Raw genomic sequence first — 69,304 nt, forward strand, 5'->3', positions numbered from 1 at the left:
ACAAAAGAGAATCTTGCCCTCTCTAAGAAAGATGTTGACACTCTCCACCAGCACAACACCAAGTTACTTCCCCACTAGCCTTCACAAGACAGGAAGTAGGTGAGGAGCAAAAAATTGTCTCAACACCTCCGGTACTTCTATGAGCACCGCTAATTGAAATTCTAGCCAGGAAGATAAGGCCCTTATCTCCCCAGGACCTTGCTCTGGCACCACAGCAGCAGTCATCTCATTCTTAGTCTGATCAATTTTATACACAAAAAATACAAGGAATTTCCTCACAACAGGAGTGGTTGAGCCTGGATTACCAGATTATCTACAACCCAGATAATGCCTTCTGTCTGAGTTTGTGGATACTATGTTGGAAAAAATAACTTTTTCTTCACCTCACACACTGCCACAGCATTTTTTTTTAAATCTACATGTTGCAACCTGTCAGCCTCAGCCCAGACCTCTGGTCTTCCCTCTTGCTTCATTTTAGATCACCTATAACCCAAGGTGAGCTGTGAGAATGAAGAAAGAAGAGGATGCCTAGAAGCCACCTCATCAATGGTGGAGGGTAAAGACTATTATGAAGTCCTATCAAACCACCAAGAAAGTGGTCTATCAGGGAACAACATTCTCCTGAGCTCTCTGGAACCTCCAGTGCTGGACCAAACAGGCTCCAAGCAATTACTCTGCTGATCACCTTCTTAATTCATTATGTACTGAATTTGATGACAACTGTGCTAAAACTGGCCCAGCATCAGCCAACCAGATTTCAGTGGTACATGCAAACATGGGAGTCTCATCCTTATTAAGTTACATAGCATACACAGAAGATTAATGAATAGTCTGATTCCTTTAAAAGTCTATCTTTCCTGCAAGAAAGGAGAAGTGGGTTTTTTTTTGTTTTGTTATAGGTTTTTTTTTTTAAATAGGAGCCCATTGTTATTTGATGAAATTCACCCAGTAGAATAAGCGAGATTTGGAAGACCAGAATAGTGTTTTGACATCATCTGATAATCTTTATTTGTCTTTCCAACAAGAAATGGAAATGTATGTTAAAACACAGCAAATACATAGTACAAAAATGAATCTTCATGTTGATAGAACAGTATTGAAATGGTGCTGTTATGGGGCCTACTGTACCCCCATTGGAATTGTGGGAGTTTAACCTCTCCTCCCACAATTCTCCTAGCCTGCTAGCGGTATCTACAATCCTGATCAACAAGTACAAAGAATGTAACGTGACATGGAACAGAGCCAGGAAGGAGAGGTAACTCACCTTGTGCAGTAAATGGACTTCTTTGACATGGGTGTCCCTATGGGTGCTCCACTTCAGAATTTTCACTTCAGGTGTGCTTACACTCCAAGAGCCTTTGATCAGAGATTATTGGTTGTAGTGCCCCTTTGGCTCGTGCATGCACCCTACACATCCTTATGCCCAGCATTGAGGCACATATAGTTTCTTCTCCACTGCAAAGTCCCATAGAAGAAACTATAGAGCACCCATAGGGGGACACCTCTTGAAGAACCCCAGTTACTGTACAAGGTGAGCAAACTCTCCTTCTTCGAGTAGTGTTCCTATGGGTGCCTCACTTCAGGTGACTTCTGAACAATATCCTCAACAGGAGGAGGGACCTTTAGAGTCGAGTCCAATACGGAAGATAAAAGTGCTTTTCCAAGGACAGTATCTGTTCTAGAAGAATGAACCACCATGTAGCACTGAGAGAATGTATGCATCAAAGACCAAGTTGCGGCCTTGCAGACTTCAGCAATGGGAACATTTGAGTAATGCTGTAGAGGAAGAGAGAGACAGCATAGAATGGGCTAAAATCCGCAGAGAAGGCTGTAAATTGGCAAATCCATAACAAGAAATAATACATCCAGAAATCCATCTGGAGTCTCTGGGTGCAGATTGTGGACCTTTTGGACCAGTCAGCAATTAATATGAACAGTCTTGAAAATTTTCTAAATTATGTATTTCTGTCCAAATAAAAGGCTAGTACCCCCTCCTCACATCCAGGATATAGAAGGTAGCATCTTCCTTGATCTGATATGGTTTCAGGAAGAAAACAGAGATGGATGACTTGATTGATATGAAATTCAGACAATACCCTAGGTAGAATTTAGGATGTGGATGTAATAAGACTTTGTCCTTAAAAAACACTGTAAAGGGAGGGTCCACCATTAAAACTCCCATTTCCCCAACTTTTCAAGCAGAAGGAATGGACATCAAGAAAGTTGTTTTCTTGGTTAGGTGAAGAAGGGAATGGGTGGCTATGTGTTTGAAAGGGGGTTTCACAGACTCTTGAGTATGAAGTTTAAATCATGGATGGGTTCTATAATATGAGAAGAAAAGTTCCTCAGCCCCTTAATGATTCTCATCATGATGGGATGAGCAAGCAATGAGAATCACCTCAACCAGGGAATGAAAGGCTGTTATAATCACCAAATGAACCCTGATGGAACAAGGAAAACATCTCCCAGTGAGTGAGGGCCCAAATCCTCTCTCAGGCAAAACCATTTACACTTCCTGTTAGTAATGGTGGCAAAGAGATCCACTTCTGGAACTCCTCAACTCAGGAAAATGTGAGAGTCTAGGAGTCCAACTCTCATTCATAGTCCTGGGACAAGTGCCTGATGAGGTCATCGGCGATTGCGTTTTGTACTCCTGGGAGACAGCCAACTGCATCTTAATTTCAGCAGCCTATGTATCAGTTCCAGACCTCACCACTTTGGCACAAAGAGAAGGAGATCTCAGCTTTCTCAGACCTTCACTGATTGATATAGAACATGCAGGCTACGTTGTTTGTTGCGCTCTTTATGGATCTGTTCCTGATTAGTGGCAGCAATTGGATACAGGCATTCCTGACTGCTGTCAGCTGCAAGAAGCTGATGTGCAAACATGCTTCATGGGCAGACCGTTTGCCCTGAATGGTGTTGATCCCTAAGTGTGCTCCCCAAGCCATCAAAGATGCATCTGTTGTTATGATTGGGGAGGTTGGATAAATGGAACACCCGCACAAACATCTGGGTCTTTCCATCAATTGAGAGAGTCTCGTACTTGACAAGAGACTGACACCAGCTTGTTCAGGCTGTGTTTGTTCACAAACCATCCTGAACCAGTCCTGGAAACATCAAAGGCATAACTTGGCATGTTGCATCACAAAGGTACAAGCTGCAACATGTCTGAGTAGCTGAAGGAAATTTCTTGTTGATGTCTGTGGACTGATCTGAATTTTTGAGATGAGGTTTGTTGATGTCATGAGGGCTGTCCCTGGGAAGGTAAGCTCTGGCGGATACTGCATCTAAGCAGGTCCCTAGGAACTCTATCCTTTCAGCGGGATCAAAGTGGATTTCTTGATGTTGAGCTGCAGACCTAGCCGGCAGAACAGAACCTTTGCTGAATTCATTGTGGAAAGAACATAGTTTTAAAACCAGCCCTTGAATAGTCAGTTGTCAAAGTAAAACAATTATCCCCAGATGTCAAAGATAAGCAACAAACACTGCCAGTACTTTGGAGAACACCTGCATGGCAAAGAAAGGCCAAAAGGAAGCACCCGATACTGGAAGCGAACTTGACTGACTAGAAACCAAAGGAATCTCTTGTGCATAGGGTGAATCGTGACATGAAAATATGCATCCTGAAGGCTGAGAACCAATCCTTTGGTTCCAATGGTGGAATTATAGTTGCAAGAATCACCATCCTGAATTTTTGTGTTTACATGAAGTTGTTTAGTAGTCTTAGATCTAGAATCGGTCTCCACTTCCCCATTTTTTGGGGACCTGAAATACTTGGAGTAAAAATCCTGCCCCTGTGTTGAGATGGAACTGGTTTTGTGCCTCCTCAGTTTAAAAGGGAGTCCATTTCCTGTTTCAGCAAGTGCTTGTGAGAGGGTCCCTGAAAAGAGATGGGGAAGAGAGGTGGGTCGGGGGGAGGTGCAGGGAGGTAAAATTGATGGAGCCATTCAATCGTATAACTACATCGAACAAATGAATGTTGGAAAACTGTTATCATGCGGACTTAGAGTGGGAAAGAAGGCCTCCAAAGGTGTGTGTGGGGAAGGCAGGTAGAATTGTATAGTGCAGCTCAGTAGTGTGGGGTTGTTACAGACTCTTGACCTGTCCATCAAAACTGTTGTTTTGATGACGACGAAGGCTGAGTGATGTATGCAGATGAAGAGGGTGTTCTATTTCTTTGAAACCTTGGCTTCTTTCTGGGCAGCAATGTGGGTCTCTGAAATACTGAAAATGGAGCAAGATGGGATCTCTGTGCCAGGTGTGATCTGCTAAACTTTCATTTGCTTGCTTGTGGGAATCTCCAGGGGGCCCTGGAATACCTGCAAGGATTTGTGGGTGCTTTCCACAAAAAGTTTTAATCCATCAAAGGGGAGGACCTCGAGCTTGTTTTGGACCTCTCTTGGGAACTCAGACAGCTGGAGTAAGGATGTTCTATGCATGACCACTGCTGTAGAAATGGAGTGAGACACAGTAAAGAGGCCCTCAGTGAGGTCCTAGCTAACACTTGGCCCTTGTTAATAATAGACTGACATTGCTCATGATGTTCTGTCAGCAGGTGCTCAATAAAGGTGGTAAACTTAGAATAATGTGTATGGTTATGTTTTGCTCTAAAAGCCTGGTAATTTGTGATCCTAAACTGAAGTGTCACAGACAAGTAGTTCTTACAGCCAAATAGGTCAAGATATTTTTGTTCCTTATCATCAGGTGTAGATTTTACATGGTGCTGCTTGCTATGTTCATTCACTGCTTCCTGCACCTAACTTTCTGGTTATGGTTAGGAAAATAAAAGTTCAGAGTCCGTAGCCAGGACATAATATTTTTATTGGCACTCTTGCAGGTCGGTGGTAGTGTTGCTGGGCTTTGCCAGATGATCTTGGCAGGGTCCAACAGAGCCTCATTAATTGGCAAGGCAATTCAAACAGAGGAAGTTGACTGAAGAATGTTCAGGAGCTTATGCTACGACTTTCTAGCCTCCTCTAAGGGGATCTGTAAAGAGTCTGCATACATTTCATTCAGCCCTGAAATTGTCTGAAATCATCAGCCAGAGAAGCTGGAGGAGGTATTACCATCTCATCCGGAGATGATGAGGAGATATTTGCAGAAAAGCTTCCTTATCTGCTTTGGCCTCTTTCCCTTCAAAGGATTCCTGCACTTGAGGTAACGGAAGAGGGATAGATGGGGTAGGAGAATGTCTCCTTATGCGGTCGCCACATGAAAGACAAGGGACTTGTGAAAATTGGTGTCAACATGCAGCCTAAGGACCCCAATATGGCCAGAGAGTTCATAAGGCATGGGAGTGGCACCCAATGATGATTGAACCAGTGTGAAAGGATGTGGGTTAGTCCTGGGTATAACTCCTCTCTTTTGGGGAAAGTGTCAGGAGGGAGGTCCCTTTGGTGAATATGGGAATCCTGCACTGAGATTTGGAAGTCAGAAGAGAACTCCTCATCTGAAGGAACAACTCTGCCACTCTCAGAGGGTTGGAGAATCAAATGGTAGTGAGGAAATGTCCAGTCTTGGTGACTGTGTCACTCGCGGTACCAATAGACATTCAGTAACCACTAGCAGAGGAGACCCCAGCTCTTTAATATGAGTAAGTCCCTGGAGTATCTGAATTCCTGTGGTATTGGGTTTGTGGCACAATGCAAGGTTCCACAGTTGGTACCACAGGCATAGACTGCTCTGATAAGTCTCATACGATAGAAGTAGCTGGCTCTGACGAAGATGGCTTAGGAGGATTTGCGACAGTATGAGAAGTGTGACGTCTTCCCAGTACTGAGGATGTCTTGGTGGCTGGCTTAGTTATGAAGGGTAATAAGGGAGCTGTAGGTATCACCCTTTTGGAAGTAGAGGAACTCCTTTGCTGCAGTGTCCTGCTTCTGCAATACGGTGCAAGATATCGATACCGAGGCATGTTTGGTGCATTTAGCCTTAGAAAAGCTTGGAGCTCCATGCATAGGGTCAACACTGACGGAGCCTGGAGCCTCAGTGGTACCCAGAGCAGGTCTTGAAGTCTCCAGTATGGTCTTACTTTGAGAAGACTGAGGCTTTTTCAAAGCAGACTCTTTAAAAATGAGAATGAGTCCAAGGCTCTCCTGAGGAAGTCTGGGTGAGTGCAGATGTTGACAGGGCACTATGGTCTCTCAGAGCCTGATGCCTGGATCCAAGGCCAGATGGAGATAACACTACATTATTAAGGACTTAAGTTTTACTTCAGTTCTTCCTGGCTCTGCTTTTAAAAGCTGAACAGATGGCACGCTTCTGAGGGATATAAGTTTTCCTCAAACTATAGATACACCAAGAGTACCAGTCACTGATCAGGACAGCTTCCTGGCAAGTCAGGCAATGATTGAAACTCAGGACAGTGGATCTCAAAAGAAAAAGCCCCCCTAGAGGTGAAGAGATTATAGAACAAATCCCTCTACATAATTTAATTTTATGCTTATTTAAGGAAAAGAAAATAATTAGACTAAGGACAAGCTTTGAATAGTAAAGCAGACACATTATCACTCTCTCTCAGACTGTGAAGGTAGGTTTGCCCTGGCAACCCTATGTGTCCTCAGTGCAGGGCATGAGGATGTGTAGGACACAATGGGCACTACCACCAAGTTTTCAATCAAGGCGTAAACACACCTGAACTGGAGCACTCATAGGGACACTACTTGAAGAACAACTCTGGGACATGTATCAAGACAGCAATGCAGCACTAACAATCTATTGATATTACATAATAGACTTTTCTAACACAGACAGGGCCTTAGTATATAGCACCAATCCTTGTCATATCTAGGTGCTGGTAGCCAAGCTCTGGGACAATGGAAGGTTTGGATGTGTTTACAGGTACAAGGAGTTATTCTTTTGCATACATTGCAAGACACAGGCTCAGTCCTTAATCACGAGTTGTCCAACTGAAGTCTGTAGGACTGCTTTTTTTTAGCTCTAGCCTCCATGCTGTGTACTTAGAAATATTGCACAACACATTTCTGTCAAGCCCCATGCAAGAGTATATTGAGGGCACTTTTCTTAGTGACATCTAAGTAACTATTATTCACAGTAGCCACTAAATACTTAAAGTGTTTCCAAAGAGCAGCTAAATTGCCTTATATATATTGTTCTTAAGCCTTTTTGCTATATTAAAACTCTTGCAAAATACTGGTTAGAGCTTTTTCTCATGATAAATGAATGAATTACAGAATTTACATTTTGCCAATTCAATTCTCTCCTCACACTTCCCTGCACCTCACCCCACCCCAAAGGATATTCTTAACACCTAGTGTGTAACAGTGTTTTCATACTGTTCAGAACCATGATAAAAATTCAGATCTTTTAACGTACATATAAAACAATTTAAATGTATTGGATTCTACACTGTGAATATGTGGAAAAGGTATTTAATTGTAAAATAGAAAAAGTAGGCCAGAGTACAGTTTTAAGGGCAATGCCTTTGAATACAGTATAGGTAAACTAGACTTTGTTTAAGTTTATATAAACAATATCATAAAAGCAGTGAAACATGGAAAGACAAAGCAAAGCACAAATAAAAGACAACTTATGTTTTACAAAAAAGGAATCCGCACAATAGTTCAAAATTGACTGTAACACGGCATCAAACAGTCTTAAGGCAGCCTGACCTAAGGACGGGAACTCCTGAGTTCTATTCCCGGGTCTGCCACTGATTTAATGTGGCCTTGGGCAAATCACTTAACCTCTCTGTATCACGCTTACATCAGTTGTAAAATGAGGGCAATAATGTCCATACCATAGGGGACATAGTGATGATTAATTCTTTACTGATTATACAACACTTTGAAGATGTAAAGCACTATATAAATGCTAAGTATTCATACAGATTACTGCACAGAGACATTTATCACAGTGAAGCACAATGATGGTAGGTAACAAGAGCACCAAAACAACATCAAACTTTCAGGTCCAGGTGCATAATTTAAATGCAAAAGTCTGTTTATAAAATGTGTCCTTGAGATAATCTGAAGATTATTGGGGAAACAGCTTAACAAGAATATTTAAAAGGAATTGCTATGTGGGTTCCTGTGGAGACAGTCTTTCATACTTCTGTACTTTAAAAATGTTTGCACATGAAAGTTATAAGACACAGAAAAGTGACGTTTCAATGCCCCCTCACTGTCAGCATTTTCAAATAATGTCTGTATTACGTAAATTAAGTTTTTTTTTATTTTTACAAATTACATTCTTCCAAGAAATATACCATTCACAATAAAACTGGCTGCTAGCTTACTTCAAATGACATTTAGGCTAAACATTTTTTCCTCATAATTTTCCTCATCTTTGCTGAAAAATACCTATGCAAGATGTGTGTAGAAATTATAAAAACATGCAGCATATGTACAAACTGAAAAGTTTAAAAAATATTAGCTTCATATACATGTAAATCTACTTGGATATATTGGAAATTAAATATAAAATTTTCACTTTCTAAAACAAGGGTTTTCAGAAAATCTAAGACAACTACTTAAAGTTGTACAAAGATTTCCATCAGGACATGTCTTATTCAATAACTATTAATTCATTTTGTCACATAATTCATTTTCAAACTGTCAATCTTAATCAGCAACATCACCCTTAAAACTGTTCTGTTTTTCAGAAATTAGATTTATACTAAAATCCAAAATTTCACAAAAACATTGGCTTCTTGTGTTTCTGGATCCCTTCAAAAAGATTTATCAACTCACTTTGGAACTGTAAAAAAACAACTATTTACAGTATTTCATTTTAAATACTTTTCACAATTTCTAAATTCAGCTTTTATGTTACAAGAAATTCATCAGAGCTCATGGCTTAAGTCCAGTTATCAACCTGTAGCATCTTTGCTATTATGTAATCCCATTTCTGTACCTATACAGTGTACAGTTCAAGATTGTACTGCAGTTTTCTTGACTGAAAGTAACAGACTTTGCAATATGTCCATTTCAATATTTAAACAGCTTCTTTATTAGTCTGGAGACGGGTCATTGCCTCTAATTTCTGCCGATAGGCCTCTGCTTCTTGCTCTTTCTTTAGAAGCTGCTGTCGATACTTTTGTGCTTCTCGATTTGCCTCATCCAGCTGTTTCTGTAGAGTTTCTCTCTCCTATTAAAAACAAAACAGCAATGTTTTGTCAAATGCATGTTAAGTGCAAGATAAAATGGCAGTTTTTGGAGAGCCAAGGTATAAGGCATCATACACAGAATAAGAAGCTAGGAGGTCCAGTCCTGCAGTTTACTCAGGCAAAACTCTCTCAAATACTTTTGTGTAAGTAAACAATGAAAGATCGGGTCAGACAATCGCTCACAAGATTTAAAGTGCAAATATACCAAAAAATACTCGCTCTTTAAGAGTATGCTCTTATGACATTTTCTCAGGGGAAAAAAGCAATCTTTGGAAAATATGTTGAATATTCAGGCACAGATGTCCGATTCAGTTTCCAGAATCTGAATTATTTTTTAAAAAGTTCAAACTTCTTAAAAAGAATTAATACACAGTTCATATCCAAGCAAGTTTCCCATTATGAGTGTGTATATAATTAAAAATAGACACGTCAGCATAGAAAGAGAACTTCTAATAGGGACCAATTCTCCTATATCATGATAAAAGTAACTTCTGCCAAGGAGAGAGATAGATATAGATAGATACAGATATATCTATATATTAAAAACAAGGTTTTTCTCCTACAAAACGATAGAAGCAATTAGACTGGCAACCTATTCTTTCCGCCGGTGAGGTGAAATAGGGGTTTTCCACCTTACAACACATACATCTCTAACTGGAGGGAGAAAAAGCTTGCTCATCAATGAAATTCTTAACAGAGGGCTTGGCTACACTTGAAAGTTGCAGCGCTGGTGGAGGCTTTCCAGCACTGCAATTAGTAACTGTCCACACCTGCAAGGCACATCCAGCGCTGCAACTCCCTGGCTGCAGCGCTGGCTGAACACCTGGTCTGCTTGGTGGTGATCCAGCGCTGCTCATCAAGTGTGGACACACACCAGCGCTGTTATTGGCCTCCAGGGTATTAGCAGATATCCCAGAATGCTTTTAACTAAATTACGCTCTTTGTTTTGTTATGCAGCCTCTCTTTGTTTTGTGGTGAACTCAGAGCTCTGGAGCTCCGTTGCTCCCGGAGCTGCTTATCTAAAAAACAAACACAGCTCCTGTTTGCTGTGATCAATCTGTACCTGGCTGTGAACAATCAAATGAGATACTCCCTGCCTGCCTCATTCACAGGGGTTGAGTGTTTGCTTGACAGAGAAAGGGAGTCCATTGGATGCAGGCTGTTTGCAATTAAGAGTTAAGACTAAGGGGTCGGGAACATTATCTGATTTTTCAAGGCAGGAAGCTAACACACAGTGTTGGCTCCAAAAATCCACTCTCTCTCTCTCCCCCGCTCCCTGTCACACTACGCACCACACCACCCCCCTCTTTTGAAAAGCACGTTGCTGCCACTTGAACGCTGGGATAGCTGCCCATAATGCATCACTCCTAACAGCGCTGCAAATGCTGCAAATGTGGCCACACAGCAGCGCTGGTAGCTGTGAGTGTGGCCACACACCAGTGCTGTTCCTGCACAGCTGGATGACCAGCGCTGTAACTCCCAGCGCTGCAACTCTCAAGTGTAGCCAAACCCTAAGGGCCAATCATGCATCTGCATCCATGCAGGCATAGGGGTTTTCCCACACAGATGCAGCTGTAAGGACAGAGGCTAAGTTCCAGTTGCAGAATCTTTATTTCTGGCAACAATGCAGAAATCAGAAGGGACACATCTTGACTTTCAGATTCACAGCTAATGGAGAAAAAACTATTTTACTTGTAAAGTGAGCAATCTGATTTAGAAATTAATGAGACGCAACAAACATGGAAATTCACAAGATTACTTCGAGTCATATTTCAGACTACAATAGGTGATCAAATAAAATACTGTGCTGGCTGTGTGTGTACACTGAACAATTAATGAACACTGCATTCTAATGAGGTAACTGTTTTTCAGCCCATCAGAAGTACATTTTTAATCTACTAAATAATTTAAAAGGGACTCGGACACCTTAAATCTTGTTTGAATTTTTTTTTCAAACCTAGTATTGTTACAAGAAAGTTTTGCCTAGAATTATCCCTTAAGATTACTGTAACTAAAAGGAATTAGAGAAAAATATTTTTTTCTTTCCTCCTCCCCACCCCCACCAGCTTGTGCATTTGACAGTGCTTACTATACACAGTTAGTTTGATCAGAATTTAATGTCAACAGCTAACAGTAGCTTGCTGCTCCTCACTATAAATGACAACCAGGCTTTTATGGAAAATAAACTTGGGAGACAAAAGCAGAAGAATGCCAATCAAATACTATTATAATACAACAAAGCTCCTTTACAATTACTTTTGAGTGTGATCTGCTTCCCATTGATGACAAAATTCTTACTGACTCTTCAATGGGAGTAAGACCATGCTTTTTATTTCTATTCAGCCAACTGGATAGTATAATTTTAACATTTTAACTAATGGCTCTCCATGCTGTAAAGCGATGGCTGCTCACAATACAATTATCTAACTTCTATATTCTCATTCATTTAGAAAAAAAGACTTGTGTTTCAGTCACTGACTACATAATCTATAAGAATATTTTGGATTTTTTTCCAAAAGGACACTGTATTTTTATGAATTAACAAGTGTTTGGCTAGATTTATTTTTTAAAATTTGTGCTAAGTGAATTATAGTTGGCCATCCTACAAACCAATTGTCTGGCATACCTTGCATCTGCTGTATTTAAATATGATGTCACAGAATGGTTTCAAGGCAAAGTGAGACACTTCATTTCAAAGCAGGAGACATTTCCTGTGTCCTAGGAAACATAGCTGAACGTATTTTTATTGTACTCAGCTATTAATGTAGACGCTGCCATGTTGTTTGATGCAGAAGAGCCACCGTGACAAACTGCATTCTATTGAAAAATGACTGCCTTGGGAAATAGCTTTGTTTTGATCTTCACTCAAGCAGAAGCCATCTTATTAAAATAAGTGCACCATACTTTTATGGATAAGCCAATTTCTGATTCAATCACTCTTTTCACTTTAATCACCAAGTAGTAGTTGTGGAAGCAAGACTCTCAGAAAATTAAGCTGCCAAGCTAGCCCTCAGGAAAATGTTGGTCTATCAAATAAGACAAAGACATTATCACTATACGCCCTCATGCTTTCTCCGTCACTCTAGCAGCTCAAAACTGTATGACCATTTCAGACCTCAAGCAGGTCTGAAATACTTTTCTTTAATACTTAATAAAATACTTCTCTCTCAGCTCAGTAACCCTACTCCTCACCTGTTTGCATGATTAGTACCTAAAAATGTTAAATAAATATAATACACATAGTATGCCTTCTGCTTCCTATTGTCTCCAATGCTAGAGCTAACTTTAGCTGTCACATGTGGTGCTGAATATGTCAGAGTATAATGACAAAGCTAATTGATCAGTGCTAATGTTAGCATCTGTGTACCAGAAACAATGGGTGAAGGAGAGATTTTATTAAGTTTCATAAATGTCAGTCATCAAAATAGAGACGGGAATAAACTACATATACTGTAGTTGCTTTATATGGGGCTTTACACGGTTTTGAACACTGGGCTGAAAGGGAAGATAAAAATCAATAGATTTCAGAGGGGTAGCCACGTTAGTCTGTATCAGCAAAAACAATGAGGAGTCCTTGTGGCACCTTAGAGACTCACACATTTATTTGGGCATAAGCTTTCGTGGGCTATAACCCACTTCACCAGCATCTGATGAAGTGGGCTATAGCCCACGAAAGCTTATGTCCAAATAAATTTGTTAGTCTCTAACATGCCACAAGGACTCCTCGTTGTTAAAATAAATAGGTTTGTCTCAGCTGGAGTATGCACGAATAAAATGAGTGCTCCATCTTAAAAGGTGATGATCTGGATCACTCACTTGACAAGATAATTTGGCATTCAACTTCTAAGTTTATCCTCTTTGGAACCAGAACACTGTCTTGTAAGACATCATGTGAACTGTTTAATAGTAAATCAACCCATCCAACAATTGGACTGGCCAATTATAATTGCCTTTCGCAAAATAAATATTTAAATTCACGTCACAAGACATGTAAATAGAAGGGGAGGGTGCTGGAAAAGATAAATACTATTTACACATGAAATATAAACAAACAGAGCAGACAGCTTGAAGAAAACCTATGGCATTAGAATGAAGCAAGCCCTAAAGGAGGATCTTCACAGATGTCTTCATTGGCAGATCTTTTCTTCCCTGTCATGAAGGTGCTAGAGATCTTGCAGCATGCACATGGATTCTTGACAGATGAGACTTCTTAAATCTATGCAGGATTTATTATGGCAGTCTTGACTCCTCTGCAAATAGATGCTTTAAAACCTTTCCTGGTGCAGTCCTAAATCAAAAAGTCAGCATCAGGCTTCTGTCATGGCTATACAGTACTTAAAAGGAGAGAAGAATCATTTCTTTGAGAAGAATGGATTTCTTGATTAAGAGAAAATAGAGAATATATGTTGGATGTGAATTCCACTCGTCGTCTTTTAGAAGAAACAGAGAAAAAACGTATCTACCTTGTGTAGCTATTGTTCTTCGAGATGGGTTGCTCATGTCCATTCCATTCTAGGTGTGCAAATGCACCCATGTGCACAGTCATCGGAGATTTTTGCCTTAGCGGTACTGGTGTGGTCTGCTGTGGTGCCCCCTTGAGTGCTGCTCTCATGCGCTAGTATATTAGGTGCCACCGGCCCTATGCCCTCTCAGATCCTTCTTGCCCGACAGAGGGGTAGGAGGGCGGGTATTGGAATAAACATGAGCAACACATTTAGGAGAACAACAGTTACGAAAGGTAGATAACTGTTTTTTCTTCTTCCAGTGCCTACTCATGTTGATTCCATTCTAGGTGACTCACAAGCAGTATCCTTGGAGGTGGGCTTGGCGTTCACAGTCTAGCAGCTTGTAGTACTGCTTTACCGAAGCCAGCGTCGTCCCAGGACCGTTGGGTAAGTGTGTAATGGGACGTGAACGTGTGGATGGGCGACCAGGTGGCCGCCCTACAGATGTCCTGGATAGGCACTTGGGCTAAGAAAACTGCCAAATAGGCTTGAGTGGGTGTTTACAATCGCGGGAGGTAGCACCTGTCATAAATAAACAGATCAGGGTTAAGGTCTCTTTTCCCTGGAAAGGGTTAACATGTAGTACCTGGTGACCACCTGACCAAAGGACCAATCAGAGACGAGATAATTTCAAATCTCTGTGGAGGGAAGCCTTTGTCTGTGTTCCCTGTTTTGCTCAGAGAGCTCTTTTTGGATCTAAGAGAGGACAGTCATGTCTCCAAGTTCTCCTGGAGTAGTTTCTACTAATTAATAGTGAGTATTAATTAGAAAGGCGAATTAGTCTTATGATTTGATTTCTATATTTGCAATTGTGTGTTTGCTAAAGGAAATGCTTTATTCCTGTTTGCTGATATTGCTTTTACTGAGAAAGGGGGAGGGGGAATTCTCTCCAGAGATTGATAAGCTTAGACCCTGTATTGTTCTATCTTGAATTACAGAGACAAGTTACTTTCTTTTTATTCTTTAATAAATTCTTTTCTATTAAGGACTTGTTTGGTCTTTCCTTGGGTGGATTCTCAGGGAAAGAGAAGGGGGAGGTATCCCTCTGTAGTTAGATCCCGGTATCTCTCCTAGGAAAAGGGAGGGGGGAGGAAGCAGGGAGAATGGTTTGTTTCTCCTGGGTGTAAGAACACCATGGATTTGGGGCTCTTGGAATCCCCTAGGATTTTGGGGAAGGACTGTGTCTCAATCCACATTTCCTGATTGAGTGGTGGCAGCTTACTAGATCTAAACTAGGATTTTAGTTTAGAGGGAAACCAAGTCAGGTCCCCACATTGGAACCCAACAGCTCCAAGTGGGGGTGAGACCAATGACATGGTGGCAGCGAAAAGGAAACCTACCCTAAGGGTTAGGGTGGGGGGAGAATACATGCGGGTCCCCATCTTTGAACCCAAAAGCTCAAAGTGGGGGTGAGACCCTAGGACAGCACCTTTGCCTGATTGTAGCAGCAATGAATGCAGGCAGTGATCCAAGAAGAAATTCTTTGAGCAGACACTGGATGACCTTTCATCCTGTTGGCCACCACCATGAACAATTATGTTGACTTGCGGAATGGCTTGGTCCTTTCAATATAGAAGGATAGCGCCCTCCTGACATCTAGGGAATACAACCTACACTCTTCCTTTGACTTATGCGGCTTTGGAAAAAAGACAGGTAAGTAAATGTCCTGGCCCATATGAAACTGTAAGAACACCTTGGGCAGGAAAGCCAGGTGCGGCCGCAGCTGGACCCTGTCTTTGTAAAAGACAGTATAGGGCGGTTCCGAGGTGAGCACCCTAATCTCAGAGACCGCTGAGCAGATGTTATTGCAACCAAGAATGCAACCTTGAAAGGAGAATGAAAGGAGAATGAAAGAGAAGGAAGCCAGAGGCTCGAAGGGGGGAGGGGAGGATCCCCACGAGCCGCAACAACACAAGATTCAGGTCCCATGGAGGAAAGGGGTCCCTGATGTGCAGGTAGAGGCACTTGAGGCCCTTGAAAAACCTGGCAGTCATGTCCTGGATGAAAACTGACCTACCCTTGAGTGGCGAATAGAAGGCTGAGATAGCAGTCAAGTGGACCTTGATAGATGAAAGGTTGACAGGCACTGGAGCTTGAGATGCAGAAGGTAGTCCAGTGTTAACTGCAACAAGGTGCACTTGGGCCAAATGCCTTTATCTGAGGTCCAACAAGCAAACCGCTTCCATTTGGCCAGATAGATCGCTCTGGTGGCGGGCTTTCTGCTGCCCAACAGGACCTGTTGGACACTGGCCAAGCACTCCTGATCCTTTGCGCATTTAACCTTGCAGCAGCCAAGCTGTCAGGTGCAGGGTTGTCAGGTTCGGATGCAGAAGACTGCAGTGGTTTTGGGACAGCAGGTCCAGCCTGAGCAGTAGCTGTAATGGAGCAGTCATCGAAAGGACAGATGCATGGCCAACCTGGAGCTATGAAGATCACCTCTGCCCTGTCCTGCTTGATCTTCATGAGGACCCTGTGAATTAACAGCACTGGGGGGAAGGTGTACAACAGAGCCCCCGACCATGGGAGCAGAAAAGCGTCTGACAGGAAGCCTCTGTCGATCCCCCGAATTGAGCAGAAAATGTGGCATGGACGCGAACAGGTTCACCTGGGGAGTCCCCCACCTCTGGATGATTATGCTGACCACTTCCAGATGGAAGGACCACTCGTGGCAAGATGAGAAGGTCCTGCTGAGGCGATCTGCCAAAGCATTCCTGGCCCTGGGGAGGTGTGCGTCTATGAGATAGATGTCATGTTGCACACAGCAAAGAGTCCTGTGGCACCTTATAGACTAGCAGACATATTGGAGCATGAGCTTTCATGGGTGAATACCCACTTCATCGGATGCATGTAGTGGAAATTTCCAGAGGCAGGTATAAATATGCAAGCAAGAATCATGCTAGAGATAACGAGGTTAGTTCAGTCAGGGAGGATGAGGCCCTCTTCTAGCAGTTGAGGTGTGAACACCAAGGGAGGAGAAACTGCTTTTATAGTTGGCTAGCCATTCAGTCTTTGTTTAATTCTGAGCTGATGGTGTCAAATTTGCAGATGAACTGAAGCTCAGCAGTTTCTCTTTGAAGTCTGGTCCTGAAGTTTTTTTGCTGCAGGATGGCTACTTTTACACAGAAGTCCAAGAGCCTTAAGGCTTCTTGGCAAAGGGCAGACGATCTGGCTCCACCTTGCTTGTTGATATAGAACACAGTTGCTGTATTGTCTGTCAGGACCTGGACCACCAGGCTTTCTATGTGGCTTAGCAGGCCAGGTGAACCGCTCTGAGCTCCCTGACACTGATGTGTAAGGAGTGATCGTGACTTGACCAACGACCTTGCGTGCTAAGATCGCCACCCCAGGTCCGAGGCACCAGAGATGAGGGTCATCAATGGGGACAGAGCCGCGAAGGGAACTCGAACACCAATGCAGGATTCTGTCACCAGATGAGTGACGACAGTAGGTGGTCCGGGACCCTGACCACACAATCCATGCTGTCGGTTGGGGATGTAGACCGACGCCAGCCACGCCTGCAGGGGCCTGAGACATGGTCCAGCACATGCGGCTCTGCAAATGCAGGGCACCACATGACCCAACAATCGCAGGCATGTGTGGGCAGTGCCGAGAGGGTGGGCTTGCATGCACGAGATGAGGTCCGCCATGGCTTGGAACCAATCCTCAAGGAGGAAGGCTCTGGCCTCAGTAGAGTCGAGGACCGCTCCAATGAACTCTATGCGTTGCACTGGAACTATGGTTGACTTTTTCTCATTTATTAATAGCCCCAGGTCGCGACAGGTGGAGCAAACCAGATCAAGATGCTGCCGCACCTGATCCTGGGACTGGTCCTTCATTAGCCAGTCGTCGAGGAACTGGTAAATCTAAACACCCCAGCGCCTCAGGTAAGCGGCCACTGGCGCTATGCACTTTGTGAATACTCTTGGGGCTGATGAGAGACCGAATGGCAGCACTGTGAATTGGAAATGGCGCTGGCCCAGCACAAAACGGAGGAAGTGCCTGTCCCCTGGGAAAATGGAAAGGTGTGTCCTTCACGTCAAGGGCGATGTACCAGTCTCCTGGATCTAGGGAGGGGATGATAAAGGCTAGGGAGACCAAGCGAAACTTCAACTTCTTGAGAGACTTGCTGAGGCGACGTAGGTCCAAAATGGATCTGAGGCCCCCTTTTGCTTTCAGGATTAGATAGTAGCGGAAGTAGAACCCATTTCCTTTCATGTCCCAAAGGACCTCCTCCTTTGCCCTCAGGTGTAGGAGATTCTCGACCTCTTGGATGAGAAGCTGCTCATGAGATTGGTCTCTGAAGAGGGATGGGGAAAGGAAGGTCGGCCACAAACTGCAGGGTGTAACCTGAAGATATTACATTGAGCACCCAATGGTCTGAGGTCAGATGAGACAAGGCCGACCAGAAGGGGAACAGGCGGTTGAGGAAAGAGTGGGAGGGTGGATCCTGGAAAGTAACTGGGGTGCCGTCCTCGAGCACACCCCCTCAAAATGTCTGCTTCTGGCCTCCTTAGTTCCTGGAAGGGCCAGGCCGAGCAGACGAATGGGAAAACAACAGATGTCTCCACTTAGACCTCTTGTCTCTATCCTTTCTCCTGTGGGTGCTCAGCTGGGTAGTTCCCCGGGACCTTGACTGGGTAGGTGGAGGATGGAATGGCCTCCTGGCCTGCTGAGGAGTATGAAGGCCCAAGGAGCGGAGGATGGCACGGGAGTCTTTAAGGCCATGGAGCTTTGAGTCCGTGAGCTCAGAGAAGAGCTCAGCCCCCTCAAACGGGAGGTCCTGAATGGTGGCCTGCATCTCCTGGGAAAACCCAGAAACCAGGAGCTGCATCTCATGGCCACCACAGAGGTGATCACTCTGGCCACTGAGTCCATAGCGTCCCAGGCTCGGTCCTGTGAGAGGGCCTGGGCTCGGTCCTAAGGGAGGGACTCCTTGAATTTGTTAAGAGAGTCCCAAAGATTAAAATTGTACCTGCCTAACAGGGCCTGGTGGTTAGACACCTGAAATTGCAGGCTGGACGTCAAATTAACTTTTCTGCCAAACAAATCCAGTCTTTTGATGTCTTTGTTTTTCGGCATGCCACTGACTTAATTCTGCCTGTCTCTTTCATTAACAGTGGACACAACCAGTGATGCTGCTGGACAGTGTGTACACAAATATTCAAACCCTTTTGCACGGATGTAGTACTTCTTTTCCACTTTCTTAGAAGTAGACGGAATGGAAGAGGGGGTCTGCCACAGCCTTTTGGCAATTTTAAGGGCCCCTGGGTAGACAGGCAGTGCGACCCGGGCCGGGGTGGAAAAGGATATAACATTAAAGAGATCGTCGCACTCCTCCACAAACTCATTAATTTTTAAGTTCAAATTGGTAGTCGCCCTTTTAAGGAGGGCCTAGTGCTCCTTTAAGTCATCGGGGGGACTGCCCGTTTGGGAGGGACCTGCCACCACTTCGTCCAGAGATGATGACAACAACGGCACTGCTGGGGAAGGGACAGCTCCATAGGTGTTGGAGCCTGCTGCGCTGCGTTGGATTCAGTGCAGTGTTCCAGTTCTGGTGCCGGCCAGGGCTTGTCCAAGGCAGACAGGGAAGGCTGGTGGGAATATGGGACTGGAATTATGGGCATGCCCGACAGGTTCCAGTATGGATATTGAGTGGGCTACTGTCACTGCTGCCATGCCGCCGCTGCAGATGCCGCCCTGGTCTCGTGGGTTGGCGGCGAATCACCCCCTCGGGCTGAACTCCCAGTCCAACTCGCACCATTGCCCTTCCGGCGACCAGAGCAAAGCCATCGAGGCCTAAGTCTGCCAACTGACCCTGGTTGGTGACCAATGAGAAGAGGGAGAGGATTGGTGCCTAATCGATGAGCGGAACTGGGAAGGTGGAGATCGGTGCCATGATAGGGAACGATCCCGCCACGGTGGGGATTGACATCTGGGAGAACATCTAGGCGAAGGTAATCTGAGATCTTTGGCGGGAAGCTTGCCGGTACCGGGGGTATTGGAACCAGTGCTTCAACTCATGTCCCATGCCTCATAGGGAGAGAGTGCGGCATTGGGGACCTGGGCCTTCTGACCGGAGACTGAGGGTGCGATGCCAGGGTCCTAGGCTGCAGAGATGGGGACCAAGAGTTCTCCACTGCACCCTATGGGGTGGTCCCATGACCAGCTTGCCCTCAGATGTTCGGGTTTTAGCTGAGTCTGGCGCCTGGCACAGTGTTTGCAATGCTGGTCGGCCTGCTTGTTCTTTAGCTGCTGGGGCTGCTTCAGGCAACGAGGGCCCTAGGAAAAGCTAGAGCCCCCTGACGCTCCCAAGAGTCCGATCCCCGGCCGGGCTAGGGGGTCTGACCTCGGCAGTACTCCCATGAAGCCCCAGGGTGGGCACATGGCCTGACACGGGTCCTTTGCCTGAAGCCCCTTTACCTCTGGTGCCAGGGGGCTCTTCTTCTTTTGCCGCTTCTTAGGCATTGGTAAGGGGAAAAGGTGCCAGGCGGAGCATGGTGCCGATGATGTGCTCCGCACAGATGCTGAGGTGCTTGGCGTGGGATCTGAGCAAGAGGGCTCCAATGCAAGACGAAGCACAATCTCCAACAGGAGGGCACTCAAGCAGATATCCCACTCCTTTCAGGTGCTAGGGCCAAAGTTGTTATTCTGCACTTGACCTTTCTATGGGACTCCTCCAACCACTTCAAACAACAGTCGTGGGGGTCTCTAATAGGCATCGGCCTGTTGCATGACGAGCATGGTTTGAAGCCGGGAGAACATGGCATGCCCCACTCCAGAGCTAAGTCCCAGCTGGGACTCTAACTACCAAACTAACCTAACACTTCACTTAACAGCTAACTACGTACCTACAAACTATATACAAAGATGATAAACGAGTTGTAAAAAACTGCTAATGCTCTTGCAATGCTAGACAAGGCGCTTTGACCATCATGGGCAGTAAGATGGAACTTTGAGGGTGTAGGGTTAGCAGTGCCTGATATACCAGTGCATGAGCGCGGCACTCAAGGGGGTGCCACAACTGACCCTACCAATACCGCTAAGGCAAAAATCTCCGAAGACTATGCACGTGGGCGTGCACACACCTAGAATGGAATGAACATGAGCAAGCACTCAAAGAATAGCTCCTTGCAGGAAAGGACTCAGACCATCTCACACTTCTAAACAGGGTGATTTCCACAAGAAAGATAACTTTGATTGCTATAAAATATAAACAAGATTCACTCCTGGGTTTAAAAAGAGCTTTGGTATGAGCACAGAGGTTCAAAAGTAAAGCACCAACAAGCCATCAGATACTTTCTGATACATGATCTTAAACAACTGACAGCTCTATGGAAGTAGGAGACGTGAGGATGTACAGGAAGGGTATATCAACAGTTAATCAGGTTTAGGGCTCCAACAGCTGACATTTGAACCTACAAACAACTGTAGGTAAGTAAGGACTCAAGGATGCTTTGAGTGGCTGGAATTTCTAAAACTTGCACCAAGTACAGTGGCTAAAGGACTGTAGCTTCAATCTTCTGGCTGTTAACTTTAACCTTGACAGGTTCAGGTGAAGAACTAGATAGAGATACAGCTGATCCTTGAAGAATGAGAGAGGCTATGGGCTGAAGATGGATTTTGGAAGCACATTGGAGAACCAAGACCTTCAGATTCAGAAGAAGGCACTTGGAATAATCTTTGCTTGAAACCTCTTGATATATTCCTGGCCATCTTGCTATAAGTAGGGGGAATCCAATACCTACATCCAGGCCCCCAAATAGTTGAATGAGAGGGCATTCACCCTCCAAACATGAGGGTCCCAATACCTGGTACAACAGAGAGAGAATTGCTGAACTCTAATCCCAACAAACAAATCCACCTGATGAAGAACCCAGTTTTAGAATACTTCCCTTAAGTGTAAATGGCTGAAGTGAACAGGAGAGCCTTTTCTAATTTGGATAGACTACAAAGGGACTTGCTCCTGAGTGAGGAACTCACATCACTACCCTGTATGCTGCATATATGCAACTGAAGCACAGCAGTTACATTTTTTCTGAGACAGAACACGGGCGGGCGGGCGGAGAGGAAAAATCTCACCAGCAAAAATGAAGAGATAAACTGCATAAAGCTGTCTACCAGAGACAGAAGGACTGGGGACTCAAAGGAACCACATCAGTGCTAGGAATCGCTACAGAAGATATGGATGGGTAGTGGTTTTGAGTAGGCAGATAGTTCATTCTCACAGTTTCCCTGAGATAAAGTGTTTTTCTCACTGTACACTATTTTACACAAGTATTCATCTGAAGTCTGGCTGTATTTTAAAAAGAGAGAGACGCATTTAAAAGAAAAAAGTGAGTTAGAGGTAGTTTCACTAACTACAAATGCCCCATAACCCCCATTGCCAATTTTTATATTTTTACAGAGAGAATTTTGTTCAGTTATAGTTATATTAGGTGCTATTATGGGCAGCACAGATAGTGCTGTGTATAATTAGAAATAATGGAAAATATCAGGTAATATGTAACAGTTGATAAAAAGAAGAAATGTGATCCTTTAAGATGAACTTACAATAAAATTCAATTAAAAAGACTTATGAAATGATAATTCCATTTGCTTGGTGTTTTTAATATGTGTGTCACACTTTTCCCAAGCTACTCTGGGAAAAGTGGAAGTCAAACTCAATGGTGAATATGAATCATTGTAAATTAATATATTAAGTTATGGATGGAAGCCAATATTTAACTCGAGCTATCAAAAAATAAAAGTTTGTGTAAGTTAAATTTTGCCACTTAAGTACATTGAAAATGTTTGTGATTTCTGAAATTTTTGACATTCTTCACAAAACTGCAGTTAAGTGAGTTGTATTCCTAGCAATTCAAACTTTGATTAATACACTCTTATTAGAGCTCAGAAGTCAAACTGAAAAAATTAACCAAAGTCCTCATCCTGCAACCACTAAACAGGAATGCTTCTTATTGAAGTCAAAGGGAATTTGGTTTACATAAAGATTTCAGAAATAAAGCCCATAGTATATAGATGTGCTAAGAACTTAAAATGGTGAAGAAAGCTGTTATTAGCCTTAAATAATGTTAGATTTTTAAATAAAAGGGGTATCAGATAACTGAAGGCAACGATAAAGACGTTTGCACATTAAATTCAAGAAGAGATGAAAGTTTTGCTCTTCAGATATTAGGTTATTTTATTTTCTTGTTTCAAGCATTTATCAGCTTCTGATCTAAAGCTATGACAACAGCATGAAGTAGCTTAAAGAGACCCTAACCACTGATTTCCCAATCCTGCAATAAAATGGATGCAATCAAACAAACTCCTGTGGTCCTGTCCCCCAAAGTCAGAGTTCTGTGCAGGTGCACAGATCTGCCTGTACACCTCTCATTTCATAATCAAGGCCTAAATTTATCTTGATACTTAAATTTTTTGAAAAGATAAGTGAAACACTCAAAAAATCTAAGTATTTTTTAGTAACAGTTAAAAAGGCTTGTTTAAAATATATAACTTAAGCTAACAGTGTCACTTAAAAAAAGTATTTATATTACCATGATGACATACTGTATTTAGAAATGAATTGATTCATTTTTAATCAATCAGTTTTTTGTCTTTAATAAATCTATTAAGTTATTGAGATCAAGGAACTATAATTTTCTTTACTAAGAAAAATTCAGGCAGATTTTTAGAAGAGTGTGAACAGAAGTTTTGTTTTTATTACAAATCATACATTAAAAAAGTGCAGCAAGAAAATCTCAACTGTATTGATAGTCTGTAATGATCACACAACTGAAGACCGAATGTACTTCATGTGATATATTATGGAGAGAGAAAGTCATTGAGAAAATATGCTAATTATAGCTATCAGTCATGCATGAGGTATCCTTCCACACACTGTACAATAATGAGGTACAAAACAGTATTCAGTATAACAAAACTAGGAGAAATAAATTTGTGAAACAAAATACTGTAAGGTTCACAGAAACAAAATAATTTGGCATTTACAGTCTAATCAGGGTAGGCAGCAGTTTTCATAGACTTTCAATCAAAGTAAGTAGCAGGGATAGAGCAAGGAGCAAAGAGGTTGCCAATGCACAATTGTGGATTGCAGAAAAATGTTTTGGTTTTAAATAAATAAATGTATATAAGAAAAAGATAGATCTCACTTTTATTTTAAGTTAGGACTTTCGCACCAAAATTTCAGTATACCAGATGGTGCCATTAGATGCTTTATTCATATTTCTGCACACAGTCACAAAAAAAAATGGTAAAAATTTGAAGCTCTTTATAACAGCAAGATAGAATCTTATTGTTTTGTGCTTTCACTCATTAAATATCTTACCTAGATGTCATTAATGGTAAAATCATGATATATTTTCAGTAATCAAATGTGTTTTTAAGAGAGAAATGAAAGGACATTATTCTCATTCATTGTTTATGAAAAGTCATATCAGATGATGATGTATCAGTATCTAGTTTTAGGAATTTACTGGTGACATTAAAAGAAAAAAATTAACCAAGTACAAAAATAAGTGACATCTATACGCACAAATGGGCAACCTGAGGATTGAACATACATATGCTATCTATTTCCTATAGCAATTTTGTAAACCACAAGTTCTGATATAAATTAACAAAGGATATGGGAATACAAACAGGTTATCTTCATTCTGTGGCTGCACAGAAACTCAGCTATAAAACAAGAAACAACAAAACATTCAGTTTTGAACATTCTAGTTAAAACACATCAGGTAATAGACTCCTTACTTCTATTTCTGCAGATTCCACACGATTTTCAACAATCTCAATGCACTGCCTCTTGATTGGTGGTTCTTCACTGATCACAGTTTCTTCAGCAATGTCTGTTGCTGGTACTGTTAATACTTCAATAAAAACATTTATATAGATAAATATGAATACAAGGGCCAGTATTTACATTACATAAAACTAATATGTAAAATTCTACTTTCAAGAGTAAACGGAAAAGCCAGCTTTTCCGACAGAAAAACTACAGCTCAATGAAATACTCATTAAATTCAAAATGTTATACTACTACTTTTAGTGCATCTTCTCTTAGAGCAGGGGTCTCAAACATGCGGCTCGCCAAGCTCCCCGCGCCCTCCCCCCATCCCTCTGCCTACCCACGGGATTGCCCCCTGTGGCGCTGCGAGCCCTGTGCCACTCTCTGAAGCAGATGGCAGCACGCTCCTTCAGTCTGAGGGGGGAGGAGGAAGGAGGGAGAAGGCTCCTGCATTGCCTCCTTCCAGGCACCACCCCCCGCAGCTCCCACTGGCGGGAACAGGGAACCGCGGCCAAAGGGAGCTTCATGGAAGGTACCTGGAGGAGCAGCAAGAGCAGCAGATGCAGGGAACCCTGAGCTCCTCCCCCTCCCCCAGAGGCTGCAGGGACACAGTTCCAGCTGCTTCCTGGAACAGAGCGGCACGGGACCGGGGCAGGCAGGGAGCCTGCCCTGGCCCCGGTGCGCGCCGCTGCCACCCCGGAGCCGCTCTAGGTAAGCGGTGCCGGGCTGGAGCTCACACCCTGAACCCCTCCTGCACCCCAACTCCCTGCCCTGAGCCCCCTGCTGCACCCCTCCTGCATTCCCTGCCCTGAGCCCCGACACATCCTGTACTCCTCCTGCACTCCCTGCCCTGAGCCACCTGCTGCACCCTGCATCCTGACCCCGTGCTGCACCCCTCACCCTCTTGCACCCCACACACTAACTCCCTGCCCTGAGCCCCCACTGCACCCTGCACACCTCTTGCACCTCAACTCCCTGCCCTGAGCCCCTGCCACACCCTGCACCCTTTCTGCACTCCCTGGGGCAGCGCTGGGGTGGAGACTTCGGGGAAGGGGTTGGAAGAGGCGGGGCCTAATGGAAGGGGTGGAGTGGGGGCGGGGCCGGAGGCAGCGAGGGGTGTGTGTCAGCGATGCGGCCCTCGGGTCAGTGCACTAGTCCTCATGTGGCCCTCATGGTCATTTGAGTTTGAGACCCCTGTATTAGAGATTTCAAAGGTCTTTTTAAAATTTAGGTTCACAACACAGCAGGGGTGATGATTAGGTGGTATCAACCCCATTGTACTCACAGGTTAACAAGGCATACAGTAACTCCTCACTTAAAGTCATCCTGGTTAACATTGATCCGTTGTTACATTGTTGATCTATTAGGGAACATGCTCGTTTAAAGTTGTGCAATGCTCCCTTCTTCCTGCTTTGTCCACTGCTTGCAGGAAGAGCAGCCTGTTGCAGCTAGCTGGTGGGGACTCGTAATCAGCTCCCCGCTCCCCTAAGTTCCCTATGCTGCAGCCGCCCAGCAGGCTACCAATGGCAAGCTATCAACAGCTGGCAGTTCAGCTGTCCCTCGCCCCACTGCCATGTGCTGCTCCTGCCCTCTGCCTTGGAGCTGCTCCCAGAGACTCCTGCTCAACCAAGCTTCACAATCATCATAGCTGTGAACAGTATTAAATTGTTTGTTTAAAACGTATACTGTGTGTATATCTATATAATATATAGTTTTTTGTCTGGTGAGAATTTTTCCCCTAGAACCTAACCCCCACTATTTACATTAATTCTTATGGGGAAATTGGATTCACTTAACATAGTTACATTTAAAGTCGCATTTTTCAGGAACATAACTACAATGTTAAGTGAGGAGTTACTGTACATTAAGTGACCAGTCACAACGTCACAGAGAAAATCTGTGTGGCAGGGCTGGGAACAGAAACTAGATCTCCCTACTCACAATTCTGTGCTTCAGCTACAAGACTATCTCCTTTTAAATAATTTGTGAAAAGTAACATGGCTTATATTTTTGAGGTCAATCATGTAGGCAATTTGAAAAAAATCTAGCAGTTCCCTAACCCTGAAAAAATTATGGTCATATTTATATCATTGTATACATATTTCCTAAATATTCATTTGGTTGGCTATATGCTCTTCTAAAGGTCAGTTCAATTAGTAATAGTATAGATTCATGTTTCGTGATCAATGGCTGTATCCGCCCACAGACTGTAGACCAAATCCTGGACCACACTGCATGGCTTTAAGAAGCCAAGCTCTGCATTGGGAATCCCAGGGGGTGATCTGATGATGGGAAACCAAGAAAGGAATCAATTCCATCAGGAGTAGCTGTTACAGGAAATATTTACACAAAACTCCACAACCATTATTGCAGCGTCAGGGCAGCAATAGCTCCCGCAGTAAATGTACTCTTGCTCCAGTGGGTACAATGTGTATTCATGAAGCCACCAGCTCTGCCCCTACTCCTCTCCCAGACCACCCTCAAAAGTCCTGGGTATCCTGGAGTCCAAAGAGGATCCCCACAGAGCAAATCCCCAGGGTATGCAAACGCTGTTCCTGGAATTGGGTCCTCAAATTCTGCACCCCACTTTTCTGCCTGAGTTCCTCTGAAGAAGGGTCCTAACTACTGAAAGTTGGTTTTATTGTTGGTGTTCTATATTTTCTATTTTTGATACTGAATTTATAACAACCCGGGTTGACAGAGCTAACTCAGACAAGCATCACCTTTCCCTTCAACATCTTATCTCTCCTCCTTATACCTTAAAAATTTTTCTTCCTCCCCCACTCTTTTCTTAATATATTTACATACACAAATCTCACTGGTTAAATTAATTTCTTAAACTTTATTTTTCCCCCGTAGTCTATTTTTTATCCATTTTAGTGGACTTACACATCTACAGAAAAATGCAATTAAAATGGCATCTCACTCAACCACAGCAGATCTAGAGAAATAATTCACTGCATATAGCAAATGTCAATTCTATCTGCTGTGCACAGAAACAGATCATGTAAAAAGTCCAACATTTTCCTGAACTATCAATATTTTAAACTAAAATTATTCTTGAAGTTCACATTGAGTATCTTGTTTCCACTCACCTTGCTGTCCATCTGGCATGGTCACAATGATTGGCTGACCTATTCCACTGGTTGGAATTGAATGGAGATTACTAAGCTGAATGCCATCTGTAACTATAGTAATAACTTGTTGACCTCCAGAACTGACAACTTGCTGAATTGCACCATCCACAGATTCTGCAGTCACTACTTCTTCTGTTGCTACAACTGTTGATAAAGTGTAAAGAAGGTCAGGATATTTATAATTTACAAATTGGGACTCAGAATTTAGTAACTATTAGAAGCCTTTTACATGCCACTTCAAATTCAATGTTTCTTCTGCAGCTATAAATCTAATGCATTATTAACATATAAACTATGCTTATATGATCTAATCCAAAGTTCACTGAAGTCAATGGTAATCTTTCATCAGTGCCAGAAACGTGAAGTTTCAAAAATATATGTACTGGTACAAATTCTGCCCTGACTGCAATGAATGGGCTTGAACAGGGCAGAATTCAGCCCAAAAGAATATAATCCGGTTTTAGTTAGCATTTTTCATACTTTGTAAAATAAATTTGGGATATCTTGAGTTAGATATTAGTATTGCAGTAAGAGTGAGATAATTTTTTTGAAGAGCCCAATAGCTGTTGTGTTGTCTGCACACAGCTTTGTACATTGGAAACTCTGAGAAGATTAGTAATGAAACAAATGTTTTACTCAGTCTGCTGAAATGTGCCCTGAGATCTTTAAAAGGTCAATTTGAATTTTTTTTAATTCACTAATTCTTTAAAAAAAGAAGGGTGGCATGGTCTGGTATTGCCACCCTTACTTCTGCGCTGCTTCAGGAGGGCCGCTGCCTTGACAGCTGGGTGCCCAGGCAATAGCCGCCACTCTCCAGCCGTCCAGCTCTGAAGGCAGCGCAGAAGTAAGGGTGACAATACTGTGACACCGTCCCCCAACACCAGCACCACTATCTTTTGGGTCAGGACCCCCAATTTAAGAAACACCGATCTCCACTGTGAAATCTGCCTAGTATAGGGTAAAAGCACACAAAAGACCAGATTTTACGGTCCGTGACGCATTTTTCATGGCCGTGAATTTGGTAGGGCCCTAACTATATGTTGTCAAATTCCTGTCACATGTATAAAGTAAAGAAACTGGAAAAAATAATATTTTGTTCTTTAATATTTTCAGTTATAATAATCTCAGGGTGACTTGTAACAAAAGTTTTGGATAGAAATGCGGGTCTAGATCCTCATGTGGTATAAATTCATGTAGATCCAATGAAGTCAGTGGAGCGATGTCATTTTACACCAGTTGAGAATCTGGCCCATGACCTACAAGTTATGATATCTCCTTCCTAGGCAGTAATAGGTAAAAAGACCTCTGTAGGATCTTAAAGTTGTATTATATGGGTGTTCCACACACAGAAAGCCAAACGATACCTAAATGGTCTTGGTAGAGGGTATCAAGCAGGGCTAAGTGAACAGTATTGGGTAATCTTGTCTATTTTCCACAGAAATAAAAACTTGGGAGTCAAATAAAATATTTACTTTGGGAAAGTAATAAGAAGCAAGTAACTTTAAAAAGGTAAATTAAATGTTGTATAACACTTTTACAAGATCAAAAATAATAAAAACAAACCTTTGCATTTCAAACCCATGATTCCAGAATGTATATACACAATGACCCACTCAAATTCTTCTATATTACATTTATGAATCAAGCTAAAAACCAGCAAAGATATTATTCAGAGCATTGATAAACTATGTGTTATCCATCTCAGGTTGTTTTTATTTGCCCTTTAAATTATAGGCCCCGTCACAGTGTCCCTTAATTTTGAAAATGTCAGGAGGAAAACCCGTATTCCCCCCACCCCCCAAAAATCAAAAAAATACTAAGGCACAAAGAGCAATGTAAGCAAGCACTAGACAATCATGAACATTTTCAAGCACATTAAACCTATGTTTATGTTCAGCCTATGTTATGTTAAAAGCAGAGGCTTTGATTTAAGCAGTAGACACTAGAAGGCTTTCTATCAGAGTAAAATTTAAAACTATAGCCTATGTCATCTCAGAAATGTCAGAGATCAGATAGATACAACTAAGAAGCTTTCATCTTTCCAATTAATGACAGCACAATTTAAAATGACTGTGCCATTCAAATAATGATTGCAATCATTGCCTTCTGAAGCACTGTCCGTAGAGATCCCTATCCTAAGGAATTACTAACAACACTCTTCGGGAAGTGTTTATGCAAGAAAGCAAACCAGCCTTAACTACATTAAACAATGAGGCTATGCAAGGAAATAATTTAAAATAAACTTGGTTTATTTTAAAGAAATGTATAACTTTCAAAATAAAAAAATTCTACCATAGGCTTACTGCTCAATAATTGCCAAAAATGATGACTCTACTGTCACACAGTCCCTGTTCAGGCTGCAAAGTGAAAATGTCTGTTACTTCAGCAAACTGCTCTGACCTTTCAAGGAGCTGGGACTAAAGTTAAAGCTTGTGCTTTTGGATGTAAACATCACTGGGGAGCCTGTAGCAGGGATACCCCTTATTAGGGGATGGAAAATTATTTTCCAAGTTGTTATTCTATTTAAAGAGGGGGGAAAAATAGCCCTTCCCTTGCTCTCCCTGTACATATTCATTTATAATGGACCAATCACCAAACTACCTTAGACACTAGCAGGTATATTAGTGCCAAGGGAAACAGCAGTTCCATTATCCTGAGAGATGCAGAAGTAATCAAAAGGTAGGATCTCTTTTTGAAGTGCAGGTGCAGGTTAGCAATCCTGTGCACACACTTGGGTTCAACCTCAGATGTGAACAGTTGCACTCCAAGTATTTATTTAGAACCATGTGCTTCTCTGATGTTCTTCCCTCCAGGCAGAGACTCCATGCTCCACCACACACTTAGAAGCAAGACCCCTCTTCACATAGGGGTATTCACTGGAATAGCAATTAAAATAAACAACTATTTGTTGGTCCAGTGAGAAGCATTTTCTCTCTGCTGCTTTGTAAAATATATTATTTTTAATTGCTAAACTATACATGGCTAGTAGGAAGGGACTGGGGAAGGCCAACCTGGAAAAGAGGGAAAGAAGTAAAAGGTTTGAAATCCACACAGAAGATATGCACCAAACCTAACTCTTCCTCCTGATCTATTCACAGTTGTATATTTTGAAAGCTACAGCAAAGATAAGAGCCAAAAATGAATGCCCAACTCTAAAGGAGCAAAGAATCCTGTGGCACCTTATAGACTAACTGACGTGTTGCAGCATGAGCTTTCGTGGGTGAATACCCACTTCTTCGGATGCAAGTAGTGGAAATTTCCAGGGGCAGGTTTATATATGCAAGCAAGAAGCAAGCTAGAGATAACGAGGTTAGTTCAATCAGGGAGGATGAGGCCCTGTTCTAGCAGTTGAGTGAAAACCAAGGGAAGAGAAACTGGTTCTGTAGTTGGCAAGCCATTCACAGTCTTTGTTTAATCCTGAGCTGATGGTGTCAAATTTGCAGATGAACTGGAGCTCAGCAGTTTCTCTTTGAAGTCTGGTCCTGACGTTTTTTTGCTGCAGGATGGCCACCTTAAGATCTGCTATTGTGTGGCCAGGGAGGTTGAAGTGTTCTCCTACAGGTTTTTGTACATTGCCATTCCTAATATCTGATTTGTGTCCATTTATCCTTTTCCTTAGAGACTGTCCAGTTTGGCCGATGTACATAGCAGAGGGGCATTGCTGGCATATGATGGCATATATTACATTGGTGGACGTGCAGGTGAATGAACCAGTGATGGTGTGGCTGATCTGGTTAGGTCCTGTGATGGTGTTGCTGGTGTAGATATGTGGGCAGAGTTGGCATCGAGATTTGTTGCATGGATTGGTTCCTGAGCTAGAGTTACTATGGTGCGGTGTGCAGTTACTGGTGAGAATATGCTTCAGGTTGGCAGGTTGTCTGTGGACGAGGACTGGCCTGCCACCCAAGGCCTGTGAAAGTGTGGGATCATTGTCCAGGATGGGTTGTAGATCCCTGATGATGTGCTGGAGGGGTTTTAGACTCTAAAGGTTTGCTAAATTATTTTACATATAATTATGACTCTCTTGTAGCCTTTTGCTTGAATATATTGGTGTTGATACACACATAATTAATGACTTCTTTTTCCTGCTATACATTTTAAAAGCCATTAGAGACCTCAGGTTGTTTTATTTGTAAAGCTTATTTTTTTCCAGGGCTTTGCATCTTTAATGGATTTCTGGCATTTGGCTTGGGTTCTACTGCATCATAGTGAAGGTGAGCCTATGAGAGCTCTCAGCCAGTTATCAAAGAACATCTACCACTGAATCCTAAATACACTGCTAATCTTGTAGATTTTCTCCAGCATTTAAACTCTGAAGTATTCTAAGAATGTAGTCTTATTTATCTGAGAGAGAGAGATTAACCAGCGCAAATCTCTCCCTACAGAATACTGCACAGTCAAATGAACTTGGATTGGTAGTCTGCAACTCTACATGCTTCTGATGGCTTAATGCTTAATGCTTAAGTCTACAACTCTGCATTACTGTAATTTTCATATAGTCAAATGTTTTTGACTATAATACTGAAAACTGAAATATGAGTCATGACACACAATTTACTTGAGAAAATACCAAACCAAAATGTATAGATATTCCAATGTTCAGAATTATAATTACAAGTATTAGTATAACATCCACTGCAGTTTTACTTTTTATTTGTACAACCCTAAATTAATCTATGAATCTACTGCCTTATGCAGCCACAATTTGAATATGTAACTAAAACTAAGTGTAATATGGCGTGCATTAATGAAACAGTTTTTAAAATAGAAAATGCCTTAAAACTGGGATGAAGTAGTTTATCCCGGCATGCTAAAAACCATGATTTTACCTGGTAAAAACCACCTCTGGAAAATATCAGGCCATCCCAAGCCTCGTTAAGAGTTCCCGAAAGAGAGAAGGAGATGGCTACGCCCCTATTTAATTATTTTTTTTAAAGGAATAAAAGATGTAGGCTGTTGTATGTTCAGAGTAATTGGGGCTAATGACACTTTATACTATCTTTGCAGTCAACTGATTCTCTGTCCTCCCACAGCCTTGCAGAGTGAGACATGCTACAGATGGATGCAGATACTAGCTGAAGATGCATGTTGCTCCTTTTCAGTGCAGCAGCAATATGTGCCCAGAAGAGTGTTCCCCAGTCCTATCCCCACTGGCAGGATTCCTAGAACAGTGAATACATTTTCCAGCATCCTTGGTCACACTAGTAGTGCTATCCAGGCAGTATTTAGCTCTACATACATATGTTATATTTGTAGGCAAGGTGCTTCAGTGTTTTGGGAGAGAACCCACATGTCATTTTGTGACAGTCAGTAGAGTTTCCCCTGACTGTTAGCTAGTTAAGCAGCTTATAATAGCTGGCAACCATTAGGAGAAATTGGACACCTCAGGGACACAGTAGCCTGAACTTTTGAACTATCTTCCCTTATCGGTCTAGAGGCAGTTGAAGCTAGTCCTGAACTGGTTTTTGCTGAGCAGATTGCAGGAGTGCAGGGTTTGCTAACCACCAATCAAATGCTAACACGACCGAAGCCTGTATGTGAGTGTATATAAAAGATTTTTGTTTTTTGTATGGAGTTAGAATTTTTGTATCTTGGTACAAAGCTCTCCTTTCTTCAGCAGAATAAAGCAACCTTTCCTTATCCCTGTCTGGCTGTCATTGGCTCTCAGCTAGGCGGACCTGACATTTCGGTAACAATTTTATGGGCTGCACTCAAGTTAGTTAACGATTTAATCCAGAGGTCGGCAACCTTTCGGAAGTGGTGTGCCAAGTCTTCATTTATTCACTCTAATTTAAGGTTTTGCGTGCCAGTAATACATTTTAATGTTTTTAGAAGGGCTCTTTCTATAAGTTTATAATATATAACTAAACTATTGTTGTATGTAAAGTAAATAAGTTTTTTAAAATGTTTAAGAAGCTTCATTTAAAATTAAATTAAAACGCAGAGCCCCCCAGACCAGTGGCCAGGACCCGGGCAGTGTGAGTGCCACTGAAAATCAGCTCGCGTGCCGCCTTTGGCACACATGCCATAGGTTGCCTACCCCTGATTTAATCCAATATACTGAAGATTATTTAGTGGTCTTCACATGATGAGTGTGTTTTGTTTGAATGCTGTATTCTATGGCCATCTTTTCCTAGTTTAAAAAAATATTAACTTAAACAAAATGCAACAAGGAGTCTGGTGGCACCATGCATCTGAAGAAGTGGGTTTTTTACCCAGGAAAACTTAAGATTTATTTGGGCATAGTCCTTAAGGTGCCACCGGACTCCTTGTTGTTTTTGTGGATAAAGACTAACATGGCTACCCCCCTGATACTTTAAACAAAATGTTTAGTGTTCAGATATTAAAAGTTTTTCTCCCAACTAGTAATACAGCAGGTCAGAAACCAGCTTTTGATCTGACTATAGGCTCTTGAATGATGTCATGTTTCACAAAAATGTGTTCCGCCTCCAGTAGATTCAGAAATACCAACTGTAAATGAAAAAAAAGGCCTACTCTGAAAGAGTTACATCTTATACGTGGTAAGTATTTTACATGATATGATCCTCATACATTGCGGATTTGAGCAAAATGGGTATTAATTTCTTTTCAGTATTTTTAAAATTAATTTCAATCCATTTTCAGACAAATTGTATTGCCAAAAGCTTTATCTCCACATTGTTTGTGTTCGTTTACTCAATGCAAATAAATTACTTTGCTTTCTAACCTGGTGTTTCTGAAGAGTTGGACAGTGGAGCGGACGCTTCCGCTAAAGCTGCTAATGTAGCTAATACTGATGTTGATGAATTTCCAAATTGTACAGCAGATACTCCGGTCTCATCTAGTAGAAGAAAAAATAAAGTCAGTTCACAAACTTATATTAGAATGTCACACAAGTCCCTATTTTTCACAGTGAAGACATATATTGGTCTTGTTATAAACCAAAAGTGCTATTCTGAAGACAAGTTTGTTAGGTTAATGCAGTTTCTGATGAGTTACCTCAATTTACATTATTATTCTAAGTAACTGGATATTTATAATATGCAAAAGACAACAAAGAGGAATAAGGCACCTGCTGCAATCTTACCATCACTGTTCTTAATAGTCTTTGCATAAAATGGCAAATCAACCATGTATAAAATCCCAATAGCTATCCTAAATGCATGTAAATAGCTGTTGCATTTGATATATTTGCAGAAGATACCAGACCTGTAAGGTTCACCACCCCTCCAGGTCCAATGATAAACTGTGGTGTGGCTGCATGTATTGTCACAGTGTCAGGACTCTCTGGATTTGTATTGATTTGGTTCTGCATAGCAATCTAGGAGTCAAAAGACAACAATAGTATTCATTCTGCAAATAAACATTAAAAACAAACATATTATACTTCAATAAAAACATTTTGTTTTTTTTAAATGACAGCTTCCTCCACAGGAGAAGGTAAATAAGACTAGATCAAAATATAAATCTACAGTCAGTCAGCCCCCACTCCCACCCCCCAAAGTAATAATCTAGGAGCTATTTCAGGTAGATTGGAAAGAACAAGGACTGATGAGGACTCAGACCAAATTATGCAAATTGTGGCCAAGAGGCTGCAACTTTAGACTTTATCTTATTTGCTTTATAAAGGCAACATAAACTGAGTGAAGTAAAACAGCAGACTGCCACCAACACCTGTTTCCCTAGCATTTCAATAGTGAATACTCAATACCCTCACTTATTCTAGGCCAAAGTGGCCCACTTAATCATGAAGCTTATATAAAACTACATAATCTCAGCATCTGAAAAGGTCTGAAGCTACCATGCAAGCGGCTGTACCAGTAAACCACAAAGCCTGGCTGTGTGAATCTGGGCATTATAATGGATCCAATCCTCACTAGTATAGAAAGTTGGTTTGGTGCCTAGTCAACAAGAAGAGGGCATCTCCTCCGTCTCTGATCCTCACCAACTAATTTAGCCCCGACATGGGAAGCTAATCTAACACTGAAGTCAGGACATATTGTCAGAGATGCCCGTAGCTTAAAGTTTAGCTGCCATACCCCATCTGCAAACTATCCCAGCTATTCTGTAAATCAGAATGAGCAAGTTAAAAAGCCTAAAGGCCCTTCCTTCTTTGATTGGCAGGGGCTAGAAGCATTCTTCAGCCAATTTTTACACACATAATACGTATTAGTATCATTTCACTTCTACGCTGTGGAGCAGAGAGGAGAAAAATCTATGCTCATCACCATGCAACCTCCTACAACTACTAAATTAACAATTTAGCTGCTCAGCATCTTTCTGTAAGTTTCATCTGCATCATAAATCAAAAAGTTACCTGTAATATTTCTGCTACATCTTCATTCCCATTGTCTATTGCAATATCTAATGCAGTTTTGCAAAATTTACTTTGTGTGTGGACATCTGCTCCATATTTTATTAAGAGCTCCACCACTTCCTGGTGATTGTGTTCTGTAGCCCAGTGAAGAGCAGTCATCTTTAGCATGTCCTTTGCATTAACATCAGCACCATGCTGCAAACAAAAACATTACATAAATCAAATAAGCACAGGCTGTTTTAACTGTAAATTCTGCAAATGTAATGATGTCCAAGATGATGAAAATACTCTTTCACTTGCTTGCTGCAAGGAACTTCCTGCTGTCTTATAATTACTATTTCATTAAGAGTACTTTATAGTAATTACCGCACACATTAACACAAAGGATTAAATAATTCCTAGGACCACATGTGTAGGTTTTAGAAGATTTTTATTTAAATAACACTGCATTATGAAGAAGTCTTATTTTTGGATGCCAATAAACAATTTGCCTGAAAGCACACTGATGGTAACAAATATTTAAAAATAAAATACAAAACTGAATGGGAAAAAGAATGTGCTACCTGTACCTTTAGTACAGATGTTAAAGTTTTAAAAAGCCCTTAAATTATTTAAAAAATCATTTTCAGCCAATTGAGGGATTAAAGAAAGTTACATCTATGCAGATTTATGATTAACTAGTCTTCTAGATTCAGGTTCAGTTTCAAATGGCAGATAACATAAAAATAAGTTTCTACCTTAAGTAAGACTTCTACTATGTTTGCATGGCCTTCAGATGCTGCCATATGCAATGGAGTTCTGTCCACTTTTGTTCTCGCATCCCGACTTACACCAGCTCGAAGTAATACTTCTGTTGTTGAATAGTGCCCATACTGTGCTGCTAGATGAAGTGGTGATGTTCCCAACTGTAATGTGGTACAAAAGTGGACTATTAACAAAAAACAAAAACAAAAAAAACAGCATGAAGTACTCACTTCCAACCCTCTTGTTTTGTCTATTCTATCCTGGAGATACAGAACCCAGGCATCAGTCAACCACTTCTAACTCTATTTCTCTTAATAATCCTATCTTTCTCCCTTTTAATTTCATGGAAAGAAGGAGCAGCAGGTTGAAAGAACAAAATATAAAAGAAAGAGTTCCAAGTTGAGATTTTCTGCTAACAAGTTCCCATCATCCAGAGAAGAGACCCCTGTCTATGGCTTGCCTCTTCAAGGTCACATACACCTCTACTCCAAAATAACGCCACCCGATATAACAAGAATTTGGATATAACATGGCAAAGCACTGCTCCGGGAGGGGGTCTGCGTGCTCCGGCAGATCAAAGCAAGTTCGATATAACGTGGTTTCACCTATAACGTGGTAAGGACAGTGTTATATCGGGGTAGAGGTGTAAATGTTCCAACTCTACCAACTTCCAGCTTTGGTGTTTGTCATTGACCTTACTTCTGCTGATCATCAGCAATTAGAATAAAGGTATTAATTGGGTCCTCTTCCTAAACTAACACATGGTCACGTAATCAGGATGAGCTTTCTTTCTGAATGAAGGATGTACATACTTTATTATATTTTCCAAAGTCCACCTGGACTGCCGTTAAAAGATTAACTCATTCAGAGTTCACAATCATCAATTACTTCAGAGTGCCCAAAATAGTCCTGGGTACCTAATTCCTAGGTCAGACAATACAATTAACTAGCCAGTTTCAATTTGCAATGCTATAGTCCAATGTTCAACCTCAGAATCAATATGGAAATATATATAAACCTCAATGTAGGTTTATGTGATTGTATAGATTTCTGATAATTTAGTTACACTATTTTCCAGGGAAGATATCACAGAGAAACAAAAATAATGTAAAAACATTTCAAACAAATGAAAAAAATTTATTACCCAGTCTGTGGTAAAAGGTGCTCCATTTGCCATCAAAATGCGAACTTCATCATCTTGGCCTGCTCGTGCTGCTTCTAAAAGCTTCTTTCCCAAATCTACCAAGGACATCTTGTGAAATAATGTAGGAGGAAAATGATGAAAAGTTTAACAGTAAATTGACACTACTTCTTACGTGTACAAATGCTACCAGAGTTTTTTTAAAAATACCAATCATTTTTCTTCTCTATAATTTTTTTTTGGGGGGGGGGGGGGGCAAGACTTTTAAAAATTAGATGATGCTTTAGGCATTATAACAAGTTTCCTCACCTGCTTAATACACAGCGAACCCGTTCATGCAACCTTTTTTGGACATTCAAATAGAGTTGAAGTTGGGTGAAGAGTTTAATACTTAATATTCCTTCTTGCATTATTGTCCACAGCTGTGGAAGGTTTTTCTTTTTTTTTAAAAAGTTACTCCAGCCTCAAATTAGACTGAACTAAATAATAGACTCTAAGGCCTGGTCTACACTAGGACTTTAATTCGAATTTAGCAGCGTTAATTCGAACTAACCGCTCAACCGTCCACACCAGGAAGCCATTTAATTCGAACTAGAGGGCTCTTTAGTTCGAATTTGGTACTCCACCCCGGCAGGTGGAGTAACGCTAAATTCGACATGGCTAGCTCGAATTAGGCTAGGTGTGGATGCAACTCGAACTTAGTAGCTCCGGGAGCTATCCCACAGTGCACCACTCTGTTGACGCTCTGGACAGCAGTCCGAGCTTGGATTCTCTGACCAGCCACACAGGAAATGACCCGGGAAAATTTGAATTCATTTTCCTGTCTGGGCACTTTGAATCTGACGTCCTGGCTGGACATCGGGGCGAGCTTCGCAGCACCTGCAACGATGCAGAGCTCTCCAGCAGAGGAGTTCATGTTATCTGTGAATAGAAAGAGGGACCCAGCATAGACTGACTGTGAACTCTTCGATCTGATCGGTGTGTGGGGCGAGGAGTCTGTGCTTTCGGAGCTGCGCTCCAAAACAGGGAATGCGAAGACCTACGAGAAGGTCTCCAAAGCCATGAGAGACAGAGGATACAGGCGGGATGCAACGCAGCGCCACGTGAAAATCAAGGACCCCAGACAAGGCTACCAAAAAATCAAAGCGGCAAACGGACGCTACGGAGCCTGCCACCACTGCCCCACCAGTGACCGTGGACTCTGACGATGGGACAGTGTCGACGGCCAGTTCCTCGGTGATGTTCGCGGATGGGGAAGATGAGGAAGGGTTTGTGGAGGACGAGGCAGGCGAGAGTGCTTACAACGCTGGTTTCCCCGACAGCCAGGATCTCTTCATCACCGTCACGGAGATCCCCTACCAACCCTCCCCGGCCATGAACCCGGATCCTGAATCAGGGGAAGGAGCAGTCGGTAAGTGCTTTAACCATGTTAACTTTTATTCTTAATATAACAGGAATCTTAACTGTGTGAAAAGGAGGTCTCTCTAGATATGGGGATAGAACAGAAATCATCCTTGGAGATCTCCACGAAGCTCTCCTTGCGTTAATCGAAAAGCATCAGCAGGAGGTTCCTGGGGAGAGCTGCCTTATTGGGTGCTCCGTGGTAGCACAGTTTTCCGCGCGAGGCTTTCATGAGGAACTCAGGGAGCACTGCCTCCCCGAGCACGGCTGCATCGGGCCCTGGTTCGTGCTAGCTTTCACGCAGCATGCGCTCTCTATCTCCTTCAGTGACCCTCCTCAGGGTGATCTCGCTCGGAGACTCCTGCATCTAATTAGGGTAATTACTGTAATTTTACGCCTGGTCCAAAGTATTTTTAAGAAATCTACGGACAGACGGCATAGCACAGACTCAGCACGCAGCTGCGTGACAAGCGTAACGGAAAGCCAAAGAATATAATGGACGCTCATGGAGGGAGGGGGGAATGAGGACGCAAGGTATCCCACAGTTCCTGCTGTCTCTGAAAAGTATTTGCATTCTTGGATGAGCTCCAAATGCTTCTAGGGTCAAACACAGTGTCTGCGGTGGGTCAGGGCATAGTTCGGCAATTTGCGCGCACACCCCACCCACCACCAGAAGTGAAAACAATCCTCTGTTGACTCTTTTACATGTCACCCTATCTTTACTGAATGCTGCAGATAGACGCGATGGTGCAGCACTCAACACCAACATCCTTGCTCCCCCCACACTATGGATGGCTGATGGTACAATAAGATGGAAATCCATCCTCATCATCAGCCTATTGGCACATGGGGCAGTGCAAACGGGCTGGTAACCATGCCGACTAGTATCAGTAAGGTCAATCAAGGGCACCTGTCCCTAATTTTTGATGGCTGATGGTACAATATGGCTGGTAACCGTCCTCATCATTGCAACAGGGGGCTGAGCTCCATCAGCCCCCACCCTTCATTGTAAATAAAAGATTCAATTGCCCCTGGACTAGCAGAGGGATGATGGGCTCCTTCATCCACACTCCTTAATGTCCTGCCTGGACTATCATTGCAGCTGGAGGCTTCCTTCCACTCATTTCTCACAAACAAGTCACTGTGTCTTATGCCTGCATTCTTTATTACTTCATCACACAAGTGGGGGGACAATGGTATGGTAGCCCAGGAAGGCTGGGGTAAGAACGGAATGAACAGGTGGTGTTGTTGCAGGAGCACCCCCTGTGAATAGCATACAGCTCATAATTTATGCAGGATCGGACACAGAGCAGCTGTGCTCTCTGGTTCTATGATACAGTGGTTCTCTAGTACACTTGCCCATAATCTAGGCAGGACTGATTCTATTTTTAGATACCAAAAAGGAGGGATTGACTCAGGGAGTCATTCCCAATTTTTGCTTTTGCGCCCCTGGCTGCTCGGCCAGGGGCACTTATGACAGCACCAAATGGGGCAGTGCAAAAGGACAGGTAACCATGCCCATCTTATTACCATCTTATTACCAATTTATGGTATGGTTGATGATACAATATGGCTGGTAACCATCTCTGCTGTCATGCAAAAGCAAAAGCATGCTGCTGTGTAGCGCTGCTGGCCCGCCTCTGTCAGCGGCATCTAGTACACATACGGTGACATACACAAAAGGCAAAACAGTGTCCATGGTTGCCACGCTATGGCGTATGCCAGGGCAATTCTGGGGAAACGGGCTTGAAATGATTGTCTGCCGTTGCTTTCCCGGAGGAAGGAATGACTGGCGACATTTACCCAGAATCCACCGCGAAAATGATTTGTGCCCCAGCAGGCACAGGGGTCTCAACCCAGAATTCACAGAGACAGCCTAGACTCAGTTAATTGTTCGCAAAAATGTATCTTTGCAAGGAATTCACTCCCTGTTTCCCATCTCACAGCTTCCACTGTCTCCAGACCTGCCACAGCATCCCCCTCGCAGAGGCTGGCAAAGATTAGGCGGCGAAAGAAAAAGACAAGGGACGAGATGTTCGAGGAACGTATGGGCTGCTACCTAGCAGAGGTGGACCAGCAGAGCCAGTGGAGGGAGACCGTCTCTCTGTGCCAGCGCTCACACAGCGAACGGGAGGAGAGGTGGCGTGAGGAAGACAAGCAGGCGACTGAAACAATGCTTGGACTAGTGAGGGAGCAAACGGACACGCTCAGGCGCCTTGTGGATGTTCTGCAGGACCGCAGGAGGACAGAGACACCCTGCAGTGTATCTGCAACCGCACTCCCCCGCCACAAAGTCCCATCCCCCCCTCACCGAAAATAATCAGGAGGAGGGGCGGCCGGGGACGTGAATACTGTCAATGCACCCCAGCACAGTGCTCAAGTACCCAAAAGCTCTCATACCCTACATTTGCCGAAGTCCTTCACTTCCAGACTCACAGTAGTCCCAATCCCAGTCCCATCCCCTGTCTACTTAAGTAATAAAAATGCTTTGCTGTTAATTACTGTTTCCGTTATGTTTTTTCAAAGAAGACTGTGTTCGAATGGGGGGCGTGGGGAAGGGGGTGGTTAATTGCATAGGACAGTCACCTTTCCCAGGGTACAGACACGGGGGCAGGATCAGCAGCGGGTCACACACACGGTGCAGTCAGTAGGCAACCTGGTCGGTTTTTGGAGGTGGTTTCCAGGATCTGTGTGGGCGGGGGAGATGTGACTTTGCAGCGGGGGAGGGCGGTTACAGATCTTATACAGCGGTCCTTGTCCTGGACCGCTGAGTCACGCAGCTGAGGAATCTGTATCCGTCCTCCTCCACCACAAGGTCACATATCCGCCCGCACACAGAATTCCATAAAGAGGGATGGCAGGCTCCGTTGAAAGAAGCATTCCGGCACTGCGGACCGCTCTAGGAGCAGGAGCCTGTCATTCCTTGAGTTTAGAGGCGGTCTTTACATCACCGCACACCCTACCCAGCACAGCCTGCGTCCCAGTTACAACCCTTTCACGAAAAGTCATGAATAAAGAAACCTTTGTTAAGTAATAATGGGACATGTATTTTATTTTTACACGTGTGCTGGAAGTGGGGGTAACGGGGTGAACGGGGTATGTAACCGAAGAGGAGAGTCAACAGTAACTGGGTAAAGAAACAGGGGCAGGTTCAGCTTCTCTGTAAAGAAACTGAACAGTCACAGGTCACGCTGCTCGCTGGTATTTGAAGAGTTCCTTGTCGCTGTCCCAGGCGCCTGTATAGGGCTTCATGAGCAAGTGCATTAGCGGGCAGGCTGGGTCCCCGAGGATGACTATAGGCATCTGCACATCCACAACAGTTATTTCCTGGTCCGGGAAGAAACTACCTTCCTGCAGGCGTCTGAGCAGCCCACAGTTCCTGAAAACACACGCATCATGAACCTTGCCCGGCCACCCGACGTTGATGTTTGTAAAACGTCCCCTATGGTCCCCCAGTGCTTGCAGCACCATTGAAAAGTAGCCCAATTTCTCAGCAGCTGACTGTGGAAGACGTGGACGATAAAGTGCGAGGAGAAAACGGCGATGATCGCAGCGGGCTCCGTGCTTGCAGTGCTGTGGCGTCCGCGCTGTCACTGACCAGAAAAGTGCACGAACAGATTGCCCGCAGGCGCTTTCAAGGAGAAAGGGCGTGATTGACGGTTCAATGATGACAGTTACCCAAAACCACCCTCGACACATTTTTTCCCCCAGCAGGCATTGGGGGCTCTACCGGGACTGCGGGAACTGTGGGATAGCTTCCCACAGTGCACCGCTTCCAAAGTCGACGCTGGCCCCGTGAATGTGGACTCAGAAATTCGAATTAGTGTATTTAGTATGGATACACAAATTCGACTTCATAAGGTCGAATCCACAAATTCGAACTAAGTTGATTCGAAATAGTCTTGTAGTGTAGACAAGGCCTAAATAAAGATGATTTATACTCCCTTACTTGGTATTGATTGCAACCTAGCGCAGCAACATTGGTACCAAGGGTATCAAACAGTACCAAAGATTTCTGGCTACTTATGTCCCCTGTTCATATTTCCCACTGGCATTGCATACACTCAGAAAAGATATTTACTTTGATTAATTAAGGAGCTTCCATGCTAAAAATACACTATGATAGACAGGAAGCATAATGCTTTTGATAACAAGGAATTTGGGGGCAGTTGTGGCTTCACCTTGTAAATACACAAAAGCCAGATCAATTGTCAAAATTAACAAAACAAAAAAATAAAACTTGAAACGGAAATCCTTAGCCAAGCACTAGAAGCAGTGGATATGCTCACTATAAGTGACTTAAAATGACTGAACTAAAATTCAAAATAAAACCAAAAATCCAGAATTCATCATTTCAGAAAAATAGTTAAATATGAAAGAGAATTCCTATCTGATCTGGCAAATGCTCATATAAACAAACACAAAACCCCATGCTTTCTAAAATTTATGAAATTCATATTCAAAACATCTAACTGTTTCACTGCTTCACACACTATCTTATCAGCCAAAACATATAACGAACTTTTCATTCTTTTATCAATGATTTCATCTGCAAAAACTGAGAATGGGTTTTGCCAATTTACTTTCCAGTCATGCACGACAAAGGGGTCAGATCATATTATATTAGTCATAGTTTATGAGAAGCGTGATGTATGAGTGCACTTCGTCATGCCTTTATCTGTCCTGGGGTGGAACTCCGCAGTTCTCCCACACTTAAATCAGGGCCTGGACTACAGTACCCTGCACGTCAACTGTTCTCACCCTGCAGGTCCAACTGAGTTTGGACACCTGAGGTTCTTCCCTTTGGCAGTCCAAGACTAGTGATGCCCAGTGTGCGGTCAGGCTTCTTAAAAACAAAGTATTATTTATTTATGAATAGGAACAAAGCTTTGAGTGAAGGGCACATCATTGCCTGATGGTAACTTAGGCAGGCCTTAACTTCTTCAGACGCTCAGTCTAACGGGTGCCTGTGTCAGCCTGGTTGCGCTGAACAAGCGCCCCCTCACACCTTCGCTAAAAAGACCCTTATTAAATATGCCATAGTTCTTTCCTGAACTGGAACTGCCTCTTAATTCTCAAATATTTGCTCACAAGTGTTTTATCTTGACCCATTCTTTCCTTCGCTGCTTGCTTTTCCCTACAGTCCCCTATTAAACAAAATCAATACATTCATACAGTAAAAATCCCAAGAGCCAGGTGAATATACAGTATTTATAAATTATTACAAAACAGCTCCAATTCCATCACACAAATGATAGGGAAGTTCAGAAAGAAATACCAATAAACTATTATTTTCATTTTTTTTTAATGGAGCCAAAATCAGTCACAAAACCAATGAATGTGTAAAGTTTCTTTGTGACTTCTTTAATTATGGTAGTTCCTGATTGAGAAATGGAGGAGTGAGAACAAGATGACTAGCACTGTAGACATCTATATTAGTGCTAGTATCAGGAACTAACCTGTCTTTTAGCATAAGGAAGTAAAACCAGCTCATTAAGAGAGGGGACTGGGTCTTTTTACTCGTCAGGAAGAATCTTTGCAATAGAAAACATCAAACTAATAATTTACAAATGGCTGTTCCACAACAAAGTCAAGAACAGGAGAAAAGTAAAGAGTATATTACTGAAAGGCTACAGTATAATTGTGAAAATAGTTTTGGGGGCGGGAGGGGGGAAATGAGCCATTCTATTAATGGATAAAGATGAAACAAAGCGCTTTAACCTTTGATAAGGTCATTTCAATAATTCCAAAACAAAAAATTGTTCAGATATTTTATTTCACAGTAAATTTCAACTTTTCGTTCCAATATGGGACAAAAGGAATTTTTGAAATGTCAGAATTCAAATTCCAAATTAGGTTGAGAATCGTTAAATTCCAAGTTTTGACCCGCTCTCAACATAATTCATGAACTTCACAGTCTAATTTCTCTCCTTTGATTTTGTGATTGTATTTTTACAGGAGGAACCAAACTGTATATAAAAAAAAATTCATCAGTCTTGCAATGGGGTGTCTGAACTCTGATGCAACCTTCTTTTGAGAATTTCCAAGCCCACACCTCGAGGAGCAAGTAAATAAACTTTTGCTATGGTGCCCTGTGGGGTTGCTCCCACTAGATGTTTCAGTCCACACTCTCGAAGATATTTGAAGACACTTTCTCAGGGGGTTTGTTTTGTTCATTTGAATCACTGCTGTAGCATTCCCTTTCAAATTATACTACTTTATTTTTGCTTTTCTTAACATTTGATTTTGATGTCTTAATGATGTTTAACTGAATTGTACTATACTTAATAAGTAGCGTCCCAACCAAGGCAAAGGAAAGGACTTGGAAGATTACAAATAAAATTAGTATTTTTGTCATGTCATTTATCCATTATATGTTTATTACTGGCTAGGTTAAAAGTTAGACAAAGTATTCTTTTTCAGGAGTTTACATATTGAAATTCTACATTCATAAACTCATCTAATTTTCAGTGACCTACAAGTACAGTTAATTTTATTTCTCATAGGATACCAAAAGAAATGTTCACGGAGCCATCTTGTGGTGACAAGAGTAAAAATAACCCTAACAAAAATTACATTGTCAGCCAGTAACAAAATAAAAATCAAATTATATAACTTACAGCAGTGAGCAGCAGTGATACTATAGTTGTTGAGAACCAACTAGTTCTTTCACTGAAAGACTTTCTATGCACTTAGAAACTTTCCATAGACAAAAAACGTATCACTAATGATATTTCTCATGACTACTCAGCTAAAGTTGATTTTTTTTTTAATTAAAAATTACCTGTGAAAACACTGTTCTAATATTACTTTTGGAGTGCTGTTTGTTGCACTTACATAAACTCAAAATGGGTTATTTTTTAAAATAAACTTGTGCACAACCACATTGGACCTTAAATTATACGATTTTGCAGCTTTTCTGGATGGTACTTCCCAGAAGCTACTGTAGATTTCTCAGCATATTGGTAGCTTTTGGAATTCAGGGCTGTCCTTAGGAGCTGAGAAATGTGTGCGCAATTTTCAGCGGCATCAAGCCCATGCCTGAAACAACTGTGCATGTTCTTATACTGGGGTGGATATTGGCAAGGGTGGCTCTTCACCATCTTCACTTTCCTGCTTCTGAGCCAGCCCTGGCATAAAAGTTAGAGCAATCAAAGAGCTGTCCTAATGTACGAGGGCTAGAACAGCCCCCTACAGACTGCTGCACTGGCCCGAAATCTGTTGAGCACAACACTACACCCCAGAACAATTCCCCACCACTCCTCTGCCTGCATGAGAGCATCTCAGGAGGGGGTTTTATACCAGCAGCCTAGGATTTTTCCCCTGCCAGAGAAATCCTCAGCTGCTCCTTTAGGACAACTTTAAGGTCACTTTGTGACACTCCAGCTGCTTGAAGTGACACAAGCAAGACCAAGAATCTAGCCCTATATGCAGTACAGTAAAATATTATAGTCAACGTTGAGTTTTGCACTTAAAACTGGAATCCATTATAAACTAAGTGCTGCTACTGGACTTCCGTAGAGTTGGGACTGAGCATTATAGAGAGCAGGGGGAAGATGGTCCTTTTCAAATACTGTATACATCCTTTTCATCTGACCAGTATAGTATGGTCTTTGGGCTCTCCAGCTGCATTCCTGAAATTGGAACTTGGAAAAAAATCAATCAACAGGCTTGTTCCAGACATGACAAACAAGATGTCAGTAGGTTGAGGATAATATCTTGAGCCTATAACATGAGTAGTCGCTACACCAATTGTTTGTTTGCAAAGCCTTTTCTACACTAGAAAGGGTATACTGGTATGGCTATACCAGCACACGCTCCTAGTGAACGCAACTCAATGGAAGCTTATTTGGCATCGCTGAAAAAATCAGGCTAATGGTTTTTCAATTAGATTTTGTATACATGCCCTGGGAGGTGTCAAAGAAAACACTGAAAATTCCTAACATATATCGATATATAAATGTGTTGGCAAAAATTATTTAATAAATAAAATACAAATATCTCATTTTATATTTCATTATCTAATCAGTGTTAAAATATTGTCACTAAAATCAACTTGTTTCTGATTTTCCCAGTACGGACACAATACCACAATGGTTGAATTCAGGGCAAGGTATTGCCCCCGTCACCACCAATAAAAGAAAACCCTCTTTCATCTAACTAAAAATGGTTTTACTAGTACCTGCATAGAGCCTAAACTACTTGTTTCCATACATTAATGCTTCTTAAGACCACTTCTGATGCATTAATTTTATTTTCACATGCATATATCATCTAACATCTAATAATTTAAGGAAATAAATCCATCAAACTGAGTTATTTCCTTGTAAATTGTCATAACTCACTGATTATTCTGTAATTCCCACACATCATCATGGGATCAACATAAGTATGCAGGTTGATATTAAAAAGCTGAGCTAGAGTACAGAATTAAAATTTTATTTTAATATACAGTTTGTCAGAAGTAAACTGTTTTAATTTATAATGTTTTATAATGCCAGCCTTTTATTTTAACAGTGCAGCAATTCTGCTCCTACTGGTAGCTAACCACTGTTTCTAGACTTTTTGGTTAAACGTCAACATAATATATGCTTCAGAAAAAGTTTGCTCTCTCAGAGAACAGGTGATATGAATAGTAAACACTTGCTGTCATGTGGTGGGTCAAAGTATTTAATTTTGTCAGTAGTTTTGTTCTCACCCTTTAAATTTTAAATATGCCCATGTATCAATAAGACTTCATTGTACAATTCAGAATAATAGGAAATATTTTTTTCCTTAAGCCAGAAAGCATACACTTGGCTCTTACCTATGTTACAACTGTTATTCCCCTAATAAACACTATCTTGTATTGACAGCCAAGGTCTAGTTATGTTTTAACTATGCCCTGAACTGTACTACAGCTTTAAACAGAACAGGTTAGCAGTACAAATTGAGGATACACGTGTTGTTCCCACTTCAGATTACAACACAGTTTCTTTACGTAGACATCTATAATGAGGACCCTTGACAATTACTAGTCTGTGGATAGGCCCAAAGCCCGGAAGGCAAACTGTTTTCAGGAAGAGCATACTTGGCTTATTTGAATGGTAGGTGGCCAGGTGCTACTAATTGAGAACTGAGTCTGACTCCTTACTTTTGGACTTGTCCTTGTTACAGTGCATAAGAGAAACTGGATTGGGAGCAAGAGTTAGTTTTGGAGTATATTGGGAATTGAATTTGTGTTGTATATATCCTTAACACTCTGAAGGAAAGAAGGTTTCAGTTTATATGGAATTTATTTTAAATTGCACGTTTTATTCAAACCAGCTTTTATCCTAATTCAGATCCCTAATACGTACATTGAATTTTAAATACAAGTGAAAACAGATAACTATTTCAAAGTTCATTTTACATAGCTATCCACGTAAATTTAAGAATAATATCTACTGTTTGCTCCAGACTACACCCAACTAGATTAAGCAAAAAACACTTTAGTAGAAGGCATAAGAGATCATTTAAAACTGATTTAAGAGGTAAATTCTTAGAATCCTAGTCTGGGTTTGACGTTAACAGCCCTAGATTTGAAATGGGGTTGTTGTCAGGGGTCTGGTAGCATGTAAACCAATTTGATTCCTAGAGGTGACAGGCAACTGTTCAAACAAATGCACCTTTGAGAATACCTTTACATGTATATTATACCTTTTATCCCAAAAGATTACAAGCATTTTAAAATGATACACTACAAAATGGGGTAATTTTATCCTCAGTAAAACGTAAGCACTTCTGGGCCTGAAATACTTCCAAACAAGCTACAATAGTTACAAACGATAGTAACCTGCACGCCAGCCCAAAGCAAGACAGGAAATGCACAGTCAGATTGCCACAGTGGGGGCAAAAGAATGGAGCCATGCTGTGACCCTGGAGACAACATCCCTTTGAAAAAGTCCACTGCTGAGCTACTGAGAGAAGTCCTGTCACCTGCCCACTAGCCTGCTTCTCGCTATAACATTGTACAGGACAAGTGGATGCGGCCACAGCAGCATACACACAACTGGGCTTTAGAGACAACTATTATGCACACTACACTCACCAGGGACACAGGTCACAAATATTAACCAAGCCAACTTGCTCGGCACTAGGCAGCGAAGGAGATAATGCAGGCACCACCCATCCTTTGGATGCACATTCAACATGCATTTCTGCCACACAGACCCTTACCCCCCCCAGCCCACACACATACACAGTGCTAAGCAAGCCCCTTCATCCCCTCACAGACCACAGCCTCCCAATTCCCCTGGCACACATCCAATCTGCATCCCACCACTGCTCAGGGAGCCTCCCCCCATCCTCACACACCACAACCTACCCACCCTCATGGCACACATCCAACATGCACCCCACCACAAACACCCCTTATCTCCCCACCACACAGTTATCAGCAAGCCCCTTCATCCCCTCACGTACCACAGCCTCCCCACTGCCACATATCCAACCTGGACCCCACCCCACACACCTCTTATCCCCCAGTGCTCAGCAAGCCCCTCCATTCCCTCTCTCACCGCAGCTTCCCCACAGCACACATCCAACACGCACCCCACCAAACCCTTTACCTCCCCCCTGCTCAGCTCCCCATCCTTTCACACACCACAGCCTCCCCACATCCAACACGCACCCCACCACAGACCCTTTACCTCCCCCCTGCTCAGCTCCCCACCCCCTCCCCACATCCAACACGCACCCCACCATAGACCCTTTACCTCCCCCTGCTCAGCTCCCCACCCCCACATCCAACACGCACCTCACCACAGACCCTTTACCTCCCCCCTGCTCAGCTCCCCACCCCCTCCCCACATCCAACACGCATCCCACCACAGACCCTTTACCTCCCCCCTGCTCAGCTCCCCACAGCCTCCCCACATCCAACACGCACCCCACCACAGACCCTTTACCTCCCCCCCCGTGCTCAGCTCCCCACCCCCACATCCAACACGCACCTCACCACAGACCCTTTACCTCCCCCTGCTCAGCTCCCACCCCCACATCCAACACGCACCCCACCACAGACCCTTTACCTCCCCCCCCGTGCTCAGCTCCCCACCCCCACATCCAACACGCACCTCACCACAGACCCTTTACCACCCCCCTGCTCAGCTCCCCACCCCCACATCCAACACGCACCCCACCACAGACCCTTTACCTCCCCCCTGCTCAGCTCCCCACAGCCTCCCCACATCCAACACGCACCCCACCACAGACCCTTTACCTCCCCCCCCGTGCTCAGCAACCCCTCATCCCTTCACACACGGCAGCCTCCCCACCCCCACAACACAGACCCCTTGCCCCCCCCCGAGCTCAGAGAGCCCCCATCCCTTCACACATCGCAGCCTCCCCACCCCCACGCCCCTCGTACGTACACCCACCCCCGCCCAGCCACCCCGCGGAGCCCTGCCCGCGCCCAGCCCTCCGGGCGCCCCCCGTGCGGCGGGGTCCCCGGAAGGCCGGCCGCTCTCCCCAACAGGAAATCCTGGCTGGGCTGGGCGCTGCGGAGGGAGCCGCGGCGCCGGGTTCCGGGGGAAGTGGAATTATTTTTTACCAGCGAAGAGATCAACTTCCACATCCGGTAACAGGGCCCTACAAAGGCACAGACTGACCTGGAAAAGCTTGGCCGGCCCGGGGGGTGGGGGAGAGACGGGGCACGGCGAAGGGGCCTTACCGTGCTGCCTGCCCGGCCGTCGCCGCCGTCCACAACAACCACCACGGGCGCCAAAGGCCGCCTCTCAACGGCGCCCAAAAGCCCCACACAAAAGTCCCCGCTGCTGCGCCTAGCGGAGGGACACAGCGGACGGGAGGGGAGAGGCGGCTCAGGTCAGCACAGTGCGCCCCCTCTGCGCTGAACCCGGGCCGGCGAGGCGGCAGCGCTTTGAGGGGCACATGGCACTTACCATTGGGGTGCAGGGATTATCTTATTACACAAATATCCCCGACAAAAGGGGGCTTGGCGGAGGGATACGGCCTCTGCGCAGCCTACAGCGCATGCGCAGATATCGGGAGCAAGGGGGGGAGTTGGGACTTGAGCGCCCGCCATGTTCGGTGCCTGCGCTGCTTCCCGCCGGCAGGGGGGGAGGGGAAGCCGCCTCGCAGGCCCTGGGGGTGCTGCCCTGGCTGGGAGAGGCAGAGGCGAGCGGGGTGGGTTCAGCTGGTCCTGGCCAGGCGGGCGATGACAGCGGCATGGAGGGAGGGGGTGGGCAAAACCCTTGTAAAAGCACAGCCACGAAGGGGCTCCCTGTGTGTCTGGCGGGCCGAGGGCATTCGCCGCCCGCCCACGGACCCGCTAAGGCGGGGTCGGCGTTGCCAGGCTCGGGACAGCCGGAGCGCTCCCCCTACGAGTGCCCGCGGACACTGGGCGCGGGGAGTTTGCGCCTCACTGTACTTGTCGATGCTATGCCGAGGCTCAGTACGTCACGGCAAAGCCTGCGAGGCACTGTCCGCACGTGGGTTTGCAGTGAGTCCACTAGCTGTAAAAACGCGCCGGTGAACGTGCGGTGAAGCTAGCGCCAGAGCGGTGAACATACTGCACGGACCTCCACTCCAGAATGAGCCAGTCCTGCTACTCCTGCCCTCCCCTCTGACTGCTGGACCTCCGCCCCGGGTCCCCAAACTGCTTCGCCCAAAGGCCCCTCCCCGCCGACCCCCAACTACTCTGAGTCTTGAGCGCTTGCTACCACAATTGCTCCAGCTCCTAGCCCTATAGCAGTGGTTCCCAAACTTTAACAATCTGTGAACCCCCTTCACTAGAATGTCAAGTCTCGCAAACCCCCTCCTAAAAATGAATAGTTCCAGGGATTTTCTCCTTTACCTGAGTATAAATTATAAAAGCAGTGATCTTGGAAAGATAAAATTTATTTTTAATGACATGCTTATTACACACTATTTATTATTTATCATTACAGTACTTTTATTACATTAAGAAAAGGGCAACACTCTTCCAAGATCTCAGTTTTGTAGCTTGTATCACTTTGAATAAACCTGTTATAGGACAAGGCTCCTCTGTTTCATCAAGGAGCACCAGATATGAAACAGCATGAAGGTATTTAAGAAACCAACTCAAAGAGTTCCTCCTACACAAGCTTTCAGGTCTTGAGCAGTCCAGGCAAACAACACACAATACAACAAAGCTTAAACTTGTTCTTCATAATAATTTTAAAAACAATACTAGTTGCCTATTTCATTTTAAAAACAGCAAAAAATATCCACCTCCCTTTCCATTTCTTACGAGTCTTGAAGTTTAAATCTCCTCAGTGTGATAGATATGCTTGCTTTGATCTGCGTAGCTCTTGGAAGTCCAGGGGCTCCAGGCTGCTGGCCCTGTGCTGCCCGGGGTCCCTAGGGCCAGCTCTGTCTGCCATTAGGGAATTTTTTCCCCAAGAACCCCCTGTAACAGTTCATGAACACCCAGGGGTTCACGAACCCCAGTTTGGGAACCACTGCCCTATAGCCACCAGGAAAAGATACCTGAATCATAGGGTTATGTTGCTTTTTTTGAGAGAGAGAGAGAGAGAAGTGGGTCATCTTTTATTGGACCAACTTCTGTAGGTGAGAGAAAAGCTTTTGAGCAACATACAGCTCTTCAGGTCTGGATTAAAGGTACTTATAGTGTCATAGCAAAATAGATGGTGGAACAGATTATTAAGCATAAATAGTTACCACATAAGAGACCATTGAAGGTGAAGTCTCCCGTTAACACTTTGGAAATCAGAACAAAAAAAGGGAGATTAATCGGTTACAGGTTGTTGTAATAAGCTATAAATCCAGTGTCTGTATTAAGGATTTATAGTGTCTAGAAAAATTATGAATTTAAGTTCCCAGGCTCATCTTTTGAAGGTGTTGTGCAGGTTTCCTTTGAAGATGAGGCCTGAGGTCAAGTCTACACTTAAAACGGTGCATCAGTACAGCTGCACTGATGCAGCTGTGTTTCTGTAGCTCTTAAGTGAAGATGCTCCTACTCTGTCAACATAGTTAATCCACCTCCCTGAGAGGAGGTAGCTATGTTGACTGGAGCCACTCTGCCATCAATATAGTGCTGTCTACATGGTAGGGCTGGGTTGGTATAACGATGTTGCTTAGAGGTATGGATTTTTCACACCCCTGAGTGTGTTAGTTATACCAGTATAAGTCTAGTGTAGACCTGGCCTGAGAAGTCAGCTATGGAGTGATAATTTTGTGAAAAGTGTTTGCCACTTTATTTTTTGTTATTTTTGTATCCATTAATAATAACTAGATTTCCTTTGTTAAAAGATCATCTTTTTATTGGAATTATAATATTTTTCAGAGTGGTCTTTCTTTTGTCCTATAAATTGCCTCGGACACCTCAGGGAAAAGTACAAATCATCATGATCCAAAGAGCTGAAATCACCTCAGAAACAATGAATTAAACTTCACTATGCCTCTGTGAAATACTGTAGGTCAGTTTAGTATCCCCATTTTACAGATGAGGAACTATATTACAGAGAAAATAAGGGAGTTGCCTTACTGGCAGATGTGCAGATAAAACCCAAGGGCCTTGCCTAAGCATATTATGCTCAGACCACTACATCATACTGTCAGACTTGCACATTTCCTGCCTGCGGAGTCCTCCACACTTATCCTAAAACCCCAATGAGTCCCATTTTACTCCACCACATTCAAAGGCCTTCCATTGTGTTGACACATGCTGATGAAAGAGGACCAAGTTGCTTGTCTTTCATCAGTGCTTCTTCATGCATCTGCAGAAGGGGTCACTACAAAGCAACATGAGATACCCCCTTCTTTTTGGGGGGTTGCAATGCTTGCAAGCAGAATGAGGAAACAACAGGTCCAACCTTAATTGAATTTTTTAAACTAAGGGCTGTCGGAGAAAAACTCAGTTCTCGCTTTTTGTTTGGGTGCAGCAAAATCTTTCCCTGCTTCCACAGGGCTGAGGGAAAGCTGACAGGTACGGAAAAGCACATGGTTCAGATGGAGACATCCCTTAGGGTTGAATTTATTAAAGAGGGAACTTTATATCCTAGTATAGAGCAGTGGTTCTCAAACTGGGAGCGCCACTTGTGTAGGGAAAGCCCCTGGCGGGCCGGGCCAGTTTGTTTACCAGCCAGGTCCGCAGGTTTGGCCGATTGCGGCTACCACTGGCCGTGGGTCACCACTCCAGGCCAATGGAGGCTGCGGGAAGCGGTGGCCCTAGCAGGGCCGGTGCAAGGAAGTTTTGCGCCCTAGGCGAAACTTCCACCTGGCGCCCCCCCCAGCCCTGCGGCAGGTCCCCACCCCCTCCGTGGCAGCTCCCCCCACCCTGAGGCGCCCCCCCCATGGCAGCTCCCTCCCCCCGGGGAGCCGTGCAGCACCTCTCCACCCTAGCTCACCTCTGCTCCGCGTCCTCCCCGAGCACGCCGCCCCCCGCTCTAATTCTCCTCCCAGGCTTGCGACGCCAAACAGCTGATTGGCACTGCAAGCCTGGGAGGTGGGAGAAGTGGAGCAGCAACCGCACGCTCGGGGAGGAACCGCTGTAAAAAAAAAATTGGGGCACCGCTTTTTGGTGCCCCCAAATCTTGGCTCCCATGGCAACTGCCTAGTTCACCTTTATGGTAGCACCGGCCCTGTGCCCCAGTTTGAGAACCACTGGTATAGAGGATAGGAAAAAAATTGGTAAAGTACAGATAGGAGCTAGCAAGGGACAGTCAAACATTAAAGAGTCCCATTTAAACAAAACATGAAGGCATGCAATTAAATATTGACAAAATGTACAAGTGCTTATATACAAATGCTAGAAGTCTAAATAGTAAGATGGGTGAACTAGACTGCCTGGTATTAAATGAGGATATTAATATAATAAGCATCACAGAAATTTGGTGATCCATTCCTGTCGTCCACTCCCAGCTTCTGGCAATCAGAGGCTGACCTAGTATAACAGCGCTTACGTTCTTATGTAAAAATTGGTTCGGGTGTTTGATAAGTGTGTTCTCAAAAACTTTTTGTGCCTCTTAATAAAAAATTTTTCTCATGAACACATAACATTGGTTTACATTAGCTGCTGATTATAGAAAATTGTTATTCCATCCTAACACAGACAGGCAATACCACCACTACCACCATTGTTTATGATTCAGACAGCACTGGCATCCATGGGATAGCAAAACAGAATTCCTCCTTAATATTATTAAAAATAATGTATAGTGCAGTTGAAGAAGAATTAAATATGCCTCTGGCTAGTAGCCAAGTCTCATTTAAACTGTATGTGAGCTTTCATTATTGTGAAGATCAAAATTTACTACATGAAAGGCACATTCTATTATACTTAGCTGTGCCTCCCCCACCCACCAAGAAATAACTCTTTTAAAGGAATTGGCAGTTTGTTTTTAAGTTCCTGACACTATTTCTAACCTACACAAATGTAACTAATGTAGACTAATAAAGGAGATTCTGACTGGCAACAGAATGACCCATTCAGGAGCTTTTTGAGCAAGCTTAGCAGGCGACAATAACTTTTTTGTAATAGTGGTATCTAGAGGCATACACATCTGGCAGATCTCATCACAAAAGTGAGAGAAAGGAGCTCAATGCCTGTAAAGTATATTCCCTACTGAAATTATGCAAAGCTTTGAGAATTAGATTACATCCCCATTTTATTCAACTGAGCAGGGGAGTAAATGAGAACAAGCCACTTACCCCACCCAAGTATGATCTATCACTAGCTTAGGTCGGGTGTGGAGCAAAGCCCCTGATCCCAGGATACTTCTCCTGTGAGCAAATGAGTGAGGCGAGATGGAAAGGAGGTGGAGCTTTGGCCCATCCACCACCATCTATAGCAGTGGTTCCCAAACTTTAACAACGTGTGAACCCCTTTCACTAAAATGTCAAGTCTAGCAAACTCCCTCCTAAAAATAAATATTTCAAGGGATTTTCTCCTTTACCTGAATATAAGTTATAAAAGCAGTGATCTTGGAAATATTAAATTTGTTTTTATGACATGCTTATTACACACTATTATTAATTATTATTTATAATTACAATATTTTTATTACATTATGAAAACGGCACCACTCTTCCAAGATCTCACTTTCATAGCTTGTATCACTTTGAATAAGCCTGTTATAAGACAAGGCTCCTATGTTTCATCAAGGAGTATCAGATGTGAAACAGCATGAAGGTATTTAAGAAGCCAGCTCAAAGAGTTCCTCCTACACAAGCATTCAGGTCTTGAGCAGTCGAGGCAAACAACGCATGTTACAACAAAGCTTAAACTTGTTCTTCATAATAATTTTAAAAACAGTACTAGCTGCCTATTTAATTTTAAAAACAGCAAAAAATATCCACTTCCCTTTCCATTACTTATAAGGAGTCTTGAAGTTTAAATCTCCTCAGTGTGATAGATATGCTTGCTTTGGTCTGCTTAGCTCTTGGAAGTCCAGGCGCTCCAGGTTGCTGGCCCCATGCTGCCCGGAGTCTCTAGCGACAACTCTGTCCGCCATTAGGGAATTTTTCCCTGAGAAACCCCTGTAACATTTCACGAACCCCAGTTTGGGAACCACTGATCTATAGTGACTGGCCATGCATGAATGGGGGAAGTAAGCATCACCTTTTCAAGGGGTGCAGTAAGTTACAGCCACTCCCCACTCCAAATACATACTCCCTGGAACAAGAGAGGAGCAGGGGAAGAATTATGTATCAGAAGGTTTCTCTGGGACTACACCTAGGATGATGCTGTTTACACACTAACCTTGGTCAGGGATAAAGACATAACCTAAGCTTGACTGCCAAGTCAGTATCATTTTTTCCAAAATAGAACAGCTGTTATTCAGAATACACGTTGTTATAGTTGAGAGGAAAATGTTTGTCCGTAAAACATCTAGTACATTTTGACTCTTTTTTAATACTGAATTTCAAATGATCTGGCTAACAAAGAAGTTCCTACAGAAAAGGAAGAGGCTTGTAGCACATAAATTGGACATCTTTGCCTGCCTCTTAGTCGAAATATGGACATGAAGAAATTGTGGGTGAATGTTAAGGCTCTTTCCTCTCCATGCCCATGTAATAATTCAGACCTAAGTCTAAAATAAAAGATAAAAATAGAAATAAATACAAAACTGAGAAAAGGTTGAGTATAGTAAGTTTCCGCACAATTCAGCAGGCTGAATCTTGCTAGTCTGTGGCAGTTCTTTTTTTCCATGAAGATCATTCTATTAATAAATTAACTGGAATATATTCTACTAAAAAGCACTCTTTGTTCTCTAACTTTCTATGCTCTCTACTTGGTTATTTTTTTTAATGTTATATTTCCAGTAACAGTAACATTCTTATAACATAATTTGTCACCGCTATACAGACAACGCCAAAGCATGTTATAACACAGTCAGGATATTACCATGTTTTAACAGATCGCCCCAGATGGTAAAATTAATTATATAGGCAGGTTGTAACGTAAGTCCATAACTTGGTTTGGTCATGTCCATGCAAGCAAGACCAAACTATTTTATATCAGAATTCACAATCCTTCTACATGATAACATTTTTTGTGTAGGTGGGCTCTCTTACCCTCTGTAATAAGTTTATTTATTTGTAAAATTAGCATATTATTTCCAGAGATACTGTTAAGCTTAATTTGTGTTTTTAATGTGCTTTGTGATCCTTGGATGAGGAATGTTAAATAGCTGCATTTTATTATATTGTTGCTGTCGTAACAGAGGAGTATAAATTTAATTCAGCAGCATAAGTAATGTTTGTGGTTCCCATAAAACTTTGTAATGGATGACCTCAGTATGAAAAAGTCCTGCTTCTAATCCTGTTCTGTTACACCTCTACCTTGATATAATGCTGTCCTCGGGAGCCAAAAAATCTTACTGCGTTATAGGTGAAACCACATTATATCGAACTTGCTTTGATCCACTGGAGTGCGCAGCCCCCGGAGCGCTGCTTTACCGCGTTATATCCAAATTCTTGTTATATCGGGTCATGGTATATCAGGGTAGACGTGTATCTCTATTTGGGGGATAGATTATGCCCTGGCCTTTCTCCACCTTGCAGTAAGGAAAGACAGAGAGAGAGAGTAAAGAGTCCCCTCCACCAGCACCCTTGGCACAACACAGGAATACGAATGGGAATTAAATCCTACAATCACATCTCACCTATTCTCCCTTTGGGGCTCTCCTTCGATAGATCTATTCGCTGCAGCAAAGAACTGCAAATGCCAATGATTTTGCTGCAGAACAGGACTTGGGACAGGCTCCCTGGGAGAGGCATTCCTGCTCCCATAGAACAGGACACTCATGAATGCATTCCCACCGATTCCTTTAATACACCGAGTTCTCCACAAGTTTAGGGATGTCAAGGCCAAGGTAATACGTATCGCCCCAGCATACGCCAGACAGAACTAGTATCCTTACCTCAACCCTAGCTCCAAGTGCCCTACCCATAGGAACCCTAACCCGAGCTCCAAGTGCCCTACCCTTAGGAACCCTAACCCTAACTCCAAGTGCCCTATCCTTACGAACCCTAACCCTAGCTCAAAGTGCCCTCCCTTAGGAACCCTAACCCTAGGGCGGGGCGCCCTACCCATAGGAACCGTAACCCTAACTCCAAGTGCCCTACCCACAGGAACCATAACACTAGCTTCAACTGCCCTACCCATAGGAACCCTAACCCTAGACCCAAGTGCCCAACCCTTAGGAACCCTAACCCTAGTTCCAAATGCCCTACCCATAGAAACCCTAACCCTAGGGTGGGGAGCCCAACCCATAGGAAACCTAACCCTAGACCAGGGATGGGCAAACTATGGCCCGTGGGCCGGATCCGGCCCTTCAGGGCTTTGGATCCGGCCCGCGGGATTACCCCTGGTGGTGCTGCGGGCCCGGCGCTGCTCTCAGAAGCAGCCCCCGGGCCGGGAGGCAAAGGGCTCCATGTGCGCACGCAGAGCCCTCTGCCCGCCCCCACCCAGGGGCCGCAGCACTTCCTGGAGTGGCGTGGGGACAGGGCAGGCATGCAGGGAGCCTGCCCTGGCCCTGGTGTGCGCCACTGCCACCCCGGAACCACTTTAGGTAAGTGGCACCGGGCTGGAGCTCAAACCCCTCCTGCCCCTGCCCCCCAACTTCCTGCCCTAAGCCCTCTGCCTGTACCTCGCACCCCTCCTGCACCCAACTCCCTGGCCTGAGCCCCTTTCTGCACTCCTGTGCATTCCAACCACCTGCCCTGAGCTCCCTGCTGCACCCTGCACCCCGTGCACCCCAACTCCCTGCCCTGAGCCCCATCCTGCACTCCGTACCCCTCCTGTACCCCAACCCCCTTCCCTGAGCCCCCTCTTACACTCTGCACCCCTTCTCTGCCCCAATCCCTTGTCCTGAGCCCCTTCCTCCACATCCCGCACTCCACCCGCCCTGCCCCGGCCCTGCATACAATTTCCACCCAGATGTGGCCCTCGCCCCAAAAAGTTTGCCCACCCCTGCCCTAGACCCAAGTGCCCAACCCTTAGGAACCCTAACCCTAGCTCCAAATGCCCTACCCATAGGAACCATAATCCTAGGGTGGGGAGCCCAACCCATAGGAACCCTAACCCTAGCTCCAAGTGCCCTACCAATGGGAATCCTAACCCTAGCCCCAAGTGCCCTACACATAGGAACCCTAACCCTAGGGCGGGAAGCCCTACCCATAAGAACTCTAACCTTAGCTCCAAATGCCCTACACATAGGAATCCAAACCCTAGCTCCAAGTGCCAGTCCCTTAGTAACGCCAACCCTAGGGAGGCAAGCCCTACCCATAGGAACCCTAAATCTAGCTCCAAGAGCCCTACCCATACGAACCCTAACCCTAGCTTCAAGTGTTCTAACCTTAGGAACCCTAACCCGAGCTACAAATGCCCTACCCATAAGAATCCTAACCCTAGCTCCAAGTACCCTACCCTTAAGAACCCTAACCCTAGAATGGGTTAGAGTCGGGAAGTCCTACCCATAGGAACCCTATCCCTAGCTCCAAGTGCCCTACCCATAGGAACTCTAACACTAAAGCGGGGCACCATAACCATAGGAACCCTAACTCTAATTTCAAGTGCCCAACCCATAGGAACCCTAACAGTAGGGCGGGGCGCCCTACCCATAGGAAACCTAACCCTAGCTCCAAGTGCCCAACCCTTAGGAACCCTAACCCTAGCTCCAAATGCCCTACCCATAGGAACCCTAACCCTAGGGAGGGGAGTCCTACCCTGAGGAACCCTAACCCGAGGGTGGGAAGCCCTAGCCATAGAAACCCTAACCATAGCTCCAAGTGCCCGTCCCTTAGGAACCCTAAAGCTAGAGTGGGAAGCCCTACCCATAGGAACCATAACCCGAGCTCCAAGTGCCCTATCCATAGGAACCCTAACCCTAACTCCAAGTGCCCTACCCATATGAACCATAACCCTAGCTCAAAATGCCCTACCCATAGGAACCCTAACCCTAGGGCGGGAAACCGTACCCAAAGGAACCCTAACCCTAGCTCTAAGTGCCCTACCCATAGGAACCCTAACCCTAGAGCGGCAAGCCCTAACCATAGGAACCCTAACCCTAGGTCCAAGTGCCCAACCCATAGGAACCCTAAACCTAGAGCGGCAAGCCCTAACCATAGGAACCCTAACCCTAGGTCCAAGTGCCCGACCCTTAGGAACCCTAAACCTAGGGTGGGAAGCCCTTCCCATAGGAACCCTAACCCTAGCTGCAAGTGCCCTACCCATAGGAACCCTAACCCTAGGGCAGGGCGCCCTAACAATAGGAACCCTAACCCAAGCTCCAAGAGCCCTTCTCTTAGGAACCCTATCCCTAGGGCGGCGATCCCTACCCAAAGGAACCCTAACCCTAGCTCCAAGTCCCCTAAGCTTAGGAACCCTAACCTTAGGGCAGGAAGCTCTACCCATAGGAAATGTAACCCTAGCTCCAAGTGCCCTACTCTTAGGAACAGGAACCTTAGAGCAGGAACCCCTACCCATAGGAACCCTAACCTTAGGGCGGGGAGCCCTATCCATAGGAACCCTAACCCTACTCCAAATGCCCTACCCATAGGAACCCTAATCAGAGCTCCAAGTGCCTGTCCCTTAGGAACCCTAAACCTAGGGTAGGAAGCCCTTCCCATAGGAACCCTAACCCTAGCTGCAAGTGCCCTACCCATGGAAACCCTAACCCTAGCTCCAAGTGCCTGTCCCTTAAGAACCCTAAACCTAGGGTGGGAAGCCCTTCCCATAGGAACCCTAACCCTAGCTCCAAGTGCCTTACCCATAGGAACCCTAACCCTAGCTCAAAATGCCCTACCCAAAGGAACCCTAACCCTAGCTCCAAGTGCCGTACCCTTAGGAACCCAAACCCTAGAGCGGAAAGCCCTAACCATAGGAACCCTAACCCTAGCTCTAAGTCCCTGATCCTTAGGAACCCTAAACCTAGGGCGGGAAGCCCTTCCCATAGGAACCCTAACCCTAGCTCAAAATGCCCTACCCAAAGGAACCCTAACCCTAGCTCTAAGTGCCGTACCCTTAGGAACCCAAACCCTAGAGCGGAAAGCCCTAACCATAGGAACCCTAACCCTAGCTCTAAGTCCCTGATCCTTAGGAACCCTAAACCTAGGGCGGGAAGCCCTTCCCATAGGAACCCTAACCCTAGCTCCAACTGCCCTACCCATAGGAACCCTAATCCTAGCGCCATATACCCTACGCATAGGAACCCGAACTCTAGGGCGGCAAGCCCTATCCATAGGAACCCTAACCCTAGCTCCAAGAGACATATCCATAGGAACCATAACCCTAACTCCAAGTTTCCTACCCATAGGAACCCTAACCCTAGCTCCAAGTGTCCTACCCATAGGAACCTTAACCCGAGCTCCAAATGCTCTACCCATAGGAAACCTAACCCTAGTTCCAAATGCCCAACCCATGAGAACCCTAACCGTAGATCCAAGTGCCCTACCCATAGGTACCCTAACCCTAACTCCAGGTGCCCTACCCGTAGGAACCCTAACCCTAGCTCCAAATGCCATACCCATGAGAACCCTAACCATAGCTCCAAGTGCCTGTCCCTTAGGAACCCTAACCCAAAGTCTGGAAGCCATACCCATAGGAACCCTATCTCTAGCTTCCAGTGCCCTACCCAGAGTAACCCTAACCCTAGCTCCAAGTGCCCAACCTTAGGAACCCTAACCCTAGCTCCAAATGCCCTACCCATAGGAACCCTAATGCTAGCTCCAAGTGCCCTAGCCTTAGGAACCCAAACCCTAGCTCCAAATGCCCGTCTCTTAGGAACCCTAACCCTAGGACGGGGCTCCCTACCCGTAGGAACCCTAACCCTAGCTCCAAGTGCCCTACCCATAGGAACCATAACCCTAGCTCCAAGTCTCCTACCCTTAGGAACCTTAACCCCAGCTCCGAATGCCCTACCCATAGGATCCCTAACTCTAGGGCGGAAAGCCCTACTCATAGGAACCCTAACCCTAGGTCCAAGGGCCCTAACCTTAGAAATCCTAACCCTAGAGCAGGAACCCCTACCCATAGGAAGCCTAACCTTAGGGCGGGGAGCCCTATCCATAGGAACCCTAACCCTAGCTCCAAATGCCCTACCCAAAGGAACCCTAACCCTAGCTCCAAGTACCCTTCCCTTAGCAACCCTAACCCTAGGGTAGAAAGCCCTACCCATAGGAACCCTAACCCTAGCTCCAAGTGTCCTACGCATAGGAACCCTAACCCTAGCTCCAAATGCCCTACCCAAAGGAACCCTAACCCTAGCTCCAAGTATCCTTCCCTTAGCAACCCTAACCCTAGGGCAGGGCTCCCTACCCATAGGAACCCTAAACCTAGCACCAAGTGCCCTACCCTTAGGAACCCTAACCCTAGCTCCAAGTGACCGTCTCTTAGGAACCCTAACCCTAGGGTAGAAAGCCCTACCCATAGGAACCCTAACGCTAGCTCCAAGTGCCCTACCCATAGGAACCCTAACCCTAGCTCCAAGTGTCCTACCTATAGGAACCCTAACCCTAGCTCCAAGTGCCCATCCCTTAGGAACCCTAACGCTAGGGTGGGGCGCCCTACCCATAGGAACCCTAACCCTACCTCCAGGTGCCCTACCCATAGGAACCCCAACCCTAGCTCCAAGTGCCCTAACCTTAGGAACCCTAACTGTAGGGCGGGGCACCCTACCCATAGGATCCCTAAGCCTAGCTCTAAGTGCCCGTCCCTTAGGAACCGTAACCCTAGCTCCAATTACCTTACCGTTAGGAACCCTAACCGTAGGGTGGGAAGCCCTACCCATAGGAACCCTAACTCTAGCTCCAGGTGCCCTACTCTTGGGGCTAGTCCACACTTACCGTCCGGGTCGACGCGGTGAGTTCGACTTCTCGGAGTTTGAACTATCGCGTCTGATCTAGACGCGATAGTTCGAACTCCGGAAGCGCCGCGGTCGACTCCGGTACTCCACCACTGCAAACGGCGGTGGCGGAGTCGACCTTGGAGCCGCGGAGTTCGACCCCGCCGCGTCTAGACGGGTGAGTAGTTCGAATTAGGGTACTTCGAATTCAGCTACGCTATTCACGTAGCTGAATTTGCGTACCCTAATTCGAACCCCCTTTTTAGTGTGGACCAGGCCTTAGAAACCCTAACCCTAGGGTGGGAAGCCATACCCAGAGGAACCCTAACCCTAGCTCCAGGTGCCCTACCCATACGAACCCTAACCCTAGCTCCAAGTGCCCTACCCATAGGAACGCTAACCCTAGCTCCAAGTGCCCTAACCATAGGAACCCTAACCCTAGTGCGAGGTGCCCTACCCATAGAAACCCTATCCCTAGCTCCAAGTGCCCTACCCATAGGAACACTCACCCTAGGGCAGGGCGCCCTACCCATAGGAACCCTACCTGCTTCGCATGTCGATCTGCCCTCCAATAACTCTCCCGATGATACCGGACCTCCTCTCCCAGTCTGAGTGAGGGCTGCATCCTCCATCCACAACTGGAGAAACTTCATCTGACAGCCTGGATCCTCCTTCATTCCAGTTGCACGAACTAGCCTGTTTGGAGCAAGTCAGACACGTGTTATTACACAGTAGACGCGACTCTACCTGCAATATTTACCTCCAAAAGTGGAAACAATTCTCGATGTGGTGCTTACAGAAAACCCTCAGACCCAGCACACACCCCTTTCCGATATCCTAAACTACATTTTAGAACTCAAAAACAAAGGTCTATCACTCAGCTCCATCAGAGTTTATCTCGCAACAATCAGTGCCTTCCACGAGAAACTGGATGGCTCCTCTGTCTTCACACACCCTACTACAAAATGCTTTCTTGCTAGACTCCAAAACCTCTACCCTGAAGTCCACCACCCCCCTCCCGCCTCCCTTCCCACACACACACCTGGAATTTGAACCTCGTCCTTAGAGGCCTCATGAGACCTGCCTTTGAACCAACAGCCAACTCTTCTTTACTCCACATGTCCATGAAGGTTGCATTCTTCGTGGCCATCACATCAGCCAGACGGGTCGGGGAAATAAGTGCACTCATGGCCAACCCCCAATACACTAATTTCTTTAAGGACAAGATCACGATGCGACTACACCCTACATTTCTGCCAAAGGTGGTGTCCTCTTTCCACCTTAACCAGTCGATACACCTCCACACTTTTTACCCCAAACCCCACAAAAATCCACAGGAAGCAGCACTTCATATCCTCGATGTTAGAAGGGCAATTGCCTTCTACTTGGACAGAACAAAATAATTTAGTAAATCACCTAGACTCTTCATATCTACTGCAGAACACTCCAAAGGAGCTGACAGCGTCTCTCCAAGTGGATCTCTGACTGTATTAGGTCCTGCTACCAGATCCACGACGTTGAACCTCCTGACGGCATCAGAACTCATTCCACTCGAGCTGTGTCAACATCGGTAGTGTTCCTACAAAAGGTACCATTATTGACATACGCAAAGCAGCTATATGGTCATCAGACCATACGTTTGCCAAACACCACGCCATCATACAAGACGCCAGAGGGGACACTATAGTAAGTCATACAGTACTGTCTGTCACTGTCAAACCTGCAACTCCAAAGTCCCCCCAACCATAGTGGGTACTGCTCTACATTCGCCTGAAGTGGAGCACCCATAGGGACACCACTCAAAGAAGAGAAGGTTACTTACCCTGTGCAGTAACTGAGGTTCTTCGAGATGTATGTCCCTGTGGGTGCTCCACTAGCCATCCTCCTCCCCTCTACTTTGGAGTTCGATGGTGGAGAAGGAACTGAGGGGGTCGGAACACACACACGCCAAGCAGAGTCAAATGATGCTGCGAGACACCAACTGCGCATGTGTGTCCCGTCCGGGCACTGCTACCGAAGATCTCCAATGGATGGCGCCGGGACGCACCAACACCTGAAGTGGAGCACCCATAGGGACACACATCTCGAAGAACCTCAGTTACTGCACAGGGTGAGTAACTTTCTCTTTCATAGCTTTTCAGTGGGATACAAAAAACTTGCTTCTAGCCCTGAAAGGCCTTGAGATATTGGACTTTAAAGCTGTGATGTTTTTATATGAATAAAAACTATTTCAGGTAATTTTTTGAAGTATTTAAAAAATATATCAGTTTTATTTAACTTGTGGAAGAAACAAACTCCACTCTCAGGTTGGAAGCAACAAAATCAGAGACAGCTTTATTCAGGACATGCAATTGCAAGGGAAGAACACAGCTGATAGAGAGCATCTCTGCCTCAGTTTCTCCAAAGTACAAGCAAAATCACACAAGCATTTATACCTCTTTGTGACATGCATTAATTAAAAACATCTGCATTTTATTTAGGCTATTTGCTATCTATTCCAGTATTTTCTCACTTTCTCTTCTCAAACATCGTTATCTCAAGGCTAGGTCACACTGACTATTCTGCTGTTTTCCACTCGCTTCTGACATGAGTCCTGCTTCTACAGGTCTTGCAATATTAGGCTAAGACTTGACAGAACAGTTGCTCTGTCTCTGACACTTAAATGGCTGCACTTAAACCCTCTCTTTTCTTTCCCTGCTTCCACAAACTAGACTCCTGGTACTAAGGGAACCTGTCTTTACAGACAGAGGAATACAACAATAACATTTAAAAAAAAAATTGTTCTCTAAGGCCTTTATCCAGTAGAGTACTTATTACATTCTTAAGGTAAGCACATGCTTATGTGATTTGCTTAATATATTTGGCATATAGAGAATTCATGTTGCTCTGGTACGAAGGTTTTATTAGCATGCTTTTGGGATGACCTGAACATCTCACTTGTTGCATTGCGATTCATGATTAATTCACTTATCCCAAACCCATGCTAATAAAAAATGTATGCCACACTATTGTATAATTCCTTTTTTCTTTTTCTTTCACTTTGGAAAGTAGATGTATTTCAAGGCTATATCTGAGCTCTAGAGCAGTGTTTCCCAAACTTGGGATGCCGCTTGTGTAGGGAAAGCCCCTGGCGGGCCAGGACGATTTGTTTACCTGCCGCATTCGCAGGTCCGGCCAATTGTGGCTCCCACTGGCTACGGTTTGCTGCTCCAGGCCAATGGGGGCTGCTGGAAGCGGCGTCGGGGCAGGTAAACAAACCAGCCCGGCCTGCCAGGGGCTTTCCCTACACAAGTGGCATCCCAAGTTTGGGAAACACTGCTCTAGAGGGAAGGGGAGCCACAATAGGAAAGTCTTGAGAAAGGGACTAGACTGACAGAGGCAAATTAGTTTTGTGGGGCCTTGGGCCAGAGCCAGTGGGTGCTCCTGCCAGGGAGCAGGGTTGGGGCGTGGGGGCTTGCCCAGCTCCGCCCACCCAGCGCTCCTGCTGGGGCATGGGATCGGGGCACAGGGGCCTGCCCCGCTCCCACCAGGAGCACCGGGCAGGTGGGCAGAGTTGGTCTGGATGTGGGGGCACCCATTTTTCTGGGCCTCCCCCAATTGGCCAGGGCCCCATTGGCCCAGTGGCTAATCCTGCCACTATTAGACTAGATTTTTCTTACTACTCCACTTTGGACAATAGTTAGCATGATATTTATCATTTATTTCCACACAAAAGGCCCAGTCTTAGATGTCAGGAGTTTTGAGATCTATTTCTGTCTCTGCCATAGACTTCCTCTGTGACATCTGCAAAATTGGGATAAGAATATTTATCCACCTCTGCTAAAGTACTTGTAGCTGCTCTTGTAAAAGTTATTAACAGATTCTTTTGAATCATGTTATGGTTCATCAGTCCACATTTCTAGGATATTGACATCCTCGACTGCACAATATGGGAAAAGTCAGTGTTGCACTCAAAATTTCCATTGGATCCACTGCATACATGTGAATACTGTATGTCAGTGGTCCCCAACCTTTTCTGGGTGGCGGGCGCTGGACGACGAGCCACTGAGGACCATAGCCGGCGGAGAAGCATCTCCCGAAATGCTGCTGAGAAGCAGAAACGTCAAGAGACGTCGCCGCCAAAATGCTGCCAAAAATCAGCGGCATTTCAGCGGCGACGCGCCTTGGTGACACCGCTTTTCGGCGGCAACGCCTCTTGATTACACCGCTTTTTGGCAGCATTTTGGCGGATGCTTGTCCGCTGGCCAATACACGGGTGCACATAGATGCCCCGGTGGGCACCATGGCGCCCACGGGCACTGCATTGGGGACCACTGCTGTATGTCATAGATACAAATATATATATATATATATATATATATATAAACACACACAAACATAAAGAATTATATTGGCTATCTTATTGTAAACAAAAGGCTTGAATTTTCTTTGAACATTATTTAAACATGTAGTATTAAAAGTAGTCAGTTATATATAAGGCATGTAATCAAAATGTATATTGACAGTGGGCTGAATTCTCCACAGATGACCAGTGAAGAATTGCTTCTGTGTAGGAGAACTCTCTATGAGCAGAAAGCTGGCAGAGGCACCTCAGGCCTCTACTACCTCCTGTGACAGCTGCATACCCACCCAGGCATAGGAGGAGGGATGAGAACTTGGGATAGTTGATTTATCTTATGCCTTTCCTCCACTGATATAACGTCCCTGAGGAACTTTCTGCCAGCGCTGTAAGTAGAGCTGCAGGGGAGCAGCTGAAAACATGCACAGGGGCCAGGAAAGAGTGGAGCATCATTTCAATGTTTTAATAGTCATATACACAATGAAGCCAATATATCAAACACACTTTACTTCCTTCTTTGGTAGGCATGAGGCCTTGCAAAGTAATGACTACAAAGTACGCAGAAGTACAAATAGCAGTCAGTGGTGGTGAGATTTGAATTCATGATATCCTGGCTCTAAGATCAGTGTATCTTCCCCTATTGTAAAGGGTGTTGTGACTGGGGTGGGTGGGTTCTCTCCTTACCTCCACACCCACAATCACCTGATTTGTCACTGCAGAACAGGTGGCCCAATTCAATTCAGCTGAAATGCTGGATGTCCCAGAAAAAAAATGGTCCATTTTAGAGCACTGTCTTTTAGCTATTTTGCTTTGGGGACATAAGCAGCTGGAAAACCAGGTGAAATAGCTACCTGGGGATTCTCCCTTTGAAGGGGAACCCCTGAATGGTGCAGAACTAGCATAGTGCTTCTATGGCAACCCTCCTTTCACCTGTAGTTTAATGGGGGTACCTAGGACAAAGAGAGCATGACCAGAGTGCTCTGGCAATCCTGTGTTGCTAACCAAATCAGGGAGTACAAAGGTGGCATAAGGCATAAAATGACCTTTGCCCCCACACCTTCTCAGTTGCACTTAAATGTATCCTTATGGGTGAAAAGCTAGCCCAAAGAATCCAATCTGTGGTAGCTGACTTGTCTTGAGGTGGTCTGCTGATTTCCCACCCCCCAGAATTGCAGCATCAGTGACAGACCACAAGTATGAGCGGGCTCAGTCAGCTGTGCTAGGGCAGCAGGCATGAAACAGAATTGCTGCATATATAAAAGGTCACACAAGGAGTGATGTTCTTTTTACTGTAATTCAGAAGTCCAAGTTGGCAATACAGTCGAAGTATCCTGACTCTTAGTGCCCAGCTCTGACTGAACTCCCTCAATATGTCTACACTGCACGTTATGCCCAGGACTTGCTGTTTACAAGTCAATGTTTGTGTGTCCACAGTGCATTGCAAATGGTTTACAATAGCTAGACGTGGGTCTCACAGCTGTGCTAACACGTCCATTTTTTTTTTTTTTTTTTTG

General features: G+C 44.3%; 1 protein-coding gene across 6 annotated transcripts; it reads right to left on the reverse strand.

Annotated features, from left to right (window-relative positions):
• Nucleotides 1–7,384: 7,384 nt before the first annotated feature.
• Nucleotides 7,385–51,182, reverse strand: GABPB1 (GA binding protein transcription factor subunit beta 1). 6 transcript variants are annotated; one of them, XM_044980298.1, is made up of 9 exons: nt 51,062–51,182; nt 37,743–37,850; nt 36,592–36,759; nt 35,855–36,049; nt 34,747–34,858; nt 34,265–34,378; nt 27,517–27,702; nt 24,388–24,503; nt 7,385–9,111 (listed from the first exon to the last, which is right to left on the reverse strand). In XM_044980298.1, exons 1-9 carry the CDS (start codon nt 51,062–51,064, stop codon nt 8,959–8,961), a joined length of 1,155 nt encoding a protein of 384 aa, XP_044836233.1. In that variant the 5' UTR covers nt 51,065–51,182; the 3' UTR covers nt 7,385–8,958. The 6 variants fall into 6 exon arrangements, with proteins under 6 accessions (XP_044836233.1, XP_044836235.1, XP_044836236.1 ...); XM_044980300.1 differs by lacking the exon at nt 51,062–51,182 and adding an exon at nt 50,833–50,985; XM_044980301.1 differs by lacking the exon at nt 51,062–51,182 and adding an exon at nt 50,713–50,726.
• Between the last annotated feature and the right edge of the window lie 18,122 nt (nt 51,183–69,304).

The sequence above is a fragment of the Mauremys mutica genome, chromosome 11 (genome assembly GCF_020497125.1).
Source record: "Mauremys mutica isolate MM-2020 ecotype Southern chromosome 11, ASM2049712v1, whole genome shotgun sequence".
NCBI lineage: Eukaryota > Metazoa > Chordata > Testudines > Geoemydidae > Mauremys > Mauremys mutica.

Excerpts from the sequence above, each read along its gene's own strand:
- GABPB1 (XM_044980298.1), bottom strand. Across the intron at positions 34,859-35,854 it reads ATGTAGCAGAAATATTACAG|ATTGCTATGCAGAACCAAAT; the intron begins GTAACTTTTTGA and ends TTTGACTCCTAG. Across the intron at positions 34,379-34,746 it reads AGGGGTGGTGAACCTTACAG|ATGAGACCGGAGTATCTGCT; the intron begins GTCTGGTATCTT and ends TTCTTCTACTAG.